Here is a 60589-nt window from a genome sequence, read left to right as displayed (position 1 = left end):
TAATATTACAAAATATGAAATAAAAAAAATACCAAAAATAATACAAAATATAAAAACAAAAAAAAATGAAAAATACCCAAAAAAAAAAACAGAAGACAAAAATTAAGGATGGCAGTGGTGCCGTCCCTGGCACACTGCCATCAGACCCTACCCTCCACACTTAATTACTTCTTCAGTTGACAAACGTCAAATAAAACAAAATTGAATAAAAGAGGCACGGGGCTCGTGTTTACATCTCGTGACCGAGCCCCATGCCTTTCCCTCCAAACGCGTATGGCTGGAGCTCTATAAATAGAGCTCCTAGCGAAGACGTTAAAGAAGAGAAAAAAAAGAGAGGGAGATTCTGTCAAAAAAAAAAGGGAAAGAAAATCACAAAAAAAAAAATCAAACAGTCCTCCCCGCAGGGAGGAACCCAGCGCCGAGAACCCCTGCACAAAGAAAAATCAAAGTCAGTTCAAAAAAAATAATAATAAAACCAGAATACAAAAGAAAAAGGGATCTGATCGAAACTTCACTAGCAGATCTAGGGAAGTGGGGACGCTTTTTGGTGAAAGGGACCTCAGATCTGAACTCAGGAGGTCGAGGGGAACGTTTTGGTATTTTTGGGAATTTTTCGACCACCGTCAACGGCGGTCGGTGACCGACGAACAGCGAAGGAGGAACGGCCGGTCAGCCATCTGCGTTTGGTCGAAGAAAAAAAAACGAGAGAGAAAAGAAGGTTTTTTTTTTCTGAAGAGTGAAAGGAATGAGGGAAAGAAAAAATTTTAACTTTTATATAAATAGTCAATAGCCAAAACGATGTCGTTTCAATAAACGCCCCAAAACGACGTCGTTTAAACCAAGGAGGATCCGCGCGTTGACCCGAACCTGACTCGGGGTCCGCGCAACTGACCCGTTAACCCGACTTCTCAACGGCTCTGAACCGGTTTGACCAGACCCAACCGAATCGCTCTCTGGATCGGCCTGAACCGCTGAACCAACCAAACCGCTCCCAGACCGAACCGAACCGTCGAACCGCCGTTTATCCGGACCGTTGATCGGTCCGGTTCAGGTAAAAAAAAATTTTTTTTTGAATTTTTTATTCTTTTTATATAATATTATCTTTGTTATTTTAAGTTTTTTTTATGCATAAATGTTTAAATTTATTGTGATAAATATTTAATTGTTATTAATAATAATAATAAAAATGAAAACAATATAAAAGAAAAAAATAATATATTTTAAAAATGTTTAAATAGTAATAATAATAATGAAATAAGCTGGCAAATGTTGGAGGGAATAAAAAAAATACATCTTCAAACAAATAATTTTGCCTAGATGTTGGGGAATTATTATTTAAATTTTCATAAAAAATGTATATAAGAAAATTCTAACTAGTTTTCCAAAATTATAAAAATTTTGAACTTGCTTTAAAAGTCTGCCTAGATGATGGAGATTTTTAGAGATGTTCACGTTTTAATTAAACCTCAAACCCTAAACTTAAACCCTAAAATTTTACCCTTAATTTATTTCAAAACTTTAAGAACACTTGTGGAAGTCTCACATGAGAAGATTTGTTCCCGAATACTGCCTAAATGATGGGGTATTTAGGAAATTCCATTTCATTAAGTTTTTCACACTGTGTTCTAAATTTATTAATAATAAAATTAAAAAATAGAAAGTATAATAAAATTGGGATCTTAAATATAAACAGTCGCACCTAAGCTCTGCCTAGATATTGGAGAGTCAAGGTGGTCTCATTATACTTAAGAATCCAACTCTTAAATTGCATTTCATGTTACATAACATTTATTGGCATACATACGTTAGCACGTTATTATCAGCATTTGTTTGTACTATTCTGTCTTTAATTTTTTATTTACTACTTAATGATAAAATATTTTACAATAAAAAATAATAACAATAAATAATACTAAATTTTTTTTTTGTGATGTTATAAAATAAAATAAGAATAACATTCCGAAAGAAATAATTCTTGGTGCTCTGCCTAGATGTTGGAGAGTTACTAACAATTATTTTCTATAAAAAGTGTTATTTCATTTTAAGAATTATTGTGTTAAATCTTAAGCGAAAAGAGTTATTTCAAATTCTGCCTAGATGTTGGAGAATTTCAAGATAATTCTTTAACTTAAAGATTTTCTCAATATTCCTAAATAAAAATTTTAGCAAAAAATATTTTTTTTAATGAAGGGAATTAATGTAAAATTTCAAATTAAAACTATTTTTATCCAACGTCGAAAATAGTGCATAATTAAATGGTACCAATTTATGGGCGTTATGGGGTGCTAATCCTTCCCCAAGCGTAACCGACTCCCGGACCCAACCTGATTTTTCGCAGACTGAAATTTATCTTTTTGATAAACTTTAAACTTGTTTTTATAATTTTATTAAAAAGATAAATTTTTGAGTGGTCAATCACACCCTAACAAAGATTGGTGGCGACTCCTCTTTTTATTTATTTTCCCCGATTTTAAAACCTCATATTTACGTCTGACGATCTCAAAACCGTTACGACATTACCTTAATATTTATTTAATTAAAAAAATATTACGCATATAAATTCTTTTGAAAACACAAATATTTAGGTGTCAACTTTAATAACATATCAAATAACTCAAAAATCAATCAACATTTCTCTTCATGTTCTTGTTAAAATAAATTAAAATAAAATATACATATGATCTTAATATAATAGTTAAGATAATATATTAATAAGTAGAACGCAGAATTACTTATAAGACACATAAAATTCGTCTTCTTATTAGCTGATTGAGAAACAAAATATTATTGAATTTAAGATTTAATTTAAATGATTCACTTATTTTTAAAAAATAAATTTTAGCAAAATTAAAATTTGATTCTTGATTTTTTTTTCTTTCTATACTCTAAACCCTAAATTATTTTATTATTTTATTTAGAATAAACTTATATAAATAAATAAAATTATTTTATAACAAAATAAAAAATCATAGTAATTTAAAATAAATAATTATTCAAATAGTCATAACTATTTAAATTTATTCGGTAAATATATTCATTTTTTAAATACCTTACTATTAATTTTTAAAATATTATTAAATTAATATTATTTTTATCCAAATAAGTTTGCATGATTAAAAACAATTGTTTTATGACAAAATAAAAACCATAACGATTTAATATTGATATTTGTTCAAATAATCATAACTATTTGAATTGGTTCGAAAAATAGCTTTAGTTTTTAAATTTCTTGCTTATTAATTTTTAAAATATTAATAAAATAATATTATTTTATTTTAAATAATTTTTTATGAACTAAAATAATTATTTTATGACAAAACAAGACATCATAATAACTTGAAATTGATAAATTATTCAAATAGTAAAATCTATTTGAACTTATTTAATTAACAGATTTATTTTTTAAAATATCTTACTCATTATTTTTTTGAATGGTAATAAATTAGTATTATTTTATTTTGAATAAACTTGTATGAATTGAAATAATTATTTTATGACTAAACAAAATATTAGAATGATTTGAAATAAATAATTGTTCTAATAGTTTTAATTATTTAAACTGATCCAACAAATACATTTATCTTTTAAATCTTTTACTTATTAATTTTTGAAAATTATTAAATTAGTGTTATTTAATCTGAATAAGTTTGTGTGAAAGGAAACAATTATTTTATGATAAAATAAAAATCATAACGATTTAAGATAGATAATTGTTCAAATAGTCATAACTATTTGAATTGTTTTAGAAAACATATTTAGTTTTTAAATCTTTGTTAATTTTCAAAATATAAATAAATCAATATTATTTTATTCTGAATAATTTTGCGTCGATAGAAACAATTATTTTATAACAAAACAGAAGGTCATAACAAATTGAAATAGATAATTATTTAAATGAACATAACTATTTGAATTTGTTCAGTAAACAGATTTATTTTTTAAATCTCTTACCTATTAATTTTCAGAATATTAATAAATTATAATGATACTATTCAGAATAAACTTGTGTGAATAGAAATAATTATTTTATGACAAAACAAAAAATCATAACTATTTGAAGCAAATAATTATTCAAACAGTCATAATTATTTGAATTTACTCGGTAAACAGAGTTATTTTTTAAATCTTTTACTTTTAAATTTTTGAAATATTAATAAATTTATATTATTTTATTTGGAATAAGTTTATATGAACATAAATAATTGTTTTATAATAAAACAAAAGGTTATAGCAATTTGAAATAAATAATTGTTCAAATACTCATAATTATTTGAATTTATTCGATAAATAGATTCATTTTTTAAATCTTTTACTCATTAATTTTTAAAATATTAAGATATGATTTTTTTTATTTTTAATTAACCTTAAAACCTTACCTTAATATTTATCTAATTAAAAAAATTATATATATAAATTGTTTTGAAAATATAACCTTCAAGTATCGATTTTAATAACACATCAATTAATTCAAAAAGCAATTGACATTTCTTTTCACCTTCTTGTTAAAAGAAATTAAGATAAAATATACATATGATCATTGAATCTTAATATATAATAATTAAGATAGTATATTAGCAAGCAGAACACAGAATGACTTATAAGACACCTAAAATTTGTCTTCTTATTAGCTGATTGAAAAAAGAAATTATTATTGAATTTAAGATCTAATTTAAATAATTCACTTATTTTTAAAAAATAGATTTTAGCAAAATTAAAATTCGATTCTCCATATTGATAATTCTTTTTTTTTATACTGTAAAACCCTAAACTTCTTTAATTTGTAGAAAAAATAACGTTGCTACTCTTAATACATTAGCATATCAACGGAGTGTGTAGATTTCTCCAATAAATTTACATAGAGGTAAAAGGATATTTTTAACATAGGCATAAGGGATGTGATCCCATTTCATTAATTTTTCCCGTCTTATTTCTTTGAAATGAGAAAAGATTATATAAAATAGTTACTACACGTAAGCATATACTTTTTTCATTCAAATCATTTCATGTAATTATATTATTAAAAAAAGTTAACTATTTATTATACATTATATATAATAATTAAATGATAAATATTTATTTTAATATATTATGTATGTGATGTGTAATAAATTATTAATTTTTTCTATTAATATGATTATATGGTATGATTTAAATAAAAATTTTATATATTTAGTAGATGGTTGGCCATAGGGGTATAAATGATATATTAATACTTGCAAGTTACTCAAGTTCGATTCGAAGAAAACTCGAATTCGATTCGATTATTATCGAGTCGAGATCGAGCTCGAGTAGCTCGACTTATCAATCGAGTCGAATTCGAGTATTCTTATATCTGGTTCGAGTAGCTCACGAGCTTAATCGAGCTTTTATATTTAAATATATTTTTATTATTTTAATTAATAAAATATTTCGAATTCGAGTTCGAGCTCGAGCATAAATAATCAAATTCTTGTCGAGTATAGAGCTTATTTTTACATATTAATCGAGTTTAATTGAGCGAGTTCAAATAATTAAAATTCGATCACAAATCGAGCTCAAGCTTCTCACTGTATCGACTCAACTCGACTCAATTACACCTCTAGTTAGCCATCATGATTAGTTGTAGAGGATTTTCTTTTCAAGTTCAAGTTTATCGTGTCTAAATTTAATCTAATTTTATGCTAATTTTCCTCAATTTATTTTATTAATTTCTTTCATGGATGTATTATATGATATAAGAAAATTATATGATTGTAATTAAATCTTTTACTTATAAATGTAATCTCTCCAAGAAAATTTTTTTTTGAAAAGAATTACATACCAGTACTCCCCTTTTTACCCTAGATGCTTTCCAATTTTGGTAACTCAAAAAATGTCAAAATGCCTTAAATTGGTTAGAGAAAATGTTAGGGTCTGAGTTCTGATGCTTCTAATTATGCATTTCAAAGAAGCATGCATGAACCTAAAGGATGAAGGGATTTTAATTTTTTTTAATTTTCATCCCTAAACAAACATATATATTTTTTAATTGTCTTTGAACATAATTTTTAAATTAATTTTAAAATAATTCAAAATTAACTAAAAATAAAATATTAACTAGATTTAATTTAAAATAATGCATTATTATCTTAATATAAAGTAGTAAAAATTTTTATTAGTTTTTAATTATTGAGAAGGATATTGGAATATGTTTTTGACATGGGTTCTAATGAAATCAGTTCTAGATTTAAAGACTTCCAATTTAAATTTCAACCATAATCTAAAACATAAAAAGAAAATCAAGTGGATTATAGCTAGATTGGGTTGCTTTCACAAGAACTATCATTTTTTTCTTATTCAACTTTAGGAATTTGTTCAAATTAAATGTGTGCGTAATATTTTATTGTAATCAATAAAAATTTAAAATTTTTATTTTGAATGAATTAAATTTTTAAATATTTATTTTTATTCAATTAAATTTTTAAATATTTATTTTTAGTTCAATTAAATTTTTGATTTGATAAAAATGGATATTGACTGTAAATTAATTTTTTAAATAAAAATTCAATTGATCAAAATAAATATTTGAACGTTTAATTAAATATAATAAATGATAAAAATTTAGATGATTATTAAATTTTTATTTAAAAATTTTTTTAGACCTTTTTGCTTTGTATTTTTCATGCAAGAAAAGGATGTTGAGAGTGAATAATTTACTTTTGTTTAATTTTAATTATTTTTTGTATATAAAAAATCACAAGTTGAGAATAAGGAAGGGGTTATAGTTGAAATTCGAATTTCAAATTTATTAGATGTCACTTGTGTTTATGAATCAATTTAATTAATCTTTGAATTTAATTAATTTTAATTATATTAATATTAATGTAATAATTTTTAATATAGTTGTTATCCGACTAGCAAATCATACATATATAAAATGGAATATTATGAGTATTAAATTTATTTACAAAATTTTAAATTCTAAATTTACAAGAAATAATAAGAGATTGTAAGTATCAAATAAATAGATCTCCTTTTAATTTTAGTTCCTATTTGATTTTAGTCTATTTTATATTAAAATTTTAACATTAACTGTTAAAAGAATATTCAACAAATAACTTGATAGATTCTTCTAGATCAGATCATAACCCTTGTCATTCTTCTCTGCCATTTTACTTGGCACAAATAAGCTATCCCTTAGAGAAATAATGCATTCATCTAATAATTTTCGATTAGTTGACATGATTCTCACAACATCAATTCGACCAAATTATCAACTAACCTTAATCAAACCATATCCAAGCATCCGAAAAGCACTTCAAAATAGCCAAAAGTCTTTGAAAATTAGATTTGCCTTTTCTTAGGCTCCACATCTGGGAACCTTCATCCAACATGTAGTCCACAACTTCTGTCCTTAATGGTGGATTCATTGCAGCTTAGCCTCTAACAAAGAATTCGAGTGGCTTGTTGCCTTAAACTATCAAGTTGGTATATGGAAGGCGGGTAAATATGATGCATTCTTGGAAACAAAGGGTTCTTGGCATAAGCCAGAAATAAGTTCAAGTAAGATGAACAAGTAAATCTTACAGCTAACTGAATTTCTCCTATTTTTTTCACTCCATTGGGTTGTAACACCAGAAGGGGTTAAGAATATGTGTAAATCTTGTCGGTTGAAAGAGTAGATAGTCGAATCCTTCCGTTCTCGATGCTTGGATCTTTTCCACCTCCAACCACATCACCACCATGCAAGTGACAGTCATCAAAGACTCCTATAGTAAGGACAGTATACGGATCATAAACCTCTTAAGTATATTGCTCATTCCATTTCGGATCGAAACTGCCGGCTACTGTCCTTGTTTTACCCAGTTAGGCTCATATTTCGCCACACAATAAGCATCCGTAGTTTCATGCTCATCTCTTAACTTCATTGGCTGCAAAGTGTTAGCACTTATGATCCCCAATTCCAAGACCCCAACCGTAGATGTCCATAGCATTTTCGCAGTTGGCTGGTAGTCACTACAATAACGAATAAATTCATCAAAAACATGATAGCCACCATCCAGAGTTATCCTCACGTTATATGCTTACTAAAGAAATTCATCTGCTCTTTCCTCCCTCCATCTTCAAGTGCAATCTTTTCAAGATTGTACCACGTAGATGCAGCTGATAGAGGTAGCAGCCTCTGATCAACCAGAGATAAATGAATTGAAGACTTTCCTAAACATTCCACCATATTGTTCCCAGCTTATCCTCCACACTTAGAATTAAAGGATCGCAAAATGGTTCTGCCACAACAAACATCAAATCCTGATTCCATTTAGGATTCACATTCTTATCAGGGGAAACTTTGGTCCTCAAGATCACATCCCCATAAATAGCCTTAACATAAACTTCTGGCTTTCTATTCTTGTTGCCAGGTACCAAATCCTGAGCTTGAATTATATTAACTCTTAAGGTACCAAAGTCTAGGAGAAAGATATACCTTGGAACGAGTATTCAGAAGGCGTTCACCGCTCACAATTGCTGCATCTGAATGCCTAGCATCAAGAAACACATTATCTGCTTGAGTGCTAAACCAAATAGACAACATCAGTTCTCCTCCCCCTACATTGACCCCATTTTTATCCTCCAATGTATGCCACTGTGAAGCAAGTGGACTATCTGGGGGAAGGCAAGCAGGAATGTCAGGCAAATTGATAGTAATCTTGCCAATCATATTCTCATTAATCATAAGCTGTTTGTCTCTCACAGTGATCCCCACAGCTGTAGCCTGCATATATACGATCTTTTGTGAACGCAAAAACTTGGTTCCATTCCAGATTTGGTTTCTTCTCAACGTATTTTGTTGTCACCTTATAGTTCCCAATCTTTATTTCAACAAAAGGATCACTGATTCCATTGACTGTTTTCAATGGCAAATCTCTAGCTCTCACAATTCTCACAAATAAGAACTGCATCTGCTCAACAAGGACAAATGAGGATGTGAGCTTTTCACTGCCAGAGACTCGATCAACACCAATATTCAGTTTGGTCTCCCTCAAAGAAAAGTCTGCTTTTCCTCCCGCCATTGTGCAGAGCAAACTAGAAGAAGGGGCCAAATGTACAATGGAGAGCAAAGTCTCCCTACAAAAAATTACATAAAACAGATTGTCACAACTGTTCTCGCTGAAAAAAAAACTGAAAAATCACTACAAATCGGGACTTAAGAAACAGGGTTAGAGTTCAAGTATGTCTAATGTGAGTTTATCTTTCCCAATACAGACGTCAAAACTAAGAATCATATGAAAAAGAATCAGAATCACATCTGAAGGCCAATCAGAGAAAGATAGTTCGAATATATATAAATTCTAACATGGTTATTAGATGCCAGAGTTCAGTAACAGAAAGAATTGATATATAAATTCTAACATGAAGGATAGAAGATTGCAATGATAGTAATTCAACCTCCCATGCAATGATAGTATTCAAACAAGGAAGTGCATGGCAAGTTTGGAGATTGAATTTCTTTCCCAAAACCCGTAGTTATAGCTAGGAAGAGAAACAATTCAACTCAGCTGATAAACCTATAGTTCAGGCCTCTTACCTTCTATTTGGCAGATTTAATTTATCAAAATGAATTTGTCAATAAAAATTTAGTCTTACCCTTTTCTTTTGTTTCTCCATAGATGAATTTGTTAACTTTTGTTTGAAAAATTCAAGCAAGTTAGACATGTTGCTGTACAATTTTGACAGAAACCAAAATTTTGAAGAACAAATGAGGGAAACGAAACAACAAAGAAGTTGAGAGATAATCGCTGATTTTTTGTGTTGAAGTATGTAATAAACACATACCAGAAGAAGTCTTGAAAAAGGAATACAAAAACACAAAGGAACGACATTGGCTGGTTACCTGAAAGAGAATGTGAAGCTTGATTGATGGAGAAAGAAGGCTGCCAGCAGCTAGCAGCTGGTTACATAAAGAAAATCCCTAGATATTTTAGAGATTTTATATCCAGTAACAATGAAATATATATATATATATAGATAATATAGAACTCAAAAATGGAAAGTTCTGAAAGAGAAAAACCAGTAAAGCTGAAAGCCAGGCAAGTTTTTTTTTTCCATGCAATCCATTAAACATGGAATTTTCTTCCAACTTGATTAGATGCAAGACAGGGGACAGCTTGAGCTAAAATGGATTAAGAATTTGAATGGAAATTCAACAAATTACTCATTACTCAACTTGTTAATAATAAAACAAGCCCAGCATATCTCTTGAACAAGGGCAATTGCTCTGGTTGCAGCTTGTTTCTAAATCTTAGTCAGTCCCATAAAAGAAAAACTAGCAATGAGCCAGTGAGTTAATGAAAATATCATCTTCCAAGCTGTTAAGTTGCCAGGCTTCGGTATATCATTCAAGAACATGATCCAGAAAAAGCCACAGCTATGCCATTTACAAACCATACAAATCAGTTTCCCATAAGTACCACTTTGAAGAGATTAATCAACGAAGAAATTCAAATACATTAGCATCAAACAACACAATGATATTGTTCATGTAATTGAAAAAATTCCTCGCTATAAGTAACCTTCACCACCTGTCCCTTCTCCAGTCCATAGTATCGAGCAATTGCATCAGTTCGTAGCATCTGGGGGAGCTGAAAAGTTGAGAATTACAGAAAAGAAATAAAGAAGTTGACAATCTATAGTTTGATCTACCTGGTAACAATAACTTATTCAGTAGTTAAGGCAGTGTCAGCTATAGTAAGGTTGAAAAAAACATCTCAAAAGGATGGCAAGTTGGCAACTGGAATGTAATTACTTGTTTAAATCTAGGGGTTAATATGTAATTTGGTCCTAAGGTATACTACTTATAAGGATTTGCTACCTACAGAAAAAAAAATTCATGATTAGATGCCCGAATTTTATTTATATCAAGCATTTTGCACCACTGACTAACATTGATGGTTAAAATGCTGATATGACAAATATTGACTACTAAAAATGTATCACATGTCATGACAATATTGATTTATTTTTTTACCACATTAGCTTAAAATTAGTGTGGAGCAAAATGTTTGATGAAAGTAAAATTCGAGTATCTAACCGCGATTCTTTTTCTGTGCACCAAATTGTAATAAATGGTGTAGTACAGAGGCTAAATCACACATTACAAATTTGTTCTTAAAATTTGCATTCATCCATTCCTGATAGCTTAATTAGAATTAATCAATAGCCATTTCTCTAAGGTGAGAATATCAGACAAAAAATAACATTGCATCTAGCTAGCATTTTATAAGAGCTTTCAACTAAGAAATATTATCCACATTCCAAGTAAGAGCATTGGGAAGCAAATTCAGTCAACTGGATTTCAAAGAATTTAACAATGATTACCTGCTTATCTTCCAACTGGTGTTTTTTCAGCAACTTTTGTTTTTCTTCAGCGGTCAGCACCTCATGCTTCGGCATCAGATAGTGCTTTGTTACATTGACATACAGATCAGCAATCTGAAAGAAAAAGTAAAGGAAACCCCTTTTAGCTGGAAGCAGAAAAGTGGCTTTTCATTTCTCTCTTCTTATTTGATAGAAGGCATGAAATGAATGTTTCAGCCAAAGAACATTAAAATGAAAAGGATAAATTCATGCATTAATTTTATCCAGAAAAAATTATAACTATTATGGTCTAAGAATTTGAAGTGATGATGCCACATTTGACTTTGTAAGGCTGTGGTCCAAGAGGAAAGGCAAAGGTAAGCATATTTCACATGTGGGTTATGGAGACATTGGATCAGACATGCAAAAACAAAAATTCTCTGTTAATGCTAAATACATCCACAATCTCACAAATTCCCACCAATTATACACAAAATGCTTTAACATTTGCTAACAACAAACGGGATCAAGATATTCAACAGTTAAACAAGCTCACTATTGGAAGACATCATTGGCTAGGACAAGTGCAAAATAAGCATTCAGTTCACTAATCAAATCATAAGCCAAAAAAAGAAGGAAAAAAATAACCAACTACCCCCTATGTTCAGCCAAAAAAATTTGAGCCAATATATATTACCAGTGTTTACAAATAGTATCAAACATTTAGATAACATTTTCAAAACTGATTAAGGTACTGCGGTTAAGTTAAAATCTGTACAACTTAGTGCTTTCACTATGCCAACCCAGAGAATGTCCTGCACGTTCACGGGAATATCTTGTGTAACACAGATAAGATCGATTAACCCTACTTGCAGGCACTTAAAACTGGTGATGATTAAACATTATACCACATTAATCATTTTCATTCTCCTCTTTATTCTTATGTATGCAATCCATAACCTCAAAAGAGTGCAAACTTACAAGTTATTCGGAACTCACACATGAACCTACTAAAGTAACTTAGTAAGAATGGATAGGCCAGCAGAAAGATTCTTTGGGGGAAAGTATTACCAGTGCTGCACTAATATTATCATTAAAGTTAAATCGAAAAAAGGTGATTACATTTCCTAAATTCGTACTCAATGGCTAAAGAACTATTTAAGTTTACAGGGCATTGGCACGACAGCAACAAATAAATTTGAGAAGTTTCCATATGATAAGACCCTGCTGCCATAAAGTATAAGAGCAATGAATAGCTAGCTAATTGCTAAAACACCTCGACCCCCAAAGCATGGTTGCATAACCAGAGTTTAACTATTATGGTTTATGGTTACTGGAGCTCAAAATACTCATTGAAAAATTACAAAATAATGCTTAAGTTAAACCAATTTCAAACTAATAGTTTATAGCTAAAGTAGATTTCTCAGGCACAGCTCATAGGCATACCATGTACTCTTCACTTGGCTGTAGTGATGTAATGTCCATTGTTGAGTCACAAAGACAAATGCACTCACCTTAGAACTAGTTGTCAATCAACAAATTTTTACAAAATCCTTTAACAAATAGTCACAGCATTCTTAGCAAAAGTATTAATATTAAGCATCAAAATCAACATGTCTGACGTCTCTACCAGGTAAGCCTACCTAACTACTAGAAGAATATGCAAGGGCCTGCACATTTTTCTTTTAACAATCCAAGAAACTAGGTAATGTTTACATTTTTTTTTCTCCATGTTCGTCATTTTCGTTCTTCCCCACTTCTTTTATGCATATGCATCCATAAGCAAGTAGAAGGACAATTAACACATTATTCATAATGGAGGCATGAACTGCTAGTGTCAGAAAAGATAGGCAAGCAGGAAGACTAATTTTTGGGGAAGTTGCCATAGCAGCATTAATTTTTCTCTTGAAGATAAGAATAGCAAAGATGTAACTTCACTTACTTGGAAAACCTCCACTTTAAATGGAAAACTCTCCAGTTCTTTTCGAGCAAAGGAGTTCATTTTGCTCTGCAGAATCAGTATCAGCCCACTTAAGCTTTCCTTAAGAATCTGGCAATGAAGAGCTCGCACAGTTGCTTTTCTGATATCATCTGTTCCCATGAAGACAACCAAGATCTGCAAACAACTTAATTATTATGTTACATAACTGCGAAAGGAGCTTAAAACAAGATACCATATGGTTGAAGAAAAGCTATCTACAATTACTTCTAAATTACAGCAGGAATGAAGAGTGAACACATGCTAAATACACAAATGTAGACATCCAGATGTTTAACCGTAAAAGATGAAGCAATAGAAGCTATCTCTTAAATGTCTCCATTGCAATTTACTTCCATCTGTAATGATTATAAAATTGGAATCCTTCATAAATAGAGGCTGTGAAGCATCACCTCTTCTTACATTTCTCAGATTTTCACTTACCTGTTTTGATAATACCAGTTTCTACATTTCTTCCTTAGCTAAGAATGTACGCAATCAGAGCCATGTATTTGTTACTAAATTCTAGTTCGGAGTGTTTCTAGGACATAAAACTTCACAGTTTGCAATCTTAATGCAGGGAAATACCAAAATGGTAAAAGAACAAAAAAAGGAAGATATTCACAGTCGTAGTCCATGTGGCTTTATTCTGGTGGCACTTGATCCTGTTGGCCTTCAGAACTGTTTTGCCACTCTAGGCTCACTTATGTGCTTCATTCACCAAAATCTTCCTAAGATCTCATTTCACACTATGCTAGGCATAATTGATCCACAACTTTTGAAACAAAATAATCAGTTAATCTATAATCATTTGAATTGATCTACTACTATTGAAAGAAAATAATCAGTTGTTCTGAAATCATTTGACCAGTCTAAGAAAGTACTTTCACAGGATAAAAAGGCATAATGACTAGAATGTGCAACTAGACTAAGAGATGGTATGTGTTTTCTTACTCCAACAGATGGCTTATTTTAAAGTAGGGACGATGACTTATAACAAGGCTGAATGCTGTCCAAAACTTCATTAACTTCAAGAGTTTCATTGATAGTATTAAACACGTATTGCAGTATTGCACTAATAATCTATATGACTATAGAACAGCTTGGGTGAGATAAAAACAAGAATAGCACAAACACAGAATAACATAGCTGCTTGACACTGTCAAATATAGAATAATAAAGCCAGAAAACAGTGCTTCTTAACGTAATGCAGTTAAACTTTCAATGGTTTCATCCACAAAACCAATTTCACCAAAGCAAAATGCAAAAAGACTTATGTATGGGCCATGTTCTAGATTCAGATTTTTTTCCCTTGTTAGCAATAGAAAGATTCATGTACAATAGAGTCCCCACATATGGTCAATATGCAATTTCTTGTTTTTGTTGAGTTTTTCAATTTTCAGAAACCAAACAAATTAGAACATATATAGCTTCACTGATTCACATAAATGTTCTTCAAATTCTGTTCTCCTGTTAGGACAAGCATTGGCACATGCACTTCCAGTTAAACCTAAAACAAAATAGATAACCAAGCAGAGGATTAAGAAGAAAAACAGCGGAAATTACCAATTCCTTTTGGCTGAGAATTTCAATTTTTTTTTTCCCTTTGTGAAGGGAAAACATCAAGGAAAGTAACACAATCTATTTGGCTATTTGCTCGTTAATGTTTATACTTCTGGCCAGTATATATACACAAATACAGTAGAAATACATTTAAAGTTCACTTGATTTGGAATTTGGCATACAGATAAGTAAAATATACTCCTAATATAATCAAGAAAACATACACACAGTTAAGAACTATAACATAACAAAAGCAAACTAAAAGGCAAATCTGTTGTTCCGTACTGTTAACAGGCTGCCAAAAAGGGTAAAAAAAAGGACAGCTAAAAAAGACAACACTTCTATTGCAAGCAATTGTATATATAAAAAAGGCATCTTGTTTATATGTAATTAGGTGTATATATATGTCAGTATGCATATGAATAAAGCTTTTTTTTACCAAAAATACAAAAGCAAAAGAGTCTTTTCCTAACATTAATTTCCTCTATTTTCTCACCATCCAAACAATTTATTGCCAGGAAACTGAAACAACACTACAACAGCCAACTTCATGCCACATAGGCACATATATACATATACATATATACATAAATGCATACATGCTTACATACACATACATAGATAGTATACACTCATATAAACATATATTTTATGCATACCCGAGTACATACATACATACACTCGTATACACGTATATACCTACCAACATATATACATATGCGTATGTACATCTAATCATACATAAAGACATATATGTACATAAATATTTTCATAAAACAAACTCTTGTTTATATTTGTATTTATTTATATATCTGAAAAAGCAAAACTTTTTTCTTCCAAAAAAGAAACAAAAAGAACTCTTTCCTTTCTATCAAACAGAACTTGAAAAGAAAAACTATGTCCAAAAACTCCACCATTTTCCAGGGAAACAAACACTTCCAAAAAGTCACATAAAGTTTACCTTTTTGGAAGGGTTGGAACGCAGAGAAGCAGAGATACGTAGACGTTCGAGCTCTGGTTTGTCTCCAAAATCGGAACGGAACTCAGGGAGTGAGCGAGTTAACTCCGAGTCAGCCACTTTATAGCCTCGGTCTTTGAGCATTTCCCAAGCAGTCTTGCGTGCCAAGTAAAACTTACGGCTCTCAACACTGCCTTGGTCCACCAACCTTTTCAAGCATGGACGAGCATCCTCAACTCCGCCATCGATACCGCCGTGACCAGAACTCCCGCCACCATTGCCAAAGGTTGTTGCCATTTTTTTTTTGCTTTTTTTGTTGGAGAGTGTGGGGTTGTGGCAATGGAGGTCTGTGCTATTTATAGAACGTAGCTTTACAATACACTTTTGCAGAAAGAATTTTGGAGCGTCGATTTAGTTGGACATAGGTACATTTGGACGGTCAAGATGACTTTGAATATGTACGGACTCTTAAGTACCATGACACGTGATCTGTCTAAAATTTATAGTGATTTGCAGTAGTTACATTACCTTTAAAATAATGCTGATTTGGAGTAATTACATTATTTTTTTAATAAATTAAAAATTTTATATGACAATGATTTTAAATTATTGAGGTAATAAGATTATTATCTTGAAGATAATATCATTCTCGACCTAAAGAATGAAAAATTTTTATCACTATAAAAAAATTATTTTTAATATTATTTTTTAATTAATTTATATTAATAAAAAATGTTATTAACATTACCTTAAAATATTTACTAATAAAATTTTCAAAATTTTATTTTTTTAATAACATAAATTAAAAAGATTCTATTACAATGGAATAAATGTTTATTGATTATAAAAATAATGAAATCATTTAATAATTTTTTAAAAAATTATTTTTTATCAAAATTAATTTATATTTTATAGTTTTTTATAAAATAACATTTAATTATTTTATAAATTATTAATTCAATAAGTATTAAATTTTTTTTGGCAAAGTTGCTTTGAATATTTTGTATTCTATGATTTATTTTTTCACATAATATCAAATATTGTAATTTAAAATCACTAATGATTTATAATATTATATCAAATATGATAATTAATATTATCAATAATCAAATCACTTTGATGATTTTATTACCATAATAATTAAATCACCGTAATAATATTAAAAATGATATCAAATGCTATTAAGTGAAAATTACCATAAATTTTTTAAATATATTTTAGAGATAAACAAAAATATTTTTCTTAATTGTAAAAAAGTGTCATTTGTATTAAAAAAACTATTTTAACATTTTAAAATATATTTTTAAAATAAATTAAATAAAAATATTTTTTAATAATAAAATAATGTTTCGAATTAGTCGGACCAAAAAAGTTATGCTCAAAGCTAGATTTAAATTGAGCCAAGCTCGCAAGGTTGATAGACACGTCTAATTTGAAGTATCATTGAGTATTTATTTAATGATTTTTATAATTAATAATTAATTATAAAGATTTGTATTTGATATTCTATCAATAAATTATCACATCATTATTAATAAATTTAAATTTTAAAATATTTATTATTAAATATTTTAAAATTTTAAATATTTAATTATATTAAAACATATTAATGATATAACAATTTTATGATACACTGATGATGTATAATATCTCTTGCATCAAATATAAAAAAAATTTTCCAATTAAAACAATACATTTCATAATAATTAGATTACAACAGAGTTAATGTGTTTTTTTCAACATGATCTATTAATAAATTATTAAATATTTTATTATTTATCAGGAAAAATGAAAAAAAAAATTATTTGTTACCAGCTATAACTTTCTTTTTCTATTATTGCTTTTTTTTTTAATAAAAAAAATAATTTTATTTAAAAAAAAGTCATAATAATTATTAGGGTTGGGCTCAAGACGATTTTAGGCCCGTTAATCTTATTGGGTCCATTTAGTTATCTAGTTCAAAAAATCTTACCACTGTCGACTGTCGTGTCGGAATTTTGCCCATCACTCGGATTTTCTCAAGCTGTTTCTCACACTCGGATTGAAGGAATGCAAAGGCTGTTTGTTCGGACATGTTTGTTCAAACCAAATAATAACGTAGGATGAGTTAAGATGCTGGTTTTCATGTTGAAATCCAGTAGGCACATCTAAGCAGAATACTAATCACCGGTCAACCCTCCGCTGCGAAACAAGAAAGGATTAGCAATGGCAAGCCTGAAAAAACTCAAGGAACAAGAAAAAGTGTAACGCATTTTAGTGTTCAAAGGGCAAAATGAGCTTGTTCCTTCGGTGTATAAGTCAACTAGCAAGAGGAGGCATTCTGATTATTTCAACCAAGCTGACATGTCTAAGTCGACCTAAAATCCAAGGTCAACATTAACGCAACCGCCTTTGCAGCCCACTTGTTGGCACATAAGAGCACTAACTTGTCATCTCCTAAGTGGATCACCAATTACCAGCTCAGCTCGAGCCTACAAGATCAACCCTAACCTCTTACGCCGACCTCAGGCCACCTAGGCCCAAGATCTCTCATCGCACAGGTATAAGTAGCCCCATCTAGTTACTTCTACACCAACTGAAAAACTCTTGGCTTAAAGCTTACATTCCACCTTATTCTTCTTCCCACTGTTTGACCGAGCATCACTTTAAGTGTCGGAGCATAAACGCCAAGAAAACTTCCAAGCTTTGTTGTTGATTGATCTCTCTTTCTTATCTTTTCAGGGTTTTGCCCTTCGTAGACAGTTTGGCACAGACAAAAAGTTTGATTAGCACTAGTACTCCATAATGTCAAAAGAGTTGTATTTTATCATTCATCTTGTAAGTTTACAAGCAAATGTGGTAACAACAAATACCAAATTATCATCAAATGTTGAAGAACGTAAGGAACAGAAATTTGAACATGTCAAGCTCCATCAGGTCATTCAAAGCAGTTGAACTTACTTACAGCATCATCAAAAGAGACAAACAAGGTTTGATGGAACGCAACCAAAGCAAGGAAGAAACTTGTGCCATATTTAAAATACCTGCAATCTCAGAAACATCCTAATCCAGCAACTCACATGGACCAGAACTCATTCAGTAAGACTCAAGGGTAGGAGGGATCCTGCAAGTATAGTTGTTTCAACCGAGCACAACTTAACAAGACAGAGACAAGCAAGAACTGAAGTAATGCAGAAGCAAGAACCAAAGTACAAGGAGGTTGGCTTTTCGATTTTGGAAAATAATTTTTTAATATTTTACAAATTAGTGAAAAGCCAAGCAAGCACCACATTTACTTCATTATATGCCAGGTAAGCTTCCGCTAATGTTTCTGTTTCAAGAGTCGCACATTCAATAACTTTTAGGACTGAATGAGTACCAGTGAAAGTTTTAGGACAAATTAAAAATAAATTTATAGGAAGGGATAACACTTGATTTGGTCCCTAAACTATTGCACTTTTTTTAATGTGGTATGTAAACCAAAAAAATTTTAATCAAATACCTTAAACTACATTTTCATATATTAAGTTGCCACAACTCTTAACACCATTAAAATAATGCTGATGTAGCATTTAAACGCTAACATGGATGATACTTGGTTTAGATAGGGCTGCCATGTGTCATTTTTAAAAAATAAAAGTTTTTAAAATATAATTTCTAAGAAAAACTTCTTATTATTTTTTTATTCTTTAAAAGTTACACATGACAACTACATCACTGCCATGTGACAATCACGTGTTATCCATGTCAGCATTTAAGTGCCATGTCAGTATTATTCTAAAGGTGTTAAGAGATTGGGAAAACTTAATACACAGAATTAAAGTTTAGGTACTTGATTAAAAATTTGTTTAGTTTAAGTACCACATTAGATAAATTATAATAGATCAAGGGCCAAATGAGGTATTATCCCTTACACGAAAGAAAGAAAGAAAGAAAAACAAAATAAAAGGAAAAAGCATTGAGTAATATTTCTGGTAAAAGTTGAAGAACATGAGCAATTGATATTATATTAGAACTATGAATTCTTTGGAAAGTCATAACATTTTGTTAGCTAAGCAAAAGCACCGGTTCATTGTTTTCTACATTTTTATGCAATCTAACTTTACAAAAGCTATAAATCATGGATGTCACCCACAGATTCCCAACAAATCTTGCTCACGCAAGTCCAGTTTACGAAATATGTAGTATTAAATTGCTGACATGAAACATAAGAAAAAAGTCTATGGAGGTTATAGTGAGCGTACCCGCAGAATCCGATCAATTACATCCACCAACCAGCATAACAAGCTGAAGGCTACTTTCCCTTGCCAATGGTCACAGCACAAAGGCTGAAGTGCAATTGATCACTAGATAAAGATACAAACCACTTAAACAGAGTCATAGCAATAGATGGCCATTTAATCCCCACCACCTGCAAGCAAAATTGACAAGAAAAACGAAAATTGCAGCAGTTCATGATTATGATTTGAAGTTTGTGGGTGGGGGAAGCGAGCCGTGTTCTGCTAAGCATTCGGCCTCAGGTGAGAAAAGTATCACAAATGAATGGATTAGAGCTAAAACTTGCAAGTTTTAACAAAGAATATAATTGAACATAAGGGGACAAAAGCACTATGACAACCGCAAAAGAACCTGCAGTAAAAGAGGTAATAAGAAACTTAATTCAAGCATCCTTTGAAGTACAAGCAACTACTGGGAGCAAATAAAAGCTAAAAGTCATTAACCACAATGCATGAGCCACAGCAAAGAGTGGTTACATATGATTGATCAACCTCACTGTTGCAGTGAAGTGAGGAGCCTTATCATATAAACAATAAAAATTAACAAAAAATGAAACTGAACATCAGTCAGGCTCTCAATAACCATAACCTGATAAGGCTTCTGGTAGAAACAAGAATAAAAAATCATAACCTCTGGATATGGCCAATACGATTTTCATAATTCTTTTATGGCCAAGTCCAAAAATTTTCCCATGCCACCTGAGGATCCTAGCTGGGAATCAGGCAAAAACGTTCAGAACATAAACATCAATGCTTCAAAAGAGAAATGGTATCTGCCAATTGAATCAAAATCCTTATGGCTGACTATCTTACAGAATTTTTAAAAAGTAGCAGGCAAAAAAATAAAAAGCAAATTTTCCTCTACATCATATCCCACAAAGTACTTCTACCAGTAGTATACATTAAACTAAATAATCAGTGTGCTCTGTATGTCAGCTCTCATATTCAAGGTAGAATCAGCCTGCATTGATAAAAAGGAAGAAAGATACTAACATACTTTCAAAAGGAGTTATCTTTTAATTAGGAAACTCACATATATTACAAATTAAAAACATCGCACATTTGGGGTGGGGGAAAGGGGGGGGAAGGTAACATGTGTCAAACAAAGAATCATGGTACATCCCCAAGTGAATGGTTATGGATGTCCATGGCCCTCAAGAATTTCAAATGATTGATAAATACTTCAGTACATCACCATGAAAGAACATGGAAAGATAACCTATAAAAGATATGAAGAGTACTCCTATCTAATACAACGATCACAACAGAAATATAAAAATGAAAAACCTAAGATGGAATGTCTTTAAGACAAATTCATTCATCCAATCACCAGTGCCTCCCTTGAGAACCACCTCCCTTGTTTTTGGCAAAGAAGGCATTCTTGGGTTTTGGTAGCTCATGAATGTCCATCACTTGTATCGTTCTTTGCTTTTTGGCTTCAAAAAGCACAGAAAAACCACAGACAATCACATTTAGTATGAAACCAAAGTGAGGGATTCAAGATTAAATAAATTGTGGAAGAAGAGAAGAAAGCAAACCATTTTCAGCTTCTTTATAATTTTCTTGAAGCCTTTTCCTTGCAGAAGCCAGCTTTTCAGAGTCAAAATTGCTTTCCTTTTGTTCTCTCTGTCTCTACAAAATCCCCAAAAAGGGAATTCAAGAAATAGACATGACAAAGCTTATACCAACTATCAACTCAGCCAAACTGAATTCTTTGGGCAACATTAAAATGGTTAAATTAAGTTGAATTTTCCCTTTCTTAGCTTTTTGCTAAGATAAACTATTTCGGCGTAGTAAATACAACTTCTCAGTCCTTGAGAATCAAAAACCTCGGCATTATAGGAATTTGTGAAAACATCAGTTTCACAGCAAAAAATATCTTTTTGAAAGCATGTGCTATCAGACCTTCATGTCCATCAAAAAAATAATGATGAAATTAGAGGCTCCAATTTGGTATATACCAATACCTGCACATTTTGTGGAGGAGTTGAGAGAGTTGGTCTAGGTGGAGGATCTTTTCGGGGAGGAGGGATTGGCTTTGGCTTCCTTTCAGGTTCTGAATTATTCTTGTCTGAACCAAAACTCCCATCTGTCAATTGTCATCGGAAAAAACATTCAAAAGAAGGCTGATTAATTAAATGCACAACAGAAAGAAACAAAGGTCAAATCCAACTTTGAATCAGATTCTGTACTCACGATGCGGATTTGGAGAATACGCAAAATCAGGAACCTATAGCAGAACAGAATCTTAGAAAGATTAAAAAAAATTCAAAAAAATAAAAAATAAATAAATAAGCAGAATTTTCAAACAACTTTCACAAGAAAAATTAATTGCTTTCACCTGTTGACGACCATTTTGAGGAAGTTTTTGCTGTGGTGAATCTCCATCTGCTGCCAGACAATATTCATTGTCATTTTAACTTTAAAGACAATTCAATTTCCATTCACGTTTGAAATATTTTCTCACAAAAACAAAAAATATTCGTGTTACAGTCCAGAAAATAATTTTACCCATAAGTGCAGCAGATTCAAGTTCTCCAGGTTGATTCACCCTTACCCATTCATCTACAATCTCCTTCCAATTCCTGGAGAAACAAAGAACCAAATCATATAACAGATTTTCTTTGAACTGGTTTTCAAACTAAAAAAAAAAAATCATAACATTTAACATATATGTAAGTTCCATAAGTTCATTAAAACCTGACAAGTTGCTTCACTAATCTCCTAACGTCATTTGATGAATGCTTCCTCAATTTGTTCACATGTCTCCCAATATCAGTCTCCTGAAAATAGAATAATAACATGGCAATGGTCATGAATCAAACTAAACAGGAAATTAAACAAAAAAAGAAAAAATTGTTCCACATAATTGTTACCTTGAGAGCTTGAAATGTTATATCCATATCTGCCAAGCTTTGAAGCAATTCAACTAAAGAATCTTCAGACTGTAAAAACAATTAAAAAAACAAATTCAAATCAAAATCCAAAAAAAAAAAAAATTAAACCAACAATACAATTGCAAAAAGATTCAAAGACCTGATCAGGTACTTCAAGACGCTCCTTAATCTCCAGAACCCTTTTTTGTTCATCATCAAACAAGCCTCCATAAGGGTCCAAATCATCATCTTCATTATCTGATTGAGGTGTGAAAGGTGATCCTTTTCCTCCTTCTCCACCTTTACCTTCATGGAGGCTGCCTTCTTTATTAACTTGATACCCATTTGATCTCTCACCAAAATCACAGCTTTTACACCTAGAAACCATGGAAGTAGCATAAAGCCTCTCCACAATCCCATCTCTCCTTTTCTTCAACTCTTGGCCATAATCCAAAGAAGCTACCAGGATTGCTGTATCTATAAAAGTCCACACATCAACACCAGCTGCTTCCAGAACTGATCTGAAATCATCCAAATCCATTACAACTCACAAAAAAGCTGATGATTATATTGCAAATTCCAAGGCCTGTTTCCAGGTGTCAAATCAAGATTTGAACTTCAACATAATCAGATCTGATTGAGAAAAAAAAAAAAACCCAAAGCTTGAATTTTGCAAAAATTGTCAGCTGACAAAAAAAAAAAAAACAATTCTTTGAAGTCAAAGCTGAAATGGGTTTTGATTATTTTTGTTGTTTTGTGAAGAAAGTTGATGGTTTTGAGTTTGTTAATGGAATTGGACTTTTTGGGTGGAAATTGGAATACACCAAAAAAAAGCTTGATCTCTTTTGTCTCTTATTTTTCATATATTTTTTAAAGAAAACTGTTTGGTTTTTGGTTATGGTCTGAGCAAAGTTTTGTTGGCAGTCTCTTTTCTCCGGAGACTTTTTTCTTCGGGGTTTTGTTTTTGCAGGTGGTGATTTGAAGATGATCAGACAAAGAGAAAGAGAAATTTAAAAAAAAAAAAAAAGAAATTCTTATAGTAAAAATGGTAATACATGTTTTTTAAAGTGTATTTAAAAAAATTAATTTAAAAAATAAAACCATTTTAATTTTGTTTACCAAATTTCATTTATGAAAATTTTTAATTTTACAAAGAAAATTGAATAGTGACACATGTTTCTTAAAGAATATTTAAAAATATAAAAAAATTTAATTTAAAAAAAATGAGATATATATAATTATCATAATTCTTAAAAATATTTGTACTGTTGATGTATGAAATAATTTTCTTTTAATTTTGTAAGTAAGATTAACACGATAATACATATTTATTAAAATAAATTAAAAAAAAATTAAAAAAAAAGTCAAACATTCGTTATTATCTTATCTTCACTTATAAAATTAAAAAACTCCATTATTTAAAAGTGTTCATTCGATTTATTTAATTAATTTCGAATTAAATTATTTAAAATTAAATTATTTTATTTTATTTTAATTAATTAAATTGAATATATGAATTTTAAAAATTAATCAATAAAATTTAATTCAATTTATTCGATTAATTTTTTTGATTAATTAAATAATAAATATATTTAAGTTAAATTGTATTTTTAATTTTTAATTTCTCATATTTTAAATAAATTATATAAAATTATTCAATAAAATATTTAAATATTAAAGTATTACATTAAAAATTTTAATAAATTATGAAATTAAATGATCTATTTCATATATTTTTAATTTATGTTTAAATTATATTTTATTTTATATATATTTAATAAAATAAAAAATATATTTTATATTTTTATATCGATATAACTTGTGATATATATTTTTATATAAAATATTATATAAATATATAAATTATTTAAAATTTTATATTATAAAAATACATAAATTGCAAATCTAATTATAAGTTCGTGTCATTTTCATTACCATTCCTTACACACGTGAATCATGCTTTTATAAGTAGAGTTGAAAAAGTTCGCTCAACATTTATTGAATCCAATGATTAAGGGCCTTTTGGTTTTTGAAAAATGTTTTTCATTCCTCACTTTTATTATTACTCTTTTTTTTTTCATTTTTATAAAGAAAGCTATGCAATAATCTTAAATTATTTTATTTTTATAGATTAAAATAGTTTATTATTCGCCTTATATTCATCTATCATATTTTTAATAGAATTAAGAAAATAATTATTCACCTTATTTTCCCAAAAAAAGAAAAAGAATAAAAGTGAAGACTATATATTATATAAATTCATTTTCATTAAAAAAAATGTTTATTATTCCTTACTTTCAATTCTTTTTGACTAATTCAAGATAGTTATGTAGTGAAAAAATATATATGTTGTAGAACTCATTCATTTTTATTGAAAACTTTTATTTAGTTCCACTCAAAAAATAAAAATTTTTTATTTAATTTATTATAACAAACTATATTATATAAGAATGAAGATAAATTAGCAAGTAAATAAATTTTTTTATTTAAGTAAATAGAGATTTGAAACTTATTTTCACGATAAAATCATACATCAATTATCGAACCAATGTTTCAATGTAAATTAATAAATATTTACTAAGTAAAAAATCAAAAGATTGAATTCTTAAAAAAAAAAGTTAAAAAATTGGATAAAGATTAAGGATTACAAAAATTTTCCAAAAAAAAAAAAAAGGAAAAAGTTAAGTGAGAATAACACTTAGGGGTGTAATCCATCGAATCCGAATTAATACAATATTAAACTCGAGTTCAAGCTCAATTCAAAATTTTATGTTTGATATTCGGTTCGAATTCGATCAAATTTTTTTTTTTTATTTCAAACTCGACTCGAGATAAAAATCGAGCTATTAGAACTCGCTCGATTAGACTTGATTAACATATAAAAATAAGCTTAATTCTTATATTCGATAAAAGCTCGATTATTTGAACTCAAGTTCGAATTCAAATTTGAGATATTTTATTAATTAAAATAATAAAAATATATTTAAATATAAAAGCTCGATTAGACTGATGAATTACTCCAATTGAATATAAAAATACTCAAATTCGACTTAATCAATAAATTAAATTACTCAAACTCTAAATCGATTCGATAATAATCGAATCAAATTCGAGTTTTATTCTAATCAAACCTGAATAATTTATGAATATTAATATATCATTTACACTCTGATAGCACCATCCAAATACTAAAAGTTATAAAGCATATTTTTTTTAATGCCTTTTCTAACTACCCAATACCAATGCCACAAAGCTCCATTTGACTAACCATTTGATTAAATATTTTAAGCTTTGCATCACCTAAACCATAAGATAGGTGAAAAATTAACCTACCCCAAAAAGTCCAAAGAAGCGTATGTTTTATGTTTCCCTAAACAAGCACATTTTTCAATATTTCTTTTATGTTCTCAATAAAGCAATAAAATAGGTTTAATGTTTCTTTATTGAAAAGTATGAAAATGGCAATGACCAAATTAAAATTTTAGTTGAATTTAAAGCTTACTTCAAATTATTCATGCAATTACCTTTAATAGATAATATTTAATATATTTAAAATTTTAAATTTTAATATTTATAATTTTTTTTAATTTTCAAATTACGATATATTAACATGTAAGATTAATTAATTCTAATATTAATGGATTTTAAAAGATATCATTATCATAAATTTGGATGATAAGACTAATGTTTATTAGGGTAAAACAGTTTCTATTTATATTCAAAAGTTATAGAATCAAATTGATAAAAAAAAAAAAAGTTATGGAATCAAACTTTATTTACAAAAATAATTTTCAACATATGGGACTAATTGAAGAAAAGAGAAAAAAAGCATTTTCCTTTACATAGATTTTACAATTAGATTTAATTCAATTTGTAAATCTTTAGCCAAAAGCAACTTTATAATAGTAACAGCTTGAATGTTTGTTATCTTAACAAGGCTTGTTTAAAATTTTTTATACCTTTTAGAACCCTAAGGTTTTAAATTCAAATCCCATTATATGTTGGTTTTAATTTAATTTTATATTAGATTTTTTAAATTATATTTAAAATTTTTGTTGATTATTTAATAATTTCAATAATTTCTTATATATTGATGTAATATTTTATTATAATTATAATTTTTCTTGAAGTTATAATTTCATAAAACTCTTTGCTTTTTAATGCAATTATATCTTGGAATCCACATCAACATCAGATGGTCCATGCTTGACTAGAGCACAAAATGGAAAGGTTTATAGGCATAGCTCATATCAATCTACTACTAGGAAAAGCTTCAACATAACATCTACCCACTATTTGGGATATTTTATCATATTGTGGAGTTGGACAGCATGATCAATTGGGTAATCACAATCATCATAAAATTAGGGTTAAAGTAGATAACTTCAATAAATGTTGATCTCATCAAAATTCTGACATGTCACCATCCTTCCTTTCTTATCATTATCCAATTTTCATTTTTCAATACTACTTAAAATGCATTTGGCACCTAATTGAAATAACTCTTGCCTCCGATGTCGTTTTATGATTTAATTATAAAATATAACTATACCATGGTTAAAATTTCTCTCATTAAAAATATAAATGAATCGAATATTAATAAATTTTATTATATTTTTGATTTGGTGATTCATTTAATTAATTAATTTTTAAATATTATTCATAATTATTTGTTAAATTTAATAAAAAAATATAACCATACAAAAATTACACTTATTTACAGACAAACAAAAGTTATGTTCAATCACACCCCTAATGTAAACGAATTAAATATAAATATATTTTGTTATACTCGTTATATATATGTTAATTAACATTGAAATATCGTTTTGTGATCGTTTGTTAAATTTAATAAATGAATATAAAATTTAAACCTAATAAATAAATATAAACGACAAAAACCAACATTTTCATGAATGTTCCCACAATTGTTACTGCTGTATCGAGATTATTTGAAATTTCTGAAAATTTTAAGTAAAAATGCAATACAGAACTATATCCCCACCATCAAGCTTCAAGCCAAATCTAATACAACAATAGTCCATGAATGATTTCTTATACAGGACACACTGAGGAATTTCATGGCGATACAAAAATTACCCTCACTTGGTTTCTCCGTTTCTCTCCCAATGCATTTCTACTTCCTAAGCCCTATTAACCTCTTTAATCACAAAAATGGCTTTCTTTTGTTTCTCTCGACTTTGTACTTTTATTAATGATTTAACAAAGTTTCCTCCAGCAATAAAAATGCTCAATGCAGTTTCATATTCTCTAACATGAATCTCATAACTCCACAAACTGCAGAAACATTTGATTTAAGTTCGGTTAGGACCAAGTTTGAAGCTAATCATAGGCATTTACCTTAAGCTATTAATGGATTTTTAAATATTCAAAAACTTGAATACATGCTTTTACAGTATAACATCTTAGCATGGAACTGATAATTGAGCACCATGAAACCCGAACCCTTTCTCTTTCTCCATAGGCTGAAAAGGCACTTACAAGTATATCTGAGTACTGTAAACTTAATTCCCTGAAGTAGACCTTCGTTGCACTACTAGATCATCAGCAGAGTAATAATCAGCAATCAGCCGGTACATGTATGATGGATTATGCCCTCCACTGTGAGACACAAAGCAATCAGTGATAGCAGGAAAAGAAAAAACTAGAGGACCATGAAAAGAAGAACCCTCTAGCAATGGCAGAAACAGAAGAGCCAAATACATGCAATCTTTTGTCTCTTTTGTGAAACAAAACTATTCATTGCCTCCCCACATCGTATCGACTGGTCACAGTACTCCATAATGTGGAAAAGTAATTGATTTGGTAACTTGAAACGAAACTAAGAAAGTAAACATCAAACATTTACCGCATGTTGAATAAGAACAGAAAGGATAGAAGCTTCAAAAAGTGCAGTTGAACTTACGTGTCGGTTATAAAGAGACTAACAAGCTTTGGTGGCACATAATCAAATGCTGGATTAACAACATGAAGAAGAGGGGCACCAATTTCATTTCCAAAATCCAAGCAATCTGAGAATTCTCCAAAATCCAGCAACTCAGATGGGGACCGCAATTCATTCAGTAAGACTTCAGGATTGTGTGGATACAGTGGGCATAACTGTCATGCAGACCACCATTAAGTTAATGAGAGACAAGCAGGAGATGAATAAAATTAAAAAATACAGGGACAACAAAAACCACTATAATATTTGCATCAACACTATTGGGCCATTTCTCTGACCATCCTCATGTCAGCTGAGTAGCTTTTTTTTTATTGTTTTTGTTGATTTCTTTAGAATGAAGCTCTCAAGAATCAATTAACAACGATCACCACAACCACACCCCAATATTTTTACCCTTCAAGCTCATACTTAAAATTAAAAGTTTACCCTCATATTACATGTCATACTACATGACCAGATTTGAAGTAGGGGTGTAATAATATCCCACGAAAGATTGTAAGCAGACATGCAAAATAACGTGATATCCTGGCTTGCTAATGAATTGATTGACAAGCAAATCCACATTGTCAGATGTGGCGCAATTAGATTTATTGCCTTGTTAATATGCAAGAAAAGAACCTCCACTTCAAATCACTTTGGCGAGACTTGGGTGGCTTAAACAGGTAATAATAGCCGTTCAAAAGAAAAGAAAGCCTTCTTATAACAAGTATAGGACTCTAACCTATGTTAATTCACTCTTCATTTTTCTAAACCGCTTAAAAGGAAACATAAGCACATGGTATGACCCACTAAACATAAGGAAAACTGACAGAAAGATGAACATACCCATGTCTTTCTTTTTTTACTTTTGAAAACAGATGTCCCATGGCTCAGGCTTAAATTTCAGAGTCAAATATGGAGTATGTTCTTTTTCACTTTTAACCTCTCTATGTTCCTCCCTGTTTACCTCCCTTTGCTAGGCATTTAATACTTCTGCATCACCCTTGGTACTCAGCCCCATCTTTTACACCATCAAAAGTGCTTGTACATATTTACCATATGTACTATCTTGCCACATCAATTCAAATCCTATGCACTAACGTCTCCTCTTAGAGCCCTCTCAAATTCTATCCTATTATTCATGTGCATGACACCTCAAGCTCTCAAAATTAAATTCATCGAAATAAAAGAAAAAAATAAACAACTGTGCAAAAACACATAAATTCATACCATCATACGGGCATAAATGAATGACACAAAATCTTAATTATTTTTTTCTAAAAAAGTGTTTTTTAGTTAGTATTAAACTAAAACTTCTAGAAAGTTTGGTGGTCAAGCAGTTATCGTGCCAAAGTACCTTGTGACTGCCAGCAAGTACGACAAATGGAACAGCATGCTTTTGAGCAGCAAGTGCAACCATGTTCAGCCCAACAGGTGCTATGACCCCACCATTAGCCATGACAGCATGAGCTCCAACAATAACCTTCAAATTCCGGAATCTCAAGATGAAGCTCAAACAGTGCAAGAAACCTTTACCAACTAGGAGAACATTAAAAAATTCACATACCATGTTTACTCGGGAAATCATGGCAAAAACTGCAGAGTCAGTAATTAGGGTGGTCTGTAAACCTCTTGTGACCAATTCTTTGGCAAGAAGATGTCCCTGATACCTAAGTTAACATCAGGTAATGGAAAAAAGAGAACTGTTACAGGGAGAATAACAAAATTGCAGCAGCTTAAAGAAAATGTCTTTGCCTTATAAAAACATATTAGCCACTTGTACAAACCTTGGAGCACCCTCCGCAACAAATACCCGGAATGATCTTTTCTTCTCTTTTGCAGCACAAAGAAATTCCAGCACAGTTCTTGAACTGCCTAAAGTTAATATCACCTCACTGACAATATGTTTTAGCAATAGTCAGTCAAAGGGCATGTTAATATGCGAAACAATCATAGGTAGAATACAACGTGAGAACTCATAGAGATTAAAATGTTTCATAGTCATAAGAGAGAGGAAGAATCCTAGACATAAATTTGTCCCAGTGCTTTATGAGCAAGACATGATAAACAGAAGATAGAATCACAATATCACATGAAATACTAGCTAACGGATTTGAAACTGTTGTCTATTACAAGATTAAACAGATTCTTCCAGGATAGAATCAGAAGATTTTTAGACAACCTGCAATCAAGAAATTGTTTACATATTCTTTATCATAACTAAAAAGCAAATATTTAATCAAACAAATGAACCATTTCATAAGCAACAATCTTAAGAAAATCTAAAGCTATTTTCTTTGAAAAAAATTTAAAAATGATCTTCAGAAATAAAACTAGGGTGAAATCCTAACAGCACTAACAGGTACATTTTAACTTCTGTCTCTAAACATTCACCTCAATAGAAAGCCAAGAATCATCCTGGAAACTCTGAAATTATTAACTCTAAGTCGTAGGCCAGATATAATCATAAAAATCTCAACAGATTATAAAAATGAAACAACTGACCAGATATAATCATAAAACTTCAACAGGTAATAGAAAATGAATAAAAAAACCTACTAGAAACAACAAGCATAGATATGGATGATTGGTCATGATACTGGGCTGTGTTTTTTTTTTTTTTTTTTTTTTGGGGCGGGGGGGGATAAGAAAGTAGAAGTCTCTTGTTGAAGGCAAATCCAAATAACTTTACTACCAAATATGATTCTTGTAGTTGGTCCAAAACTAAAGGGGGAATAAGCAGTGTTTAACAACAGAATAAAAACCAACGAAATTGAAATGCTTAAGGCAGAAAAGATACTTTTGATGTATATGCTCCACTGCTTGCTCGGCAATCTGTTCATGGCAAGTACTAATGTCTTGAATAAGCTCATTGACTGCTTCAATGACATCATGCTTTAACTTCCGACTTCTGGAACTTTTATCGGCAGCTGAGAAGGAAAATAAAACCTTAAATATCATATATAATTTATTATGCTACAAGATTTAACATTACATTATTATCACCACAAGAAGCCAGTTTTATAAAAACCAATATTTAACCACTTCCAGAGACATTAATCTCTTGGGATATCAATGGAAAAAAAAAATCAAAATCTAATTCCATCAAGCACAATGCAGGAAGAAGAAGTGTCTTGAGTAAAGTGTTTACATTTGCTTTTTCCTTCAGAATCTCCTCCAGAAGAAGAAGTATGAGGAATTGCTGTAGAGTCAGGCACATCCTCAAGTAGTGTCTGCAAGGAAGGTGGACGCAAAGTGCTTCTAGAAGCAGCAGCAACAGCAGCAGCAGATAATACCTGGTGGTCATTTTGACCAGAATCATCTTCATCATCACTTACAGCTGATAAGTTCAATCCAGCCATAGCAGCTGTTGTCAAAGAAAGATCCTCCTCTCTAATAATTTGCAAAACACGCCTCACAATATTACCCACAGCAAGCTCTGCCATCATCACATCATAAACTATTAACATAGAATACCAAAGGACAAGTATCTACAATCCTTACGAGCAAGTCCCAGTTTTCTAATCAGCTTCTCTACTCCCTAAAGCCAAAGCTAGACCAAAAAGGGGTTTACAAGAACAGCTTTTATCCTATCTAGATAGTGAAAATCCAAAATATAACTTCTGAAAAAAGCTGCAATGAGAAGCCAATAGTTTTATATGAATTTTTTAAACAAAGAAAAGGTATTCTTAGCTATTACAAAGAATTTTAATTTGACGCAACACTTTCCAAAGAACTCTACTTTAACAGCTTCTTCAGCCAGACCAAACAGACTCATAAAATGCAAAATGTTGCAAATAAAACATTAGGGGGTCTAAAATTTTCCTTCAAGTTCTAGTCCAAGCATATACAACACTGACCTATTAATAGAAACAAACACAGATAGAAGCGGTCCTAAAGAAACACAGCAATTATCATGCACACTCCTAGCATCATTGAATGTTCAAGTGTATTACATCAATGTGTGCTGACAATTCCCACATTAACAACATGACATAAGTGAAACTGATATAGAATACTAAGTAATTGTTTTCAAACATAATCAGCAAAACCAAATTAAACTCAAACCCAAACACAAAAACGAAACATCATACCGACAGGGTTTGCAGCAATTAACCGTTCTCCAACAGCCTTCACAGAATCAATCAAAGCTCCAGCCTGGTTCGTATACGGCACTCGCGTCTGCGAAATCACCGACCGAAGCAGTTCCGCTGTCTGCTTTGCTGTTGCCTGTGAACCCTCAATCTTACTGCCAACCACCCAAAGAAAAAAAATCATAAATCACAAAAAAAAGAAAAAAAATTCTTTTTGTTCTAAAATTTATATAAATTGGGAAAAAAATGAAATACTTCACCGTTTCTTGAGCTTGTTAAGAAAATCATTGACTAGAGCTTGGGTGTCTGGCATCTTTTTTTTTTATATCACCAAAATTCACTTTTCAAAATGCTACAAACAACTAAAAAAAAATAGTTTCGAATCAGGAAAAGAAAACTTATGGAGAAAATGAAATGAATTGATGAGAAAAAGTTGATTGAGTTAACCACTTACGAAGAAGAGGGTTTATGCGGGAGAGCTTGATAAGAGGGTCGTTGGATCAATATGAAGAATCGGTAGTGAGAACCCGGATCCGACATGGCTCAGTTGTTTTTGTTGATTATGGACATGGAACTCTTGCAACGAGCAGGCCACCGGTGAAACGACCCAGCCCGGCAGGGCTCATGGCCCATATGATGGATGAGTTCGGCTTGGGTTTCCTCTCGAGGCCATTATGGAACCCATTGCTATTATCATTTTTTTATTTTTTTATTTTTATAATTCAATTAAAATCTTCATTGATACTCTAAAAATAAATTTGATAATTTTAGATATAATAAAAAATATAAAAAATAAATTTAAACAACACCTGAGTTCAGCAAAAATAAAATCCTTTTTTTTATATTTGATGTAATAATATAAATTATAATTTGATAATTTTCACGTTTTATACATATTTAATATAAAATATATATAATATATAAATTGTCAAATCTATAAAAATATAGCATTAAAATGAGACTTTGAAGAAACTCAATTATTAAAATTTCAATTATAAATGAACTTTGATATGCATTAATCATATTAAAATAAAGTACTAAAATATCGGTCTAAAAATTATTTTTATAACTAAAAAGTTTTTAAATTGTCTATCTTGCCTTTATGGGAACAAATTTTTTTAATAATATATATATTATTATCAATTTTTTAAAATTCATTTAAGTTTGAATAATTTTTTTATATCGATTCTATGCTTTGAAATTTTTTATTTTTAAATTGTTTAATATAATTTTAAGTATATTTAAATAAAATTAGATATAAAATAATTATTTTAATTTTATAAAAATTAAAATATAAATAATTTGATTCAAATATTTTTATTTTTTATCTAAAATTTGATTCGAATTTAATAAAAATATTTATATCCAAATTTAAATAAAATAAAATAAAAAATTTAATCTAAACTGAACTAAAAATTATAATTTTGAATCGATTTTTTCTCTCATTAAATGAAACCCAATGCTATTATTATTTTTTCTTCATTTTATATAATTCAATCATAATCTTCATTAATACTTCAAAAGTAAACCATAGTCATGATATAAATATATATATAGTTTAAAATTTTAATAAAATCATATATAAATTTATCAAAAATAAAAAGTACTTCATAGTTGACAAATTATAATACAATAATTTTCATATTTTATTTTTTAATATAAAATAAATTAACATAAATATATTAATTACCAAATTTATAAAAAAACTTCACCAAAGATGAGACTTCGAAAAAAAACTCAATTATTAAATTTCAATTATAATTTTGGTTAAAACATTTTATAGGTCTATATACTTTTTAATTTTTAGGAATCTAGTTCCTATAATATTATTTAAAAAATTTAATAATTGTAATATTATTTTTAAGAAATTTAGTCCTCATAATATTATTTTTAAGGAATTTAATTCCTATATATTGTTAGATTAATTGAAATTTTTAAAAAATAATTTATAAAGACTAAATTCTTTTAAATCATATTGGAAAAACTAAATTTCTAAAAATCAAAAAATAAAAAGACCTATGACCATAGTTGCTAATTTTGTTTTGGTATTGATTGTGTGGTTCGTTATATCAAAATACAATATACCTAATAATGATTTTTCATACCAGATTTGATACTAAATAATATTAATTATTTTCATTATTTTTGACCTATTTTGATAAATTTCGCTGGAATAGCACGTTTCAATCGATATTTTATAATTTTTTAACTTATCTTTTGTTATTTAATTATTTTTAACCTGATAAAAATAAAATTAATTAACAAAATAATTCTTAAAAGTTAAGTTTCTTTATTTTTTATTTTAAATTATTTTTTTATACTTTATTTTTTCAAACCAGAGTTTATAATATTTCATTTTTTTCAAGAAAACAATTTACTCATTTTATAAAGTTTAACAATTATAAAACTTTGATTAATTTTTTTCATCTCTTTGTTTTTATCTTAATATTTATATAAAAAAATACTTATTTAAATACTATATGATTAGATTAAGTGTTTAAAAACATAATAAAAAATTTATGATATTATTTTTTTATGTTTTTAAACTTATTTATTTGATTTGAATATATTGCATATTTATTTTATGACTTATTAATAATATTATAATTTACAAGTTCATGCATGTCGTCATAACGTATAGATCCACTAACCTATAACTAGACTTAGACTTTAAGGAGTTGTTACTAATTTTTTTAAGGTATGATTGATCACCTAATGAATGTATCATTTTAAAAAGATTTTAAGTTTGATTAAAGGTTCATAAAAAATAGATTTTGACGTTTTAAATAGAACTAAATTTGAGAATTCGGTTACATGTAAGAAATGTTATAGTACTTTCACAACACCAATCCTAAAAATGGTACCAATTTATTTTAAATTATTCTTAAAAGCATCTTGGTTGTAATGTTTTTTATTTTAATATTTAATATTGGAAATAACTTATAATATTTCTCTATCAATCTAACAAAATTTTTAAAAATACTTCATCACCTCAAGAGTATTCAAGAATCTCATTTATTTTTTTAAAGAAGCTCCGTCATCGGAAAAACTTTATCATTTATTTTTTTGTTAATTTTTAGTTTTATTAAATTTTGTTTTATTGAAAATAAGATCAAATTCTTTCACTATTTGAGCTCAAAATAAAAATATTTTTTTATTTAAAATTTTTTAAAATTTTTACTATTTGGATCAATTTTAAAATTCCTAAAAATTATTCTCTTATTGTCGAAGTTTACTTGTTATTTATTTCTCAATTTTTAGAATGAAAACAAAAGGACAATTATTATTTGAAATCTCATTCAAAAATTTTCACCATTTAAGTTGAATTTGAAAAATAGAAATCTCTAGAAACTCAACCATTCATGATTTTCTTGAAATTTTGTCATCAAATAATTATCATATATTTTCAATCAAAATTTAAAGGTTTTTTTTTTTAAGTTTGGAAATGAGTAAAATTACTTTTATTGAAATTATTTCTAAATTATTTTACCATTCAAGTTAAATTTAGAGAAAATTTTTAATTAAAAATTTTGTAAAAATTTATCATTTGAAATTTTTAAAAATTTTGTCATTGAATAATTACCATTTATTTCCAAATTTTTATGAAATGAAAATAAAATTGTCCAAATTATTAGTATTTTAACTATGTACTTATTTTATTAAATAATTAAAACATATTTTGAATCAATAAATTTAAATATACATGTAAATGAAATTGAATAAACATATAAAATATAATAAAAATAAAGGCCCTTGTAGCAACAATATCAATATACATCAAGTGGGCCATTCCGTAAAGCTAATTTCCCACAATTAGAATGGCTTTGCACCACTTGGTGATGGGTCAGAGTCAACCGTCCTCCACAGCAAGGTTATCAACTCGTGGACAACTCCAAATAATGCACGTTTCAACCGTCCTTGGAAACTTGATAATTATTTTTAGCTTTGATTAATTTGAAGTTGGGTTAAGTCAAAATTTAAAATCAAATTTTTTTACATTTAATTTTTTTATTTATAAAATTTGAAATTAAAATTTTATTTAAAAAAATTAAATTTTTTATCACTTGAATTAACAGACAATATGATTATGTCACATTTTGATTGTTAATTTTCATATAAATCAATTATATTAAAATAAAATATTATCTAAAAATATCAACAAGTGATTGATTCAATCGATTAAAATCATTTTTTTCGACAAAAAATTTTGAATTTTAATCCTGTCGATAATAATTTATTAAAATTATATCAAATACATAACTTACAATTATCTATTTAAATTATCAAATACGTCATATTTTAAAAAATTAAATAATTTATCTCTTTGAATATTTTACAACAAAAAAAAAGTACTGTCTAAAAATTATTTTTATAACTAAAAAATAAGTTTTAAATTATCCATCTTGCCTTCACGAAAACAAATAAAAAAAATATTAAAATTGAGGTGCGTGTTTGCACGCACAGGAATGTTAGCTTTTGGAAACATGGAAGCTGATCCAAGTCCAACCCAACATCCTAAACGCTGGGCGCTGCTGCCGTCCACTGTATTCTCGGCCAGCTGTCTCCGCCACTGCAGCCTCGGTCCTTCCTCCCAATTTCATTTCAAGAATAAAATCTCTTCTGTCTGTCTACGCGCACTCTAAATCACGAGTAAAAATGTTAATCATATGCCAATACGTATAAATTATTAAGATTTAATTCAAATAAAATTTAAATTTAATTTGATATTAAATAATTTAATTTATCATCAGTATTATAATATTATTTAAATAATTCACTAATTTAATTTAATTTTTATATTTTAATTAAAAAATTATTTTTTTTATTTCTATATATTTTTATTAATTTAAATTCAAATTTACACTTAATAATTTAAATCATCATGTCATATAAAATATTATATTTATATTATATTTTAAATATATAAAAATCATATATTATAATTAATATCAATATTAAAATATATAATATAGTTTTTTGATTTTATTAATTTAATTTATAATTGTTTTAAAATTTTAAGTTATGTGTCTTTTATTTGTATTATATGATCGTATTATATTTTAAATTATTAAATTTATTTAAATTAAAATTAAAATATAAATAATTAAATTTATAATCAAATATAAAAATTATTTTATTTTATTTGATAAATATATTTAATCAAATAAATTTAAATAATTTAATTTTTATTTCGAATTTAATTTAAATTTTGATTGAGCTTAATTCAAAATTTGAATACCAAATTTTAAATCAAACTTAATTTTCTGTCTGTATTTTCACTCGGCTTGGTCACCCTCTTACTCACGATTGCGTGTGCGTAGAAGCCACGTAGAAATTTCCCTCCCTCAACATTTTCAACCTTTTTATTTAAAGAAAAAGTCAAAAATGGAAGATCAAATGGGCCCTTCATAGCTTCAAATACCCCTTTTTTTTTTTTTTTTCTGTTCTTTTTGTATTTTCTCGAGAAATTTCTCTCTCACAATCCAACTCTCGAACACCAACGCTCCTCTGTCTCTCTTTAATTTGAAATTCTTCACTTCAATTTCTGTCATTATTTATTACTCCCAAAAGCCCAAAAAAAAAAAAAATCATTCTCCCATTTGCTTATAAAATTTTTCTTCGTCTTCTTGGTCTTCATTTTTTTTCTTTTTGATTCAAATGGGTTTTTGAGTTTGAATTTGAAGGTGGGTTTCTTCTTTTTAATTCAAATGAGTTTTTTGAGTTTGAATGGAAGGTGGGTTTTCTTCTTTTTTTGTGGGGGTGTTTTGGTTGCTGGGTTTTTCTTTGATTGTTTATAAAGTTTCCTTTTTTGGAATATACTAGATCTGTTTGATTCTTTTAGGAAGTGTTGGGAAATTTTAGATTTTTGTCTCTTTTTTAGGGGTTTTTAAATGTTTATTTGGTTCAGGAAATTAAAACTAGAATTTCCATTTTTAACTTTCATTTTTTCCACCCACATTGTTGTAATCTCCACAATCATTTATTTATTTATATTTTTTAAAATGAAAATTTAATCTGTTTCTGATATATATTCTTTATGTAGGGAAAGGAGGAATTCATAGCCAGGCGGTGAATTTAAGAGAGGAAAAGGCAAAGGATTGAGGGTTAACAAAAAAATTGGGTGGTAAGAACATTTTGTCTTTATGATTAAATTTTTTATCAGATTTTTTTAAGTTTAAACTAATTTTGCTGATGTGCATTGAAGGACGTTAGTTGTTATTATTGAATGATGAATAGGTTGATTTGACTCAAATAATCAAATATTGATTAAATATATTCATGTTGTTGGTTCTTAAATGACTTGTTAAAACTTAAATGTCAATGTTGATCTTTGTGTTTGGTTATTCTTGCATGTCAACTTTCGAGAAGGGATTGTATGAAACAGTTTCTATGTAACATCAAATGTTAGTTCCATCTAATTTGACACATGATTATATGTTTCTTAAGCTAGTAAAATATTTTTAACCCATTACTTGTAAATAGTGGAATATATTGCATTCCAACTTTCGAGAAAGGATTGTATGAATCAGTTTTTATGTATCATCAAATATTAGTTCCATCTAATATGACACATGATCAAATGATTAAATAGTGGAATATTGTTTCATGGGGTTTACTGATGATGGATGGAAAAATAAGCTGATGTGTTCATGGTACATTTACGTGTTGGGATTTAAATGATGGTAATACTTGGTGACTTGGACTAACCTTTTAATCCAACAACTTCTCTTCAAATTTCGTTCATATAAAACATTTTATTGTAAGCTGAATGTTCACTGATTTTGTGCATTTTTGTTTGTCTTTTCAGTCTAGACTGGGCATAGATACTAGCATGGCATGTGGGAATCCATTTTTTGATGACTTGCGGAGCAAGCCTGAGGTTATTGATCCTCCACAAGATGAAGAGATTATGGATAGTGAATCTGTGAATGATCCTACTCAAGCTGCTATAAAACCTAATGTGACTGTGTCGAGCAGTGTTCGTGAGCTGTTGGAGTGCCCTGTTTGCTTAAATGCAATGTACCCACCAATTCATCAGGTTATTGATGGTTACTTTCATGAAATTGGTTAACATTCATGTTCTATAATTTGCCTCTGGTGGAATCTCTTACCATCCACAGAAATCTTTTGTGAATCATATTGGTTTCAAACCAACATTAGCTATACTAAATTGTCCTAAAGATTTCTTAAGTAACCCATTTCTATGTACAGGATGATATCTATTTTGCACATTCTTGCCTGTTGAGCGGATAGATTTAACCTCACAGGTTAATATGGTCACAAAGGCTCAATGTGTTATGTTTTGATTATCTTGTCAAGTTGTTTTTCTTGTTGTTTTACCTCTAGTTGTTGATTATTACTTAACCTCCTTTAGGCTATTAGTAGTTTTGAATCATTTAATTAATTTATTTATAGAATTGTCAATGTCTCAAAAGTAGGTTCTGTTATTTCATATGCAAAGGGTGTGGAAAAATCAGTCAATATCAGTTCATACACCTAGGGAATAGAAGCATCACTCTGGCGCATAATGTTCTAATGTATACTTGGCAGCGCAATGGCATAAATTCCTGTGTCAGAATGCTCTTTATTGGCTTCTGATGCAATTTGTTCTGTTGTATACTTCTCTTTGTTTGCTGTAGAGTCATTATCATAAATTAATAGTGAAAATTAACACTGTAAACTAACTGCTGGTTTTCTTTCTTTGTGCAGTGTTCAAATGGACACACATTGTGTTCTGGTTGCAAGCCGAGGGTTCACAACAGGTGCCCCACATGCAGGCATGAACTTGGTAATATTAGGTGTCTTGCATTGGAGAAGGTGGCTGCATCTCTTGAACTTCCCTGTAAATATCAGAGTTTTGGGTGCATTGGCATATATCCATATTACAGCAAGCTAAAACATGAGTCCCAATGTTCTTATAGACCATATAGCTGCCCCTATGCTGGGTCAGAATGCATGGTTATTGGTGATATCCCTCATCTTGTGGCCCATCTGAAAGATGATCACAAAGTTGACATGCACAATGGCAGCACCTTCAACCATCGTTATGTCAAATCAAATCCACATGAGGTTGAGAATGCTACATGGATGCTAACGGTATTGTTTCCCTTTTTTCTTTCTTCATATTTCTTGTCATATTTTGGTTTCTCTCCAATCCTCTGGAAGAGGATTATTCTACTGTTTCTGCAAATACAACAGCTAGAAATTTATCGTGTGCTTGTTTTTCTGGTTCATTAGAGAAGTGTGTAAAGTCCATCACCAATGGGGTTGTTGTATTCTTCTACCGGTGAATACAATCATAGAGGGACATAAAACTTTAAAAGTGGCTTTGCTATACCAAATTGAAGATTGTTACTAAGTTGATTTCACATTACTCTTCTTTTTGTTATTTGACATGGCACAATGATATTCAATAGACTGACCCTTGTTATTTTAAATTTTATTTACAGATTTTGTGAGGGGTGTGGCACTGATTGTTGGATTTCTTTTCTCAATTTTTAGGTTTTCAGTTGCTTTGGTCAGTACTTTTGCCTGCACTTTGAAGCCTTCCAGCTTGGGATGGCTCCTGTTTATATTGCATTCTTGCGGTTTATGGGTGACGATAATGAGGCAAAGAACTATAACTACAGTCTTGAGGTGGGTGGGAATGGGAGGAAGATGATTTGGCAAGGGGTGCCCAGGAGCATAAGGGACAGTCACCGAAAGGTTCGTGACAGTTTTGATGGTCTTATAATCCAACGCAATATGGCTTTGTTCTTCTCAGGGGGAGACCGGAAAGAATTGAAGCTTAGAGTGACAGGAAGGATATGGAAAGAGCAGTGATGGGATTGTCCTTGTAGTTTTCCCTGAGTCTTTTTTTTTTGTGATAGCTAGTAGATTAGTGTGTTTTGGTAGTTTTAAGGGTCTTCTGGTCGTGTATTTTTTGGTTTGTAGGGGGCAAACTCTCTTTGCTTACCCATGCATCAAATACATGAATGGGAAGATGAAACTTTTATGCCTACAAATCTAGTATCTATCTATCTATAGTGATTTTAGATGGTCATATATGATTTGTAAGTAAAGTATTGGATTCTTAATTTTACTAGCTGAAGTTGAATCCATGATAATCTTAAGTAAAAAATCTGTTTTACAAATCTTCGGGCTTTTGAAGTTGGTTTTGACCAGAGGGTGAGAGCCAAGAGTACTTTGCTTTTGAATTGTACAGTAGTTAGACTAGATCAAATTTAGACAAACCTTGATTGTGTTTTGATAATTAAAAAAAAAAAAATCCCCAATACTTATGATAAACCAATTCTTAGTTCTTACTTGTTATAGGTATATCTGACTAAAACTTTTAAACTGACGTAATTTTGAGCTTCTTGAACCAGTAATCATCAAGTATTTGAATTTCAAAAGCATTCTTACTTTGACCATTAAACTTAAATACAACGAAGTAGTTTCTGTTTGAAATTAAAACAAGTTCTTCAATCTCATCCACCATTGAGATCTTATTTGAGTGGTTCAATTAAAGTCAATACAACATGCATAAATTTGCTTACCTTTATAGACGAACTTAGCATCCTCTAACTCTTAAACTTCCTCTCTAATCTTGCCCACCACAATATGAATGTCACATAGAGTGAGTCCTTCCAGTCATCCAAGAGCCGAAAATATGCATGCCTCCAAGAAGTCTTTAATAGTAAAGATCCAAAAACTCCCCAAAACGCTGTAAAGAATCCGATTCCCATTCCAGCATAAAACCATTTACTAAATTCATCTCCATCTTCGGTGTGACCATCATCGGGTGGTTGATCCTGAAGCGTGTCATTTCTTGGGCACTGCTGTGAAATTGGAAGGCCACACAGTGCTTGATTACCAACAAAGGCTGAAGCACCAAAGGTCAGGAGTTGAGTACCAGGTGGAATTTTTCCTGATAAGTTATTATATGACAAGTTCAAGTAACTCAAAAAACTTAGATCAGCCATGCTGGTTGGGATTTGCCCTGACAATTGATTTGTTGACAAATCAAGTGATTCTAGTTGTTTCAACTGACCAATTTTTTCAGGGATAGACCCAACCAAATTGTTCCCTGATAAGTTCAAAACAACCAATTCAGCAAGTCTTGTTATCTCATCAGGAATTTCTCCAACTAATTTGTTGCCTGCAAGATCAATGATCCTAAACAGCCCAAGACTTCTTTCGTACTCATACTCTTTTCCTTTCCATCTAACCATTGCCTTTTCAATATAGTGGCCTCCAAAGAAAATATAAGCTTGCATGGAAGACACATAAATGTCCTCCGTGATATCATTTGAGTCTCCTTTTTGAACCATGGCTGTCAAATTATCAAGACACGATGGTATTGCTCCAGAGAGAAAGTTTTGAGAGAGGTCCAGAATCCGTATATTTGCTAATTGGCATAAATTGGAAGGTATCCTCCCATTGAATTCATTACCTTGTAGACTCAAAAATATCAAAGATGACAGGTTTTCTCCTACCCAGGCTGGTACACTTCCAGAAAACATATTCTCGCTAAGGTCCACAAATTTCAATCTACTGCAATTCTTCAAAGAAGAAGGTAAGCCTCCAGAGAAGCTATTACCGTGCAATTTAATTGTTTCAAGTGACAACAGAGATCCCACAGCAGTTGGAATAACCCCAGAGAAGTTATTATTAGCTAAATTCAAAACTACGATGTCTTGCCAGTGGAAAAAGCAATCAGGAAGCACTCCGTCCAATGAGTTATCAGAAAGATCAAGAGATCTCAATACCCCAGCTGTATTCTTACACAATGGAGAAACTGATCCCGAAAATCTATTTTTAGCAAGAATTAATTTGGTCACATTATAAGGAAAGACTGGCAATGGACCCTCAAACAGGTTTGAACTTAAATCTATTCCAATAAATGTAAGAAGCTTGACTGGTGATAAGTCTGATAGCATACCAGTCATCTGGTTATGGGAAAGATTTAAGAAAATCAAGTAAGTGGGCAGGTCCCAAAACCAATCAGGGATAGTACCTGAAATTCCAGCACCGGAGATATCAAGATCCTGAAAACTTCTTTGAGTATGAAGCCATTTTGGGAAGTGAGGCCCCAAATTGCAAAATGATAGATGAATTTGATTCAACTGAAAAGGAGGAATCCAACCGGAGCTGACATTGAAAGTTAAAAGATTAAAGGATAGGTCAAGTGTATGTAATTTGGAGAGATTTTCAAAATGCTCTTCGGATATCGCACCTTCCAAAGAATTCCAAGAAGCATCCAGATGCTCGAGTTCAGGCAGGCATCCTAGACTTTCAGTCACTGTTCCATTGAATCGATTATGGCCAATATCTAAATATTTCAATGATGAAAACTGGGTGAGATCAGGTAAAGGACCTGTAAGCTGGTTGTCCGAGAGAGATAGAGAAGTAAGCTTGGAAGGTTGTTTGAAACTTGTTGGAAAAGAGCCATTTAATCTATTACCAGAGAGATCGAGTTCTCTTAGTGAAGAAAATCCTGTTACATAAGACAAACTGAATGAATTTTGAAAGCGATTCCAAGGCAGGCTCAGAATCTCCAATGAATTCTGTATGCACCCAGACAAGCCAGCTGGAACAAATCTACTGAAGTAGTTTTCAGAAAGGTCCAATGTTTTTAAAGTACAAATGTTCCCAAGGAATTCTGGAATCTCACCTCCAAGTTCATTATCGGACAGATCAAGATGTTCAAGTGAAACCAAGTTCCTGAAAAAGTCTGGAATTGAGCCTTCTAACAAGGTACTTTGAAGGGTAAGATCAACAATCTTGCTGGTAATATTGAACAACAAAGGGTACATGGAAGAAGTAAGATAGTTTAAAGAGAGATCAATGGAAATTCGGGATGAAGTAGAGTTAGTCAGGGAAGGTGGAGACGAGATTATTGGAAGGCTACAGCCGGCCAACCGTAAGTGTTCTAGGTATGGAAGCTTGATGAGCAGTTGAGGCCAATCCTTGGCACCATTAAGGTTGTTCGAACTGAGGTCAAGATATCTTAAAGAAGAAAGATTCAGAATCTGATTCAGGGTTGTGAAACTTAACCCAGTATCATGAAGATCGAGGTGTCTTAACTTGCTTAGTGAGCCATTGATATTCGGAAACTGAGTTCCTCCAAAATCATTGTAAGTAAGGTCTAAATATCTTAAATACCTCAGTTCAAGCAGTGAAGGATTAATCTTACCTCTCAGACTACTATTTACAAAGCCATCAAATTCATCATCAAAGGTCAGAGGATGATGAAGATCAAGCATGACTACATGGCCTGTTCTGTGGCTACAACGAACACCTCGCCACAGACAACAATCTTTTTTACCATTTTCGCTTCCCCAAGACGAGAGTCGACCAGAATTATCAACAAGGCTTTGCTTGAACGTCAGGAGAGCTTGTCTCTCCTTATCTCTGCATCGGATGTTTTCCCCTTCGGCACTTGGATTGAAGCCATTTGCAACTGTTATGGTCTGGCAAAGCCCAACAAACACAATTGGTAGAATCTGAAAGAATCTGGATTTTCCAGACATTGTTGTCATACTAATGAAATTGAGACAATTTTGGCGTCGATTGTAGTTCGTCCTTAGAAAACCAAATCAAAGAGTCTGGACTATGGAAATTAAAACATTCCTTGTTCTTTCCAAATTAAATAGAGCCCAAGAAACACGATTGGTGGAATCTGAAAGAACCTGGATTTTCCAGACATTGTTGTCGTACTCACGAAACTGAGACAATTTCGGCCTTGATTATGGTTCGTCCTTAGAAAGCCAAATCAAAGAGTCTGGACCATGGACATTAAAACACTTCCTTGTCCAAATTAAATAGAGCCCAAGAAACACGATTGGTAGAATCTGAAAGAAGATGGATTTTCCAGACATTATTGTCATACTCATGAAATTGAGACAATTTTGGCGTTGTCCTTAGAAAACCAAATCAAAGAGTCTGGACTATGAAAATTAAAATATTTCCTTGTTCTTTCCTACTAAAATAGAGCTACCACAGGATTTAGAAACATTTATTTATTTGAGGAAAGCCAGGGGCAGTCGCCCCAGCAATTGCAAAGCGATAGTCAAAATGGCTGCCCCTATACAAATATTTTAGTCTATTCAAAGACAAATTATAAATACTTATCTATTGGCCGAATGATCTTTCAAGATTTTATTATTAAACAATAAATATAATTATTTATGTAATATTTAATATCATTTTGAAGATCATTATCAAAATGATCTAATTAGCAATGTAATTATAACATTTGTGATTTGAAATAACTCTATTTGATTAACAATTATTAATTTTTAAAAATTAAAGATCACTAAGTTTGGTATTGCTAGAAATCATACATTATTTTGTTTAAAAGTATAAAAATAACCATGCATATTATAATAGTTATATAAGTTAATAATTTTAATGTTGTTTAAAATAATAATTTGTGAAATATTGATAATATTTTATTTATTTTAAAATAAAATATAATTAAATTATTAAATTAATAAATACAATTATTGGTAGGTAAACTAATTTTTATATTATAAATTATGTAAAAAACATTTGAATTAAAAAATAAAACTAATCTATTACAATCATAATAAAATAAAAATAAAAAGATCATATTATACATAAAACATTTAAAAAAACACATTATTTTTGAACAAAAAATATTAATATGAAAATATAAAATAACAACAATTTTAAGGAGTAAGTTTTTAATTTACATATTATATAAGTAATATTGATTATTATTAATTTTATATATTATTTTGCTTCGATGATAAAAGTTTTTTACTTTTTTAGATAGAAATTAAATCACCTTTTAAAACAATAATTTGATCACATCACTATCGCTAAGTGCTTCACAAACATAGTGATCTAATGTAAATCATAATAATTTTTGAAATAATCACCTCATAACAAAATACTACTTTAAAATTTATTAAATAAATCAACCGTTGCACTTTGTGTTTCAGGGTAGTGCAATTTTCGATAGAGTGACCAACAATACCATAATGATAGTCACAGTGGGCGGTGGGATCATACCACTTGGGGTAAGGTGGCTTGAGGGGTTTCAATTTACTTGGAGCAGTCAAATAATTGTTATAGAGCTCCTTATACAATTTCGAATAAGTAATTGAAATTGGGTCAAAAACAGGCTTCTCACGAGTAGTTCGTTGCTTCCGCGAACCACCAGTGGAGTTGGTTGGGCGATTTTGTGGTCTTAGGGTAGGTTGAATGTTAGGACTGTACATGGTATTTTGGGGTCTAGGAAGGGTTTGATATGTTTGGGGGTATGGTGATTGTGTAAATGGTTGGTATAGGTGAAAGGAAGTGTTATTTACAGCAGGGTGATATGGCTGATATTCTGGTGGTGGGTAGGGTGAATAACCTCTAAGTTGCTGTCTGTCAAAACTCACAGCCTGAGCTTCAGTTTCTTTTTTCTTCGGGACTCTTTTGCTAGATGCTTCATTTTCTTCTAGCTTGCCATTCTTGATGACGCTCTCAATAATTTCTCTCGAGATTATCATATCAGTAAAATTTTTCGTTGCATTCCCTATCATCTTTTCATAATAGGGATGTTTTAAAGTGCTAACAAACAGCACTGTAGTTTCTTTCTCGGTCAGAGGAGGTTGTACCTGAGAAGCGACATCCCTTCACCTCTGGGCATACTCTTTAAAAGACTCGTTTGACTTTTTCTCCAGATTCTACAAAGACAAATGATCTGGGGTCAGATCGATGATATGTCGATATTGACTGATAAACTCATGTGCCATATCGCTCCAAGAGCGAATGCGAGCCCTGTCCAGCTGAACATACCATCTGGCCGCAAAGCCAGTAAGACTGTCCTGGAAGACATGCATAAAGAGTTTTTCATCATGGGCATGAGCTGTCATTTTTTTTTAGTACATGGTGATGTGGGTTTTGGGGTACTTTGTATCGTCATATTTATCAAATTTCGGTACTTTGAACTTATGGGGGATAACCACGTCAGGAACTAGGCAGAGCCCAGCAGCATCAACTGACCTATAAAAGCTAAATCCTTCCACAGCCCTTATCTTTTGCTCTAGCATGCTAATCTTGGAACTTTCCTCAGCTTCCACTATCATTTTTTTCTTCTACTTCTCTTTTAAATCATCTAGATCAGGAATTGGTTCTATTACCTTTTCAGTGAAGACAAGATTTATATAGCTATTATACTGCCCTGGGTTGAAAGCTGATGGCATTCCAGGATATGTTGGATATGCGAATTGTTGTGGCGGGACCTCTTGAGCAGATTGGGCTTGAGGTGGGCCAAACTTGGAAAGTACAAAGGGTCAGCCATTTCTTGTAATGGGGGAACTTGTCGGCTTGTATTTCTTTCAACTCCTTTTCCTTTATTCATGTTATTAAGCGCTTCCAAAATCTTGCTTAGCTCACCTTCAATCTTCTCTTGTGCTTTTTCTAGCTTTTCAAATCTATGGGAACTTTTCTCCTCTATTTGCCTTGTTCTGGATCTTGTGTTGTATAGATGAGCAGGGTTTTCACTAGATGAATTTATCCTGGAACCTTGAGTACCATATCTTAGAATTAGTAAATTTGCATGATCATGTAATGAATGAGAATGTAATGAATGAAAATGCATGTATGCAAAGAATATTTGCCTTAAAACGGTATTCAACTAAAAAATTTCATTTATTCCAAAAAACTTTTATCTACATTGAGTTTATTATCCTAGAATTATAGCCATAGAATTGCTTGATCTGTTCATACTGGGCCTTGGCTTCTTCTATGAAGTTCAAGAGACGCTGTCCATGTTCTCCTACTGGGGCTACCACTTGTCTTAATGCCTCTGCCTCTTCCACCATCTCTCTTGCCTTACATACTCTCTTATGGATTTGGGTTGTTAAATGCTCAATGTATTTCTGCCTTTCAAAGTTCTCTCTTTTATCATACTAGACTTGATATGATAATTCTCTATGTTCCCTAACCAATGCAGCGATGTGATCTCTTTGTTCATCCAACTTTTGGCTTAGCCTGCTCAAATAACTGTTTAGCATATTAATTTCTGCCTGTGCTTCAGTACTTTCTTCTTCCAACTTGGCATACTCTTGTTTCAATCTTGTATTTTCCTCAGTCAGCTCGACAATGGTTATCTCCTTGGCTCTTTCTCTCACACATAACCTTTTATGCTCCTGTTGTAACTTTGCTAGATCTTCAGTAGCTGTATCACGTTCTCTAGCAATCTTGTGAACTTTAACTTCATAACTTTCAGCTCTACCTTTTCACTGGGCTTTTTCTTCTTGAAGTTCCTGAATCTCCTTCTTTAACTTGGTCTTTTCAAACTCAAATTCTTTTGTTGCCAGCTCTAACTCTGATGGTGTCTCTTCAAGTTTTTCTTCTGTTGGTGGTTGAGAGATTTCATAAGTGAATACCATTTTTTGTCTTCTCTTTGCTCTCCAAACTAAGTAACCTGAGGTGACTTTTTCAGTGAATGGTCCAGGACTCACTCTTTGGGGATTTTTTCATGCTTTGATCATCTCATTCATCCTCTGAAATGTTTTAGGCTCACTGTAAGAGAAATCTAACTGATGAAGCCCATAAGTTATAAGAATAAACTGTTCTCCCCCCAATTGTCTTCTCACTAGGAGTGGTGCATAATTCATCACTCCCCATAAACCCAAAAGTGGAACCACTGTACTATCCCCACATTGATACAACATAGGCTCACGATTCATCCATGGGGCTAACCATCTCACCCTGACGCTTTCCAACTTTTACAAGAAAGTTATCCATTCTTGTTTAGACTTCCGCTTTGACCACCCACTTTCGCAGAATTTCTTGATTGAAAAACGATTACGGATATAAGCTTCGAGAAAGCACCATTTCCTTGTTCAAAATGGCTTTTCATCCATAAGTACAATAACTGTATGCATCCTATGAAGCGCCCCCCTTTCCGACGACAATAGCTCAAAGATCTGATGGTCTCTGCTAATATTACCGTTGAAGGATTACAGCCATTGATCACACTTTCGAAGAAATCAACCACCGCTATCTCTATATGTCCCAAAACCTTTGGAAAGATTATCAGTCCGTATATAGCCAAGGCAAATATATCTAACCATCGTTCTTCATTGGCATGTTGCATCAGAAACTCATGAAAAAACTTCCAAGGTAGGCAAACCTGTTCTTGTTTCTTCTTTGTATGAAAATCCATAATTTTTTTGTCTATCCCCATGAGTTGAGCTAGACTTTTACGAAATCCTGACTTATGCTTTTTGACATATATCTTGTCAGGAGTCTTGAGATGCAAACCCAACAAAATCGAATATTCTTCGATGGTGGGAGTCATATCAGCTTCATTAAAGATGAAACACTTATATGCAGGATCCCAGAATTGTGTTACAGCTATGATTAATTGATCATCAACAACCACTGCTAGAAGGTGTGCTATATGCCCATGTTTCTGACAAAACTGCTCTTATCTTGACGGACTCATCTTCTCCTAGATATCAACCAAATCCTCTAAATTGTTCTGTTTGAGGAGGATAGATGTTTCTTGAGACAGAGTAGACTCATACCCAATTGGTAAGTAATCTCCCATATTCAGTTGAGTCTTTTCTGATTGGCCCCTTACTTCATTGGGTGTCCCACAAGGTGCTAATACTGATGAAGAACAGACTAAGCGTTTATTGGCGTCCATGAAAAAATTTGTTGAAGATCGTTTTTCAAGCAAATGTTCTTTATGCAACTTTATGATATGTGTATGAACCAATGCAAAAGAATAAGACAACGGTTAGTATACTCAGAAAAAGGATAAATAACTAAGTAAATTTAAACATCACACAAAGTAAAAAGGATGAATCTTATGTTTTCGGTCAATTCTAAAAGGGAAGAGTGATAGCTCTATCTATAGGTTAGGCACTCTTAAGGTTCACTATATGCGGTTTCAGGGTCAAAGTCTAAAGGTCCTCAAACTGTTCCTTACATCCTTGTCCATCACAGACTAGTAAGGCACCATAATCCTCACCCATTACAGGCTACAAGCAAAAAATGTTCAATTTGAATGGAAGTATTTCGCTAGCCACTGCGGAGGCATTAGACCTCACGAAAGCAATATGTACTTTACTCCCTCTTAGAGGGACAGAGCTCGGGTGTAGAGCTCATGTTATGCACATGCATATGAATGACATAATTAGCAATGTAAATAAAACATGAATGAATAATAACACATATATACAAAAAGGTTCAATTTTATTAGGCTTTTGGATAACACAAATTATTTGCTGGCCTGACTCTCAATGTCCCCAGTGGAGTCGTCAAGCTGTCATAACGTCTAGATCCGGGGATTTATCGCTAGACATTGACTTTTAAGAGTCGTCACCAATCTTTTTTATCTAGATACGATTGGCCACCTAAAGAATCTGTCCTTTTAGGGAACACCTAAGTTTAAGGGTCCCTAAAAGAATAGGTTCAGGTCTACTACCAGAACAGAGTTCGGGAGTTCGGTTACGTGTGAGGAAGGTTATAGCACCCTCACTACGCCCATCAAAAGATGGTACCAGCTTAAATTTGTGTTATCCAAAAAACCTTAAAATTTTACCAAGTAATTAACTGTTGGAAATTATCCTCAATTGACTCTAATACTTTTAGTAGAAAATTGAAAAAATTTCCTCACCTCAAGAGTGTGCAAGAAAAACTACTGTTTCACTTACAGAGGCTCCATCGTCGGATTAGTTAAAAAAAAATCAAAATCAAAATAAGAATAGAAAGGAAGGAAAGAATGATTGTTCTTATGTAAGAAAAATTGATACTTTCAACTTTTTCTCAAAAATTTATTTCTTTGAAAACTTTGATCTTCAAGGAAAATTGATACTTTCAACTTTTCCTCAAAAACCTTTTTTTTTGAAATTTTATTTTTAAGAAAAATTGATACTTTCAACTTTTCCCTAAAAATGTTTTTTGAAATTTTGATTTTCAAGAAAAATTGATACTTTCAACTTTTTTCCAAAAATATTTTTTGATTTTTATTTAAAGAAAATAAAACAGAATGAAAGTGAAAATAAAAAAAAATAAAGAAAAGTAAAACAAAAATAAAAATAAGATAAAGATTAAAATATTAAATAAATCTAATCTAATAAATAAAAAATAAAAAATAATAAATAATAAATGAATAAATAAATAAATAAAAATAAATAAAAAACTTGGAGCGGCTCGGAGTGCAGCTCGGCTTTGCTCAAGGAAGAGAAAACGGCTCGGAGGGCGGCTTGGGAAGCTCGGCTCGGCTCGGCTTGGCTCGGAGGGGGTAGGCAAGCGCGGGTCAGGAGGTGGGTCGATGCTCGGGTCGGGTCGGATCTTGGCAAAATGCGCGGATCCTCTGGGTTACTTAAGGCCAAAACGATGTCGTTTTGGGAGGGTATAAAAGGCAGTTTCCTTTGTTTTTTGGCAGAACGCTCCTCCCTTCTCTCTCTCTTCTTTCTTTTTCCTCTCCCTTCTCTCTAGAAGGTCGAAGAACTCCGGTGGAATGTCTGTCGGATTCTGAAAATTTCGTCGAAATCTGGAAAATTTCGTCGAAAGTTGGTCGGATGGTTGTCGGTTTCTGGAAAAAGGTCACCGAAAACTGGGCATTTTGCCGGAAACTTCAAATTTGGTCGAAATCTTCGTCGAAAAATTCAATCTTCGCCGAAAAATTCAAACTTCGTCGGAAAATTCAACCGAAATCTGGAATTTTCCAGAAATTCCCAGAAAAAATCACCAAAAAAATCTTCAAAAATTTTTTCTAACTTTCAAAACACTCATAAACCTTTTCTTAGCTTTCTATACGCCTCATTTTCTCTCAAATCAGTGGCTTTGCTCACTGTTTTTTTCTGTCTGCATCTGTTCCAGAAGGTCCCTTTTGTATGGATTGATCAGGAGTTCCTGATCAATCCCAATTCCTCCTTGGACGGGAATTCAATCTTTGAATCCAATCTGGACTCTTCTGATTGAATTTTCATTCACAATGAGATTCTTCAACTTTCAATCACAGCCATAAAAAAAAAATCAGATAATAAAAAAAAAATCAGATAAATGAATAAAATAAAATTAACAGATAATTAAAAAATAAAATAAGATAAATCCAAAAATATTACCAGAAAAAAATAAATAAATTATAATATAATAATAAATATATAACTATATAAATAAAATACATATAAATATTAACAAAAAAAAATAAAGATATACATATATTAATACATAATAATAATAATAATAATAAATAATAAAATACATAAAATACAAAAAAAAAGAAAATAAAAACAAAAATAAAAATAAAAATAAAAATAATACAAGATAAAAATTAAATTGAGTTTACCCATTTGAGTCAAGCTCAATTGATCTGGGCCTTGACCAAATTAGGTGTCTAGAAACTTGATTTCCTCAAATCTTCAGGTCCCTACCCTTTTATTTTTCACTTTTTGGGTTGCTGACTTCATTATATTAGCCGTCTAAATGGGTTGTTCAGCCCTATCTTTATGGGCTTTAAATTGATTTTGAGTTTGTCGTTTGACATGTGGCTGATTCCTTCCCTGTTGAATGCTGTTCAGAACTCCCTTAAGGGTTCCCTCATTTCGGCAAATTTCCAATGCTTTTGCACAATTTGACAAGATGCAGGTCCCCTTAAAGAAACACCTTAGTAGAAAGGTGCAGTATAGTTTATGGTAAACAGATACTCTTGTTCAAGTTTGTTATACAACTGTATAAGCCTTAACTGGTGTGCTATTTCAGGATGCTGTAGCCTTGAATGAATGGAGGTTTTCCAAGTTGAAGGAATTCAAGGACAGAAACATTGAAATTGAAAATGATGCTTTTGACCGGTACAAAGTTTTCCAAATTATTGTTAGAAAGCAAATAAGTACAAAGCTTTCTTAATGCCGGAAATGCTAAATTGTTTGGCTGGTAGGGAGGAGTGAACCTATTTTTGACGAAGTCACTTGAACAACTATCAGAATATTTTTTGGGGCAGTCCCGAATGACTGACGGCAGGTTTGCTCTTTCGAAGCATAAAGTGGAGGGTCCCCTCACATTTTTACATGCAATTTCAGGATATTTTTCGACTTTATCTTTGATAGTTGCAGATAACTAACTTGTGGTGCAATCAACGAGCCTTGTTGGAGTAGGAAAAAAAAAAGCAAATTAAAATATAATTGATGCTTACTCTAATTTAATTTCTGTACGTATGTATGAATTTATTAAGTTTATTGAGCTTGAGCAATAGCTCTAGAGAGAGAAAAATGTATCCAAAATAAATTTTCATGAACACATTTTGTATAATTGGTTATGTATTAGACCAAAAATAGTCATAATACATATATAATGAAGTCACTAAAAATTGATATACAGTTCTATACAATTATTTTTTAATAAATTTTTTTTTAATTTAATACATCAAATATATATATATATATATGAATAAATTCATTCGATCATAAAATTTAGTGAATGCATACAAAAGTATCAACCAATTTAAAACAATTGCCTGCGATAATAATTTCATTACTCATAGGTATTAATAGTTTAGAATATAGTGTATTTCATATTAAATAAAAAAATTATTTATATATAATCTAAAAGAGATTATTTATGTGTTTTAAATAATTGAATGAAGTGCTAGAGAGAGCAAGTTAATTGAGCTTATTATGAATTTTTTTTAGAGAATTAAATAATTTTAAAAGTTAAAGATTGAACACTTGAACTTATTTAGTATATAAACTTATTTTTCATTTAAATATTTTATTTCTTTAATATTTATAATATTAATAAATATTACTTTTATTCTGTATGTTAAAACAAAAAAAAAATTGAATAAATTTGTTCGAGCAAGAAAATATAATTATACAAATTGTTATAATTTTTTGAATAAAAATTTTGTGACCGTTGGCTTATTATAAATAGTTTTTTTACTTTATGAATTTCACTAATTCCAATTTAAAAAATTTTAAAATTTTGTCATATTTTATAAACATAATTATTTTTAAGGTATGTTTTTCATGTATGAATTTTTTTTTTATTTTTATATTCTCAAAATTTCTAACAAGAGTGATATCAATGCATGTAATGTTTCATTGTACGGTCATCTTCATCGTCATAGTGTGACTACAAATCATTTGCAGAATTATTTTCTCAGAGACGTTTTACCTCTTAATTGTCGTAACTTATCTATTCGGGGATTTGATTGTTGGATATAAAATATTTTAAAAATTATAAAAAAATATAGAGTCGTTACCAATATTTTTTAAAGGTGTGATTAGTCATCCAAAAATTTTATCTTTTAAATAAAAATAATGAGTTTATTAAAAATATAATTTTAGTCTACGAAAACAGAATCAAGTTTGAAAGTTAGTTACGCGTTGGGAATGATTAACATATCTACAATGTCTATAAAATTGATACCAATTAATTATGTGCTATTTATAATTTTGGACAAATATGATTTTTATATGAAATTTAGTTACAATTCCCTTCATTTTGTGAGAAATAAAATTAGTTTAAAAAAATCTTTTATTTAGGAATATTAAAAAAATTTTTAAATTAAAAAAATATCTTCAAAGTCTCCAACATAAAGGCATAATTCGAAGAGAGTCTTTTCATTTAAGATTTATCATAACATTCTTTCTAAAAATAATAAAATAATTTTTTTTTAAATGATAATTATTGATGACTCTCTAACATCTAGATAGAGTACCAATTAATTATATTTCATAAAATGCTATTTTAATTTTTGTTTATTCAAAACTAAAAATTTTAAGAAAACTTTTGATGTAAAAAAATGAAATATAATAAAATTAATATTAAACATCTATAACTAAAGCAAATATATATATATATATATGTGCATTATAAATGAAGACATTAATTTAAAACAAAATATATGCAAAATGATGATCAAGTATGAATTTAAGAATTGAGTTTTCAAATATAAAAAAATCACCTAGATCCTCCAACATCTAGGCAAAATTTGGGTGTGAATTTTTATATTTAAAAATTCCGTTCAATTATTTTTTATATTTGTTAATTTAACAAATATATTTTGAGTAACTAAAATGTATGAAAATTTTTAATAAAATAAAATTTCATAAAAACCACAACATGTATATGACATTTGGAAATAAATTATTTCACAAAAGATTTTTATGCCAATCTTTAAAATTTTAAAAGAGTTTGAGATTTTGAATAGGTTCGGGTTTGAGCTTTAAGAATTAACGAACCTTTTTAAAAGTCTTCAATATTTAGATAGACTTTCGTAACAAACTCGTTTTCATAATTCTTCTAAAAATGAATTTTTATATATATTTCTTTTTTTCTAATTATTATTATCATTATTATTGCTATTGTTATTAGTATTATTATTATTATGCATAAATTTAAAGTACATGAATATATATTAAACATAAATTTAAGTATGAAAACTTAAATTAAAACGAGCAGGAGAATCCAAATAAAATAAAAAACAAAACTTGCAATTAAACTAAAACATCATGAACATATATATAGGTATGATTAAACTTAAATATAAATGAAAATAAACCTTTATTATGGACCAATTTTATGTCTTATATTAAAAATTTATTTAGAGAATTTCAACTAAAACGACCTAACCTATTAAAAATCAACAAAAGATATGGTCTTCCTTCCCCACGTCTTGCAATCTTGACAAAATACTATTAAATCTCCACTACAAGTTTAGACTTACTCCATCAAGCAAAAGGAAAACAATGTCATGGTCCCCACGCCATTCTATAGAAAGCTTTGTCTTGTTTCTTTACATGGCTTTCATTCTTTAATACCTCTTTCATTCTTCAATCTCAAGAAAGCCAAGAAAACCGTGTAGTCCCATCCATTTTAAACAAAGCTTTAGTTTTGTCCTATCTATGGCTTTTTCATTTTAATTAATTTTTTTCTATTCTTCCATCCTAAAAACCATGCCACCCGTTGCCTTTTAAACTTTTACAAATAAACTCCATCCAACAATTCATATACAGAAAAACAAACCCTTAAAGTATTGAGACCCTTAACTTTCATGGACCAATTATGGTGCATGCATTATATATACCATGTGCAAAAGTGAAGAGAAGAAAGAACAAGATGCATGAATAATAACGAAAAGCTAACAAACATAACAAAAAGGAAGTTTTAAGCTTTCTTGCATCATTTCATGCAGAAATTAAAAACATTAGCACCTATATAAGATGAACTTTAAAGCTTATATAATAACATACATACGGAAACAAGTAGAAGAAGAAAACAAATACAATAACCTTTAAACCCTCAACAAATAACTTACAAACAAGGATATACTAAAATCGACAAAAGTTTGAAGCTTTAAGCTTCTCTAAACTAACAAGTTTTCAACTTTCATACAAACCTTATCCCGAAACAAACATGAAGAAAAAAAAAGGACCATTTTTTTTAATCTCACATGTAAGAACATGAATATCCAAAAAGTTCAGTAAGACTACCTTCCCTCCCATTTTCTTCAAGAGTTTTCTTTTCTTTTGCCTTTTTCAACCAAGCTTTCACTTCTTCCTTTACGATTTTTCTGGTTTTTTTTTGTTTTTTTTTTCTTTCTTGGAAGCTCCCCCTCTTTTCGACAGACCCTTCTCTTTGTAAAAAAAACTAACTTTGTTTTTTGGTGAATATAAGCCCTTGAATCAACTAACATCAAAGGGCTAAAGTTTCTTCCTTTCTTTTTTTAAAGGAACAAGTTTTAACCATGGGGTCAAATTCAAAGGAGATCCAATTGTTCACATTATCCACTGTAAATGTTAGATTTTTATTGTTTTTAAACCTTTGAAAAAACTATTTTACTTATAGTATAAAGTTTTCAATATTTAGATCATTTTTTTATAAATCAAATGTTTCCACACTTGTTTTTAGGATTTTAGAATACCAAAAATCATAAAATATTATAAAATTGAGATTTAAAAAGTTTTGTAAAAATTCGAGCTCGAAAAGGTCAAATTATGAAAATATTCTTATAAGAGTATTTTGGTAATTTCACTCTTTTCAGGGCACTGCTGTGATTTCAAATGAATAAAAAATCATGAAAATTTAAGATTTAAAAAGTTTCATGAAAATTAGAGTTAAAAAAGATTAAATTACGAAAATACCCCTATAAAGGTATTTTGATAATTTCACACTTTTCGGGGTACTGCTACAATTTCAAATGCATCAAAAATTATGAAATATTATAAAATTAAGATCTAAAAAGTTTTACAAAAATTTGAGCTCATGAAGGCTAAATTATGAAAATACCCCTATAAAGGTAATTTGATAATTTTGCACTTCTTGGGGTGCAATAAAAGTTTAAAAAAAATCCTCAAATTTAATTTTAAATTACATTGATTCCAATTAAGTTTTAAAATTTGAGAATTAACTCGGGCTTTATTCATTTTGATCGAGTTTTTTGTAATTTTGATGTTGTTTGATCAGATTTGACTCGAGTTGGCTTTAGATTTCTAAATGAACAAGTTTGTGGGCTCTTTATAGGTTATAAATAGTCCACTTAAATGATCTTAACTCATGTTCATAAATGAACTCTGGGTCAATTTTGTTAAAAAATATTTTGAACAAAATTTGATGTCCACATTAATGTTACAAGCAAAAGGTGACCATTGGAGAGTGAGCTTCTAGTGGTCAAAGAAAAAGACTTATCAAACCCTACCAATTTCAAATTAAGATTTAATCCATAATTTTTATGACAAATGTTAAAACTGAGCACAAGTAGGGATGAATGGCAGATATTTATCGTGTTAATCCAACAGATTTATTATGTTCACAATAAGAAAAAGACAACTCATTGATTTTGATATTTGAAAAAAAATCATACTACAATATTAAAGATTATAATAGCATATATATATATAATCACATGTAATATTGCACAAGAGTATATGTTATTAATATTTATAAAATTATAATTTTAAAGTAAAAATAATAAGAGTATTAAAAATAATATATACGTTGAAGATTCATGATGTATACGTTGGTTTGTTTCAAATTCATTTTTTTTTTCAATTACATGTTTATTTATTGATTACTTCAAGCATATGCTTCTGATTAGACAAAAAGACATCCAAAAGTGAGATGAGAATAATAAAGTATATATGGTCACAATATGCCAACAACGTTAAAATTTAAAAATTAAATTAGAGTTGAATGAGATTCAAACTTCAAATATATATTATACAAACCAGCTTTTATTATAGTAATGCATTCAAAATTAATACAATTCGAATGATTAACCATGCCATGTAGAAAAGCCATCTACTTTCAGGCGTGGTGAAATTTACGAAATTATTATTTCATAAACAAAGGACGAACATTTATTATGTGTGAGTTTTATTATTATATTTGGAAGTGTTATAAATCGATTTTTATCGCATTAAGAAATAGGAGGAGCGGGTGGGAACCGTATTTCGTCGGTCTCGCTTTTACAAGTACCGGCCAATTTATTGGGGCAGTCTTGAAGGACAGACGGCGGCTTTGCCCTTTTAAAACAGAAACGGAACTCCACAAGCTGAAGCGTGGTACTCCCAGGCAGAGTGTTACATACAATTTGAGGATATGCTTTCGCATTTTTCTTGACAGCTTCTGATATGGTTTTCACTTCATGAAGAGTTTTATCATCAGGTTGAATTCCCATTACTGTAGGAGAGAAGCAAAAGATCAAATCGCCATGCTAAAATTTTATGAATTTGAAACTATATATATATATATGGATTAAATAAAAAATTTAATAATTAAATGAATATGATAATAATTTAATGATTAACGGTATATTTTATCTTTTAAAATAAAATTACGTATATCATTACCTTTTAGCGGATTGTTGTTTTGGGCCAAATTTAAAGTCTCCGTGAAATAACCGAGAGTATCATCAGGATAATCTGAACACATTCCGTGAGATTCCCATTCATGTCTCCAGAAAGCCGGATCATTACGTGCACCTGTTGTTTTATCCGGATAAAAACTCGGCCAATTTTCTTTCAATTTCTCTTCGATGGGTTGTAATACGGCCTACAAGTTGAAACGAACAAATGAAAAAAAAAAAAAAACCAATTGATAAAAATTGTAAATGTAAAATTAATATTGTTTAAAATAATTTTTCTTACAGGAATTTGATCCGGACTGGTCGGAGTGACAGTGGTGCATTTAGGATTTTTCTCGTACGGTGGCACCGCAGTGTCATTGGCATATTGTGGCCATAAACCATGGACGGTAAACATGCCGGGGATGTACGGAATACACTCCCTTCCGGTGTTACAAGCAGAAGGTGGCCAGGCGAGACTGAGCTTATAGAAGTCGAAGCCACACACACCTGACACTAACAAGCTCACTGTAGCTAAGACAGCAGCAGCCAGCCCCAGTAAGTCCCTCATTTTCATATCTTTCCCAAGACTCTCCAATTTTTACATGAATTCAAGCTATGAGAGGCTTGTGTATATATACATACATAAAGGCACAGCTGGATGACTTGAAACTTACTAACAATCATTTTAAATATCTTAAAATAAATTATTACTATGATTTTAATAAGTGGTGTATGTTGTTTCTACCCAAAAAAAATCTCAACCTTTTTAAGTAGGAAAGACAAATAAAAAGACAAAATTGA

General features: G+C 30.3%; 6 protein-coding genes, 1 long non-coding RNA gene and 1 pseudogene across 11 annotated transcripts; 1 reads left to right on the top strand and 7 right to left on the bottom strand.

Annotated features, from left to right (window-relative positions):
• Nucleotides 1-7112: 7112 nt before the first annotated feature.
• Nucleotides 7113-9118, bottom strand: LOC111309993 (FT-interacting protein 3-like; annotated as a pseudogene).
• A 1243-nt stretch (nucleotides 9119-10361) lies between these two features.
• Nucleotides 10362-16247, bottom strand: RPB5E (RNA polymerase II fifth largest subunit, E). 2 transcript variants are annotated; one of them, XM_022909056.2, is made up of 4 exons: nucleotides 15813-16247; nucleotides 13253-13426; nucleotides 11332-11445; nucleotides 10362-10595 (listed from the first exon to the last, which is right to left on the bottom strand). In XM_022909056.2, the coding sequence occupies exons 1-4, from the start codon at nucleotides 16104-16106 to the stop codon at nucleotides 10470-10472; spliced, it is 708 nt and encodes a 235-aa protein (XP_022764791.2). In that variant the 5' UTR covers nucleotides 16107-16247; the 3' UTR covers nucleotides 10362-10469. The 2 variants fall into 2 exon arrangements, with proteins under 2 accessions (XP_022764791.2, XP_089605015.1); XM_089748889.1 differs by having other exon boundaries at nucleotides 10362-10586.
• Nucleotides 16248-18038: 1791 nt separating this feature from the next.
• Nucleotides 18039-18950, bottom strand: LOC149513569 (uncharacterized). The gene is made up of 2 exons (XR_016330478.1): nucleotides 18833-18950; nucleotides 18039-18539 (listed from the first exon to the last, which is right to left on the bottom strand). It is a non-coding gene; the product is annotated as an uncharacterized LOC149513569 (long non-coding RNA).
• Nucleotides 18951-20038: 1088 nt separating this feature from the next.
• On the bottom strand, nucleotides 20039-24127 carry LOC111309998 (putative mediator of RNA polymerase II transcription subunit 26c). 3 transcript variants are annotated; one of them, XM_022909065.2, is made up of 9 exons: nucleotides 23102-23977; nucleotides 22942-23010; nucleotides 22766-22848; nucleotides 22577-22650; nucleotides 22407-22456; nucleotides 22262-22295; nucleotides 22033-22154; nucleotides 21604-21697; nucleotides 20039-20199 (listed from the first exon to the last, which is right to left on the bottom strand). In XM_022909065.2, exons 1-9 carry the CDS (start codon nucleotides 23480-23482, stop codon nucleotides 20186-20188), a joined length of 921 nt encoding a protein of 306 aa, XP_022764800.1. In that variant the 5' UTR covers nucleotides 23483-23977; the 3' UTR covers nucleotides 20039-20185. The 3 variants fall into 3 exon arrangements, with proteins under 3 accessions (XP_022764800.1, XP_022764796.1, XP_022764795.1); XM_022909061.2 differs by lacking the exon at nucleotides 20039-20199 and adding an exon at nucleotides 21060-21501 and having other exon boundaries at nucleotides 22407-22453; nucleotides 23102-24127; XM_022909060.2 differs by lacking the exon at nucleotides 20039-20199 and adding an exon at nucleotides 21162-21501.
• A 4081-nt stretch (nucleotides 24128-28208) lies between these two features.
• Nucleotides 28209-33549, bottom strand: LOC111309999 (uncharacterized). The gene is made up of 10 exons (XM_022909069.2): nucleotides 33434-33549; nucleotides 33240-33341; nucleotides 32980-33134; nucleotides 32037-32324; nucleotides 31686-31815; nucleotides 30673-30780; nucleotides 30453-30555; nucleotides 30243-30368; nucleotides 28868-29061; nucleotides 28209-28563 (listed from the first exon to the last, which is right to left on the bottom strand). The coding sequence occupies exons 2-10, from the start codon at nucleotides 33290-33292 to the stop codon at nucleotides 28467-28469; spliced, it is 1254 nt and encodes a 417-aa protein (XP_022764804.2). The 5' UTR covers nucleotides 33293-33341; nucleotides 33434-33549; the 3' UTR covers nucleotides 28209-28466.
• A 4874-nt stretch (nucleotides 33550-38423) lies between these two features.
• On the top strand, nucleotides 38424-42113 carry LOC111309991 (E3 ubiquitin-protein ligase DIS1-like). 2 transcript variants are annotated; one of them, XM_022909049.2, is made up of 5 exons: nucleotides 38424-38663; nucleotides 39023-39103; nucleotides 39788-40018; nucleotides 40690-41076; nucleotides 41482-42113. In XM_022909049.2, the coding sequence occupies exons 3-5, from the start codon at nucleotides 39812-39814 to the stop codon at nucleotides 41800-41802; spliced, it is 915 nt and encodes a 304-aa protein (XP_022764784.1). In that variant the 5' UTR covers nucleotides 38424-38663; nucleotides 39023-39103; nucleotides 39788-39811; the 3' UTR covers nucleotides 41803-42113. The 2 variants fall into 2 exon arrangements, with proteins under 2 accessions (XP_022764784.1, XP_022764785.1); XM_022909050.2 differs by having other exon boundaries at nucleotides 38424-38713.
• Nucleotides 42114-42261: 148 nt separating this feature from the next.
• Nucleotides 42262-46098, bottom strand: LOC111309432 (receptor-like protein EIX2). The gene has a single exon (XM_089748888.1). The coding sequence runs from the start codon at nucleotides 45501-45503 to the stop codon at nucleotides 42543-42545; it is 2961 nt and encodes a 986-aa protein (XP_089605014.1). The 5' UTR covers nucleotides 45504-46098; the 3' UTR covers nucleotides 42262-42542.
• A 13048-nt stretch (nucleotides 46099-59146) lies between these two features.
• On the bottom strand, nucleotides 59147-60406 carry LOC111309653 (ribonuclease 1-like). Its single transcript, XM_022908652.2, has 3 exons — nucleotides 60090-60406; nucleotides 59793-59994; nucleotides 59147-59622 (listed from the first exon to the last, which is right to left on the bottom strand). Exons 1-3 carry the CDS (start codon nucleotides 60360-60362, stop codon nucleotides 59360-59362), a joined length of 738 nt encoding a protein of 245 aa, XP_022764387.1. The 5' UTR covers nucleotides 60363-60406; the 3' UTR covers nucleotides 59147-59359.
• Nucleotides 60407-60589: the final 183 nt, after the last annotated feature.

The sequence above is a fragment of the Durio zibethinus genome, chromosome 19 (genome assembly GCF_047325235.1).
Source record: "Durio zibethinus cultivar Kanyao isolate XHJ-2024 chromosome 19, ASM4732523v1, whole genome shotgun sequence".
In the NCBI taxonomy this organism is placed as follows: domain Eukaryota; kingdom Viridiplantae; phylum Streptophyta; class Magnoliopsida; order Malvales; family Malvaceae; genus Durio; species Durio zibethinus.
This window is presented reverse-complemented; position numbering and strand designations above follow the sequence as displayed.

Bases quoted from the DNA above. Each gene is read 5' to 3' on its own strand.
- RPB5E (XM_022909056.2), bottom strand. From the start codon at position 16,106: ATGGCAACAACCTTTGGCAATGGTGGCGGGAGTTCTGGTCACGGCGGT. The intron at 13,427-15,812 runs GTAAACTTTATG...AGTTGTTTGCAG, and splicing joins GTTCCAACCCTTCCAAAAAG to ATCTTGGTTGTCTTCATGGG. The intron at 11,446-13,252 runs GTAAGTGAAGTT...TTTTTCTTTCAG, and splicing joins TTAAAGTGGAGGTTTTCCAA to ATTGCTGATCTGTATGTCAA.
- LOC111309999 (XM_022909069.2), bottom strand. From the start codon at position 33,292: ATGCCAGACACCCAAGCTCTAGTCAATGATTTTCTTAACAAGCTCAAG. The intron at 31,816-32,036 runs GTAAACACTTTA...TTTCCTTCTCAG, and splicing joins TTCTGAAGGAAAAAGCAAAT to CTGCCGATAAAAGTTCCAGA. The intron at 30,781-31,685 runs GTATCTTTTCTG...ACATATTGTCAG, and splicing joins GTGGAGCATATACATCAAAA to TGAGGTGATATTAACTTTAG.
- LOC111309653 (XM_022908652.2), bottom strand. From the start codon at position 60,362: ATGAAAATGAGGGACTTACTGGGGCTGGCTGCTGCTGTCTTAGCTACA. The intron at 59,995-60,089 runs GTAAGAAAAATT...TTCAACTTGTAG, and splicing joins CCAGTCCGGATCAAATTCCT to GCCGTATTACAACCCATCGA. The intron at 59,623-59,792 runs GTAATGATATAC...TCTCTCCTACAG, and splicing joins AAACAACAATCCGCTAAAAG to TAATGGGAATTCAACCTGAT.
- LOC111309432 (XM_089748888.1), bottom strand. From the start codon at position 45,503: ATGACAACAATGTCTGGAAAATCCAGATTCTTTCAGATTCTACCAATT.
- LOC111309998 (XM_022909060.2), bottom strand. From the start codon at position 23,482: ATGGATTTGGATGATTTCAGATCAGTTCTGGAAGCAGCTGGTGTTGAT. The intron at 22,849-22,941 runs GTAACAATTATG...TTCTATTTTCAG, and splicing joins TAACATTTCAAGCTCTCAAG to GAGACTGATATTGGGAGACA. The intron at 21,502-21,603 runs GTTTGCTTTCTT...TGCTTTTTGAAG, and splicing joins TTATAAAGAAGCTGAAAATG to CCAAAAAGCAAAGAACGATA.
- LOC111309991 (XM_022909049.2), top strand. From the start codon at position 39,812: ATGGCATGTGGGAATCCATTTTTTGATGACTTGCGGAGCAAGCCTGAG. The intron at 40,019-40,689 runs GTTATTGATGGT...TTCTTTGTGCAG, and splicing joins TGTACCCACCAATTCATCAG to TGTTCAAATGGACACACATT. The intron at 41,077-41,481 runs GTATTGTTTCCC...CTCAATTTTTAG, and splicing joins ATGCTACATGGATGCTAACG to GTTTTCAGTTGCTTTGGTCA.